Raw genomic sequence first — 72,089 nt, 5'->3', positions numbered from 1 at the left:
ATTTTTGGGTTCAGTTGCACAGATGGATGGCAGCATTTCAAAAAGGCGGCTCACCACGACTCATTCAAGGATCATTAGGAATAGGCAACAAGCATTGCTCTTGCCAGCAATGAATTCTCAGCCTTTCTCCAGCAAGTCTCTATGAAAACATCAGATTGGGTGAAGCTTAATATAGTCAACAGCATTAACTCTTTTTGAACATTATCTTGACGACATTATGATTTGATTATGCTGGAATCAATTTGTTTCCTTTATAGTGTTATCTGTAACGGTATTGACATTTTTAGCAGCTCTACAAAATCACTGAAGCGTAAATATTTTGTAAGGCAGAATGACAACATTACCTGCCAATTTCTCTGCCAGATTAGTAAAATTGCAAGCCTAAACAAACTTACAAATGACTTACACAATTACTGAATGTTGAATACTTGCAGCTTGGCAGAACTCTGCATGTGTTATCCATTGTTATAGAATCTGACACATTGCATAAAATAGGATAAATTTGAGAAAGCCTGCAATATCAATGGTCTATTAATCTGCTGTAATTGCATTCAAGGGTCAGGGAAATGAGATGTAACAAAAATATAACTTTTATTGTATGCATGTAATATTGTACATTTTTCCACTTAACAAGCAAGGGCAGTGATTGTAAAGCTGCATTGTAAAGCTTGTACTACAACAGAAATATGTCTCTCCTCAGTGGTCATTGACATGGCTGATAACATCAGAGCTTTCAAAGCATCCAAATCCAATCTGTGAGTCCACTTCTTTCACATTATTCTAACACATTATGTTTGAGGTTCTCTGACGGCCCTTTCATCAAGAAGGTGACAGTTGTTATAATTTCTGTGAACAAAGAACACTATCTGCACAAATTTTGTTTAACTTTTCAAAAAATTGGAAAATCTTAGAAGTAAGTAACAGTACAATTTTTTTTGTAAATAATACTCCTGAAACACAGGCTAGGACAAATTTTAACCTTCTGTGCTAATTCTGATTGTTTTTCACAAATTGGAATTTCGCAGTTCCAAATTGATGTGCCAACTCATCATAATAATAAATGAATATTATTTTTTAAACATTTTTACTTTCTTAGATTGTATATCACTGCTTCTAAGAATTTTTGAATGAATTAATCAATATAGCGAATGTATTATTTTTCAAGTTTTTGACATATTTTCAGAAGAATAAGTTATTTAGTGCCATGAACAGCACAATTTTAATTAAGCTTGATATCATAAATCAATCTTTACATGCAAAAATCTAACACTTTCCACATTAAATGACTTCCAATTCTATCGTCACGTTAAAATTAATACAGAAAATTATGATAATGCATTTCTGAACTTTGCAATTATTGTAATTTCAATCTTCCAGTGAAATTAGATTGAGGACATTACTTCAAGTGACAACTTTTCCATTTTCTTCTCTTCTTGCTCTTTAAATTCCCTTCAGCAGCAACAAAAACAGATTGAAAGAAATAGAAGGAAATTGCTACTTCACCTGGAAGGAATGTTTGGGGATTTGGGCAAAGAAAGGAGGAGATAAAAGGGTAAGTTTCACACCACCCACAATTGCATGTGAAGGTCTCATAGAATGCAACAGCGGTGATATAAGAATGGACCAAAGTGTCACAGAAAGAATTGTTACTTTGAGTACTAATGAGGAGAGATGGGGAAGATGTGTTTGGTAATGGCATCATACTGGAGGTGCTGGAAATTAAGTTGGATAACCCTTTCACTGTTAAGGCTGAGAGGATGGGAAGGAAGGACCAGAGAACCCTAGGAGGTTTCTAGGAGGGGGAAGAAGAGGGAAGGCAGAAGGAAGGGAAATGGATAGGACATTATCGAGGCCACTGTCTATCACAGTGTACATTTTTGGCTATAGGAAAAGGAAGGCATGTCAGAAGTACTGTTCTAGAAAGTAGTGCCATCAGAACAGATGTGACAGAAATGGAAATATTGGGAGAAAGCATGGTATCTTTACATTGTGTGAAGAAGTATAGTCAAGAAAGCTCTTGAAGTTTGTAATGAATATTAGTAGAGAGCCTATCCCTGGAGATGGAGATGGAGAACTCAGGGAAGGGCAGGGGCAGAGATGAATTAGGTGAAGGTGAGGGAAGATTGGAAATTAGAGGCATTGGAATGTGTGACAGCAATTTAGGTTTATCAGCCTTGATGCCATGTTGTTGAGAGATACAAACAATCTTTGACAGATTTCTACATGACAACCGATAAGTGATGAGATGAGGGTACTGTTGGTCAATCTGACTGACAACATATTTTGATTAAACCTATTGCATTTTTCTCAACTCTTATCAAATTTCCACACTTGGAAAAAAAACATAGGAAAGGTTAAATCATTGGAAAATTGAATGTGCAACGTTAGAATGCCCTGTCTTTCATCTCAAGGACTTGTGTAAAATCCAGTCAAAATTAATGCAATCGTATCTCGCCCCTTCAAGTGTACTGAGTGAAGTGTATTCGGTCAATTTTACCACTATTTACAGTAGGCTTGTGAGCCCAGCACAAAACTGCATCAAACTCACATTAAATTATTGAGGAGAAAGTGAGGTCTGCAGATGCTGGAGATCAGAGCTGAAAATGTGTTGCTGGAACAGCGCAGCAGGTCAGGCAGCATCCAGGGAACTGGAGAATCGACGTTTCGGGCATAAGCCCTTCTTCAGGAATCCCGAAACGTCGATTCTCCTGTTCCCTGGATGCTGCCTGACCTGCTGCACTGTTCCAGCAACACATTTTCAGCTCACACTAAATTACACCAGTTTGGCTGAACTTCAGACAAACAGTAATGATTTAAATGGTCAGCTTAGTCTCATGTTCTGTCAGGAAAGGGAAATGTTGTTAAAATGCACTAAGAGCTGATAGTTTGAACCAAAGTGTGTTGTTGACTGAAATTATGCATTTGTGTCCTGTTTCACATTCTGGTTTGTTTGCCAGTTCTAACTGACCTAAAGCATCTACTTATCCTTCAGGATGTTAAATATGAAATTCCCACCCACAACCATCCAGGCTTTGTCCTATCCTTTATCTGCAGATGCCTTAAGCATTAAATAATTTCCTGATTGCTCCAGTATTTGCATTTTGAGCTTTTTTTTATCAGTGGAAGTGAAAGAATGTTCAACTAATTCAGTTCTGTCTTATATCTCACATCAGTATGTCAGTAAAACTTTAAAAGATATGCTCATTACATCATCACTGCATCGTGCCATGTGACCTGAAAGTAGAAAGGTCCCATACTCCATCTTACCCTAGAGATCACTTAAGGGATGGTACACTACTGGATGCATGTTGTTCAAGTGTATTTTAATGTTTGTGTATAATAAAGCTAGTTGCAATAAACGTCGATATCACAGCCAGTTTCTTATGTCACAAGAGAGAACGTGAAGAAGCCTCCATGGAATCCCTTCTCATTATACTGATTTAGTCTAATATTTCACAATCCTTCTCTTCAACTAGATGTCTACAACATCCCTCATTTTTGTGAAGACATTTGGAACCCTGCCCACATCTTCTGCGTCCATGCTGAAGTTATCATGTACACCTCGAATGGGCCTACCATTTCATTCATTATCATCTTCATCTTAACGTATGAATCTTTAGATTCTGTTTAATGTTACCAGCCAATTTGTTAATCCTTCCTTTTATTTCCTAATTTCCTTTTTCAATACACCCCTTACTTAATCTATCATTTTACGTTTCTGAAAATATTTCTTTTTTGAGGTTGATTTAAACTCCATATTTCTTCTTTGTTTTACCATGTATGCTTTAGATGACCAGAAGAGTCTAGATTTGGGAGTACTATCCTTTATCTTTGAATGCATCTTTTTTGATTAGCCACTGACTTTCGTGCATGTACCTGTCATGAATCCTCTTTTTCCAGACTATGTCTCAGCTTTGCAAAGTTTACCTACACCCAATTTAAAACGTTTACTGCTGAACTATCTTTGTCCCTTTCCATAATGACACAAAATCTTAGTCTGCGAGAAGATTTGTAGCTCGGGTGCTCGTTGTTGTGGTTCTGTTCGCCGAGCTGGAAATTTGTGTTGCAGACGTTTCGTCCCTTGTCTAGGTGACATCCTCAGTGCTTGGGAGCCTCCTGTGAAGCGCTTCTGTGATCTTTCCTCTGGCATTTATAGTGATTTGTACCTGCCGCTTCTGGTTGTCAGTTCCAGCTGTCCACTGCAGTGGTCGGTATATTGGATCCAGGTCAATGTGCTTCTTGATTGAATCTGTGAATGAGTGCCATGCCTCTAGGAATTCCTTGGCTGTTCTCTGTTTGGCTTGTCCTATAATAGTAGTGTTGTCCCAGTCGAATTCATGTTGCTTGTCATCTGCGAGCGTGGCTACTAAGGATAGATGGTCGTGTCGTTTCGTGGTGAGTTGGTGTTCATGGATGCGGATTGTTAGCTGTCTTCCTGTTTGTCCTATGTAGTGTTTTGTGCAGTCCTTGCATGTGATTTTGTACACTACATTGGTTTTGCTCATGCTGGGTATTGGGTCCTTCGTTCTGGTGAATTGTTGTCTGAGAGTGGCTGTTGGTTTGTGTGCTATTATGAGTCCTTGTGGTCGCAGTAGTCTGGCTGTCAGTTTGGAAATGCTCTTGATGTATGGTAGTGTGGCTGGAGCGCTTCAGTCCTTGCCTTTCCAAATACATGTACATCCTGTCCCTCAGGATTCCCTCTAACAACTTGCCCACCACCAAGGTCAGGTTCACCAGTCTATAGTTCCCTGGCTTGTCTTTACCGCCCTTCTTAAACAGTGGCACCACGTTAGCCAACCCCCAGTCTTCCAGCACCTCACCTGTGACTATCGATGATACAAATATCTCAGCAAGAGGCCCAGCAATCACTTCTCTAGCTTCCCACAGAGTTCTCGGTTACACTTGATCAGGTCCTGGGATTTATCCACCTTTAACCATTTCAAGACATCCAGCACTTCCTCCTCTGTAATCTGGACATTTTGCAAGATGTCACCATCTATTTCCCTACAGTCTATATCTTCCATATCCTTTTCCACAGTAAATACTGATGCAAAATATTCATTTTGTATCTCCCCCATCTCCTGCGGCTCCACACAAAGTCCGCCTTGCTAATCTTTAAAGGGCCCTATTCTCTCCCTAGTTACCCTTTTGTCCTTAATATATTTGTAAAGACCCTTTGGATTCTCCTTAATTCTATTTGCCAATGCTATCTCATGTCCCCGTTTTGCCCTCCTGATTTCCCTCTTAAATATACTCCTATTTTCTTCATACTCTTCTAAGGATTCACTCAATCTATCCTGTCTATACCTGACATATGCTTCCTTCTTTTTCTTAACCAAACCCTCAATTTCTTTAGTCATCCAGCATTCCCTATACCTACCAGCCTTCCCTTTCACCCTGACAGCAATATACTTTCTCTGGATTCTTGTTATCTCATTTCTGAAGACTTCCCAATTTCCAGCCGTCCCTTGACTTGCGAAAATCTGCCTCCAATCAGCTTTCGAAAGTTCTTGCCTAATACCGTCAAAATTGGCCTTTCTCCAATTTAGAACTTCAACTTTTAGATCTGGTCTATCCTCTTCCATCACTATTTTAAAACAAATAGAATTATGGTCACTGGCCCCAAAGTGCTCCCCCACTGATACCTGAGTCACCTGCCCTGCCTTATTTCCCAAGAGTAGGTCAAGTTTTGCACCTTCTCTTGTAGGTACATCCACATACTGAATCAGAAAATTGTCTTGTACACACTTAAGAAATTCCTCTCCATCTAAACCTTTAACATTATGGCAGCCCCAGTCAATATTTGGAAAGTTAATATCCCCTACCATAACTACCCTATTATTTTTACAGATAGCTGAGATCTCCTTACAAGTTTGTTTCTCAATTTCCCTCTGACTATTGGGGGGTCTATAATACAATCCCAATAAGGTGATCATCCCTTTCTTATTTCTCACTTCCACCCAAATAACTTCCCTGGATGTATTTCTGGGAATATCCTCCCTCAGCACAGCTGTAATGCTATCCCTTATCAAAAATGCCACCCTCCCTTCTCTCTTGCCTCCCTTTCTGTCCTTCCAGTAGCATTTGTACCCTGGAACACTAAGCTGCCAGTCCTGCCCATCCCTGAGCCATGTTTCCATAAATGCTATGATATCCCAGTCCCATGTTCCTAACTGTGCCTTGAGTTCATCTGCCTTCCCCGTTAGGCCCCTTACATTGAAATAAATGCAGTTTAATTTATTAGTCCTACCTTGTCCTACCTTGTCCCTGCCTGCCCAGACTGTTTGACTCACTTCTGTTGTCAGCTGTACCCGTCTCAGATCGATCTCTTTCCTCACTATCTCCCTGGGTCCCACCCACCCCACCTTACTAGTTTAAATCCTCCCAAGCAGTTCTAGCAAATTTCCCTGCCAGTATATTAGCCCCCTTCCAATTTAGGTGCAATCCGTCCTTCTTGTACAGGTCACTTCTACCCCAAAAGAGATTCCAATGATCCAAAAATGTGAATCCTTCTCCCATACACCAGCTCCTCAGCCATGCATTCATCTGCTCTATCCTCCTATTCCTGCCCACACCAGCTTGTAGCACTGGGAGTAATCCAGATATTACTACCCTTGAGGACCTCCTTTTTAAATTTCTGCCTAACTCTCTGTAATCTCCCTTCAGAGTCTCAACCTTTTCCCTTCCAATGTTGTTGGTTCCAATGTGGACAATGACCTCCTGCTGGCCCCTCTCCCCCGTGAGAACATTCTGCACCCTCTCTGAGACATCCTTGATCCTGGCACCAGGGAAACAACACACCATTCTGCTTTTTCTCTGCTGGTCACAGAAACGTCTGTCTGTACCTCTGACTACAGAATCCCCTAACACAATTGATCTCTTGGAAGCCAACGTACCCCTTGTTGCATTAGAGCCAGTCCCAATACCAGAAACTTGGCTGTTCGTGCTACGTTCCCCTGAGAATCCATCACCCCCTACATTTCCCAAAACAGCATACCTGTTTGAAATGGGTCTATCCACAAAAGACTCCTGCCCTAGGTGCCGACCTCTCTCACCCTTCCTGGAGTTAACCCATCTATGTGACTTGTATCTGAGACTTTCCCCCCTTCCTATAACTGCCATCCATCACATACTGTTGCTGTTGCAAATTCCTCATCGCTTCTACCTGTCTCTCCAACCAATCCACTCGATCTGATAAGAATCGCATCCAACAGCATTTATGGCAGATATAATCCGCAGTAACCCTTAAATTCTCCTTAAACTCACACATCTGACAAGAAGTACATATCACTGCAAAGGCTATCTTTGCTGCTTCACAATCTACAGACCCAGAAAATAACACCGTCTTATTCCTCTACAAACACTGCCCCAGGTTAAATTAGTAGCTATGGCTTATATTTTAAGTTTAATCAAGAGACTTAGCTCCAAAAACTTATAATCAAGAAAGAATCCACTACACTCACTACTGCAGCCTTTCTCTTGGACAGACTTAAAACAACAATTAATTTATCTGATTCTGTGCTGTGAACTTTGCCCAACATGTTCCTCCAAGATTAGTTGTGAATTTCACTGTTTGTTAATTTTCTCAGATGCACTCTGATGTCCAGCGATACATGAATTCAAACAGCAAAGGCAGTAACTGTGCAGGTTCTCTCTCTCTCTCTCTCTCCTGCACTCAAAGGCAAAGCAGGCTCGAGTGCCTGTATGGTTGCCTCCTGCTTCTATTTCTTCTGTAATTATAATTTTACCCCAGCAGATAAAGAAGGCAGCTCACCTCCAACTTCTTGGGAGCATGTGGAATGCAGAATATGTAATGTTAACTTCCACATGAACTTAGGGCCCAGATATTCCCCACAATGGAGACCTTTATCATCATCATAAAAGTAGTGACCAAGCCCAGAAATTCATGGCCCTGTCACTGAAAATGGCATTTCCCATTCTCATGGTAGATGAAATGGAGTCAGATTGGGATTTGCGCAATAATTTATCATAAAGGCAGCTCATTTTTTAAAAATCATTGACTATCCCAATTGAAATGGATTTTGGAATATTTGGAATGGAAGACTTGAAATGTAGTGTAGAGCTGGTAAAAGCATGTGCATTTATTTGAGGGTAATGTACCTTCCAGTTCCAGATCACCTTTGTGGAAGGTAAGTTGCTCATTGAAAGAGGTCAGGTACCGTCTGGAGGAGATCAGATGCCATTTGGCATTAATAAATGTCAGCATTAATGTGCTAACACATGCAGAAACTAATTGCTATCAAACTCATTGGAACTGTCAACAAATATATCAAAATCCATTATTAAACTGTCAGAGGTCCCTATCAAAGGGATATGTCAAAAATGTCAAGACACTTATTAAAGTGAGCTATCAGGCTGAAAGTGCTTTTAAGTCCTGCCATTTATATCTTTGAGAAAAAAAATTCTAGAGTGTTACAAAAAAATGCTTCTAATTTCACTTTGTCTGTTGATATAAACATGGGTTTTCCATGATTGGATTGTTGCTGCATGACTGATATCTCAACTATGAATTTGCACAGTTGGCATCCTGCAATTTCACAATTTGAAAGAGCAACAAGTTACAGAGTCTTTGATGTGGGTCTATGGATTTCAACGTTGTTATCAATGATTGTATGCACTTGAATTAAATGTGTGTTATAATATTGCTAGACCTTTTAAAAATTCATTCATACAATGTGAACATTGCCGACTCGGCCAGCATTTATTGACCATCCCTAATTGCCCAGAGGGGAATTATGAATCAACCACATTGCTGTGCATCTGGAGTCACACATAGGCCAGACCAGGTAAGGATCGAATTTTCCTTGCTTAAAGGACATTAGTGAACCAGATGGGTTTTTCTTGACAATCAACAATGGATCCATGGTCATCATTGGACTCTTAATTCCAAATTCTCTATTGAATTCAAATTCCATGATCTGCCAAGGCATGATTCAAACCCACATTCCCAGAACTGAGTTCCTGGGTCAATAGTCTAGCCACAATACCATTAGGCCATCACCTCCCCATATAAGGATTTATTTCAAGGAATGTAAAAATAGTAAATAAGTTTTTATCAATATGTGTTTTAAGGTATGAAGTCTAATGTATACGTTATGTTATGTGTGGTAGATACTGAGTGGATCAGCATGCTAGCTGTAAGGGAAATGGGTAGTGTGTAGAAGAACTTAAGCTGACATAGGTATTTGTACAACCTCAGCTGTTTAATAATAAAGTATTCAATAGCTTTAAGCAAATAATGTAACATAGCAAGGTACCATTACGAAATAATAGGAAAATACATTTATGAAGTACAACAATTCATAAGAGCAACATGGAAAACTGTTTACAGAACTTAATTCCAACATTACATATAGGCAAATTATATTTCTTGAAACAAAAGTGACTCTTTCTTCTCAAAATACTTTAATAAAGAAAGCTAAGCTAATTTAGGGCATTGAACTGAGTTTCAAACTAAAGCTACTTTATATCACAAAATAGGCTTTTGAGTTAATGTAGCTTGATAAGTATCAAATCCTTTCGCAAAACATAGTTTATTTTACAGGATTTGCTTTAATAATTAAACACAAAACTACTTTTGTCATGTAATCAAGCTTCCACTACGATCTGTCCTCAGAATAAAATTATAAACTCATGACTTTTCTTTTGACCTGAGACCATTGTTGTGCAGGTTGGGTGGATTGGACATGCTAAATTGCCCATACTGACCAGGAATGTGCAGGTTAGGTGGATTAGCCTTGGGAAATGCAGGGTTACAGGGACAGGACAGAGGATGGATCTGAGTGGGTCGCTCTTTCAAGGGTCAGTATGGACTCAATGGGCCAATTGGCCTGCTTCCACACTATGGGGATTCTATGATATGGTAAATCTCACTTGCAGAAGCACAGCTCTAAACAACTGTTCACATGGTGTGATGCTAGTGTTTGAAATTGGCCACGATTAAAAAGATCATAATATTAACATCTCAATTCCTTGATCATAATGCATAACTAAACAACAACTAATTGCTGAAAAACAAATTCAGTCTTATAATGGTATGCTTATGATGCATACTGAGTTAGATATTTTGCATGTAAGGACAAAGTGTGCTAGATGGGGGGAGAGGGATATGGGTTGGCATGAGTTAGCATTAAGTTGATGCAGGAACTATACATGCATCGTGGAGCGTCGGGGTGGCATGCCTTAGCATATAGAGTGTAAGAGGTCATAAGGGGTAAATCAGCGGTCAGAGTTTGGTTTGGAGGTGAGAGGGCAGACTGAGTTGTCATGGGTTTGTATGAATGGGGGCCAAATGAGTGTGTGGATCTGTGAAAGGATGAGGGGTGGGTGCTGAAGTTTTATGCTTTAGTTTTTATTGTTAGAATTCAGGCCTTCCTCTCAGTCTGCCTCTGTAACTGACAGCCTCCACAGATTCTGGTTCTAATCCTAAATTTAACCCCAATGCTAATCCTAGTCCTAACCTTAATCCAAACTCTAACCTCCTCAGGTTGCTCATCTCAAATTCTAAAGTAGCCCTGCCCCAATCTCCAATCCCCTGGAACAACAATCCAACATAGAAGAGGACAATTTTAAAGGCTAAGACCTACCATAGGCAGTTTGTCTTATGAGAAATGCTTGGATGGTTTGGAATCATAGAATCACTGCAGCGTGGAAACAGGCCATTTGGCCAATCAAGTCCAGACTGACCATCCAACCCTTTATTTCCCATGGCCTGCACATCCCTGGATACCAAGGAAAATTTAGCATGGCCAATCTACCAAACCTGCACATGTTTGGACTGTGGGAGGGAAACCAGAGCATCTGGAGGAAACCCACACAGACATAGGTAGAATGTGCAGACTCTATCACAGATAATTGCTTGAGGCTGGAATTGAATCCATGTCCCTGGCATTGGAAGGCAGCAGTGCTAACCACTGATCCACCATGCCATTCATTAGTTTGCATCCATTGGGAGTTTAGAAGAATAAGACCCTAAGATATTCTGACTGGGTGAATATGAGAACTATGTTCACACTTGTGGGAGAATCTAGAATTAAAACAGCGTCTTGGTTTACTGTTCAAAAATAATTTGTTATGCGTTAAAGACAGAGAGAATTCTTTCCTCATAGTCAATTGGGGAGGTCTTTCTCAAAAGGTGGGGGAAGCAGCATCTTTTATTTTTTAAGATAGATAGCTAATTGACAAAGAATGGGGTGATGGACGATCAGAGGGAGTTGGGAATGTGGAGTGATCAGATAAACCATGACCTTGCTGAATAGCAGAGGATGTGAGTGGTCTACATCTATACCTAAGTCATTTGTTCAAATGTAAGGTTATAAAGATTGGGTTTGCAAAATCGGGAATGTTCTCATCTCTTCACACTTGATCAAGGAGTGAAATTCCAAGTATTATTGTAGTTTTCACAAGGTAGAAATGGCACTCCTTTTAAATCAGCAAATATAAATAATATTATATTTTATTTATCATCATAATATATAATATCAACTATTAATTTTTGACTTGCATGTGATTTAATACCTGAGAATTTCAAAATACAGGTTTTAAGATATGGAGCAAAAGACACTGGTTTAAAATGGCTAAAAGCTAATCTGTTTCATGAAACCAATGAGATTCATACAAGAAACAGCTTGAGCTGAAGTCATCATTTTTCCCTAAGGCAATAAATGAAATCAGTTAGCCTGCATTATCCCCTCTGGTGTGTCCCAGACGATTTAGGTTCAGGTGCCATCTGCCCCAAACATGCACCATTATATACTGAACAAGTTAATTAGAAATATCTACAATAGACTACCCTGGACCTATTCTATATTGCATCAAAAAATGTGTCACTAAACGGTTGACGACAAGATTGGTCAATTTGCTAGTAATCCCAGAATGCAATGAGATCCAAACAACTAACTGACCGTCGCTTAAATTGACGTGGTAAGAATTAGAGTTAATTTCTCATGTCACTGGAAATCCAAGAGTCACAATGAATCATTAGTCACCTTGTCTCTAAAATTCAAACTGCATGGCAATAAGTTGTTATTCTCTTTCCCTGCAAATATATACTTGATTCACAGTCTAAAAATGCTCAAAGGAATTTAGTTTGTTGTTCACTGATAAGACTATTGAGTACATGATTCATCAATAAATGAAAGCATTTTGTTTCATAGCCACACACACATCAGTCAGAAACTATGATCAGAAAGGAAGCAGGAAGAACAATGTGGATCAATATAAGACGTCAATATCAAATCCAGAAAAGAAAAGGTGTCAGTAGAGTTCATATCCGCATTTTTAACAAAACCAAATATGCCAGGGTCACATTGAACCAGAACTATATTTAGATACCTTGTAATTCCCAGAACTAATTAACATACATTTCCACTGAAGATCTTAAAAGCCCTCACATGACTTTGCAATTAACTCACCCTTGCTCTGTTTAGCTTTCCTATAAATGCTGAAACAGAAGATTTTCCTAGCCTAATCGTCTTCTGTAAAGCTTCCTTTGCATCTAAATGAAAATGCAGAGTATTGGAAAACACAGAAAAAAATCTATTACAAAACCATGGGATGATCTATTATACAGTACCATTAGATTTGCCACAAAGAATTGAATGGACTGCATAATAATACTACAGTGTGACCTAGACAATACAATCACTGATAGGTTAATGTGCCAGCTAAAATTGTGGAAGAATATCAAATGAAAAAGAAAAGCATTTTCTTCCAACCAGTAATTGTGAGCTGAATCTTATTGGAAATTGGCTTTGGGCCACTTTTGTGGGCTTCATGGAGGATTTCTGTCTGTGAAGCCCAGTGAGTCTTCTCACACGATCATCCCAAAGTTGCATCATTAACTGTGCATCATCTCATTACAATGCCTTATTCTCCCACTCACAGTTGAGGGAATCACTCACCACTAGTGGAATATTCTGGGATCCCTGACAAGATGTCACCTTTGAACCCCAGCCGTGCGCTGTTTATGAGTTGGCAATCCAGAGTTGTCCTTTACTGCACATGTCGTGCCACAGCAACCACAAACCAATGCTTCTCAGAGCACAGAGGTGGCACAACTGACACCTCATTGTACATAATGTAAGCAAGTGTGAGATCTTGCACTTTCATAGCAAGAATCAAACGGCAGATTACATTTTAATAGACAGAAACTCCAACAAAGTACAATACGGAACATGTGGGGGTTCTTGAGAATGAAACATAAAAAGTTAGCATACAGTTGCAACAAATAATTAAGATAACGAAGAGAATTTTAAACTTTTGACTGGAAGCCTGTGACCAACGGTGTTCCACAGGGATTAGTGCTGGGTCCATTTTTGTTTGCCGTTTATATAAATTATTTAGATGAAAATATAGGAGGCAAGGTTAGTAAGTTTGTGGATGATGCCAAGATTGGTGGTATATTGAAAAAGGTTATCTAAGATTACAAAGGGGTCTTGATCAGTTGGGTCAATGGGCTGAAGAGTGGCAGATGGAGTTTAATTTGGATAAATGTGAGATATAAAATAATGAAGGTTACTCAAACCCAAACTAAACTAGCCCCACCTGCCTGGTTTAGCCCATATCCCTCCAAACATTTCTTATTCACGTACTTCTGCAAATGTTTTTAAAATGCTATGACTGTACTCACTTCCACCACTTCCTCTGGAAGTTCATTCTATACATGAACCATTTTCTGTGTAAAAAAGCTGCCACTCGTCCTTTTTAAATCTTTCTCCTTTCACCGTAAAAAATGCCCTCTAGTCTTGAAATTCCCCACCTTAAGAAAAGATACTTGCCACTCACCTTATCTATACCCCTCACGATTTTATAAACCTCTGTAAGGTTACCCCCCCAAGCCTCCTGTGCTCCAGTGAAAAATGTCCCAGCTGATTCAGCCTCTCCTCATAATTCAAGCCCTCCATTCATGACAACATCCTGGTAAATCTTTCTAAGCCACCTTCAGCTTAAAATTATCCTTCCTATAATAGGGAGACCAGAACTGCAATCAATACTCCAGAAGAGGTCTTACCAATGTCCTGTACAACCTCAAAATGACATCTCAACTCCTATACTGAAAGGTCTGAGCAATGAAGGCAAACGTGCTCAACACCCTCTTAATCATCCTGTCTACATGCGATGCAAACTTCAAAGAATTATGTATCTGAATCCTTAGCCCCCTCTGTTTGACTTTTAAGTGTATAAGTCCTGCCCTTGTTTGTTTTACCAGAATGGAATAGTTCACCTTTATCCAAATTAAATTCTATCTGCTATTCCTCGGTTCATTATCCGAATTGATCAAGATGTATTTGTAATCTTTTGTATAATATATTTTTATAGAGAAAAAATAGATTTTTAAAAATTACAACAAATACAAAACAGTGCAATTCAAAACAATACAAATAAAACCCAAATAATTAAAAAAATCCCCAACCCACCCTCATGTGCAAATGTATAAACATATATAGAAATACTGTCCACTATACTGCCAATGTTGGTGTCATCTACAAACTTACTAACCATGCCTTCTACGTTCTTATCTAAATCATTTTTATAAATGACAAACAAAAGTGGACCCAGAACCGATCCTTGCGGAACACCACTGGTAACAGGCATCCAGTCCGATAAACAAGCTTTCGTCACCACTCTCTGACTCCTGCTGTTCAACTAATTTTGTATCCAATTGTCAAGCTCACCCTGAATTCCATGTATTTAACTTTACTAATTAGTCTACCATGCAGAACCTTGTCAGAAACTTTACTAAAGTCCAAGTTAACAGCAACAACTGCTCTGCCCTCACCAATCTTATTAGTTACCTCCTCAAATAACTCAATCAAGTGTGTGAGTCATGATATCCCTCGCACAAAACCATGCTGAGTATACTTCATCATTCTTTGCCTCTCTGAAAGCATATAAATCTTATCTTTCAAAATCAAACAACCTATCCACTACCAATGTCAGACTTACAGGTCGATAGTTCCAAGGCTTCTCCTTACCTCCCTTCTTAAAAAAAGGCACAACATTAACCTTCTCATTGAAAGAGAATTTAAATAGGGGCTACAATTCAAAAGGGGGTGCAGAAGCACAGGGACCTGGATGCATATGTGCACAGGTCATTGAAGGTGTCTGGGAGAAAGTGAGGACTGCAGATGCTCGAGATCAGAGCTTAAAAATGTGTTGCTGGAAAAGCGCAGCAGGTCAGGCAGCATCCAAGGAGAAGGGGAATCGACGTTTCGGGCATGGACAAGTAGACAGAGTAGTTAATTATGAATGCAATCTCTTTAGCTTTATTAATAGCAGTATAGAGTACAAGAGCAAAAAGATGATGTTGAACTTGTGTAAGATATTTGTTAGAACTCAGCTGGAGTACCGCATACAGTTCTGGTAGTAACATTAAAGCATTGGAGAAACTGCAGAAGCAGTTTACAAGAATTGCAGAAATTGGAACTGTGCCCTATGTATTGAAGATGGCTAAGAAGAGATCTGATATGGGGCTTCAAGATCACAAGTGGACTGGATAAAGTGGTTATGGAGAAATTGTTTTCACTTGTAAATGAACAAGAATGAGACTACATAGATTTAAATTGATTTCCAAAAAGAGCAAACATGTTAGGTGAAGAAAGTGAGTAGTTTGGAAATACAGTGCAGTGAGGTGCAGGCTGGTTCAATTGAAATATTCAACAAGGCATTGGATGATAATCTAGATAGAAATAACATGTAAGCACACGGGGAAACAGTAAGAAATGGGCACCATATCATGATGATCACTTGAAGAGCCAGCACAGACACAATGCACTGAATAGCCTCCTACTGTACTGTACCACTTCTGTAATTCTGCCAAGTTCTCAATAGTAGTGAGCACTTCTCCCTCTTTGGCTGTGTGATACCCTGGGAATTGTGAACAACACAATATTGTATAACTCATGAAGTGAAAAGCAAAAGATTGCATGAGAAAATTTGTCCCGGGCCATTGTGGACAAGGTACCATTAAATTTGCTTGTTACCAGGGTTTAACTGCAAATGGGAAAATACAGCCCTCTGTTTTAGCATTGTTGACCATGGAGCAATCATCAATTATCATAAAAACCCATGAGTTTCATTTATGTCCTTGAGGGAAGAAATTCTGAAGTCCTTAATTGGTCTTCAGTATGTTTGAATCCAGACCCACAGCAATATTGTTGATGCTTAACTCCCTTCTAAAATTGCCTAACGAGCCACTCAAGTGAGAGAAATTAGGAATGCTCAGTGAATGCTTGCCAGCACTGCCCAAATCCCATGAAAAATTAAAAGAAAAGAATTTCTTGGGATTTGTTCTACTACGAATTAACACCATCTTGTGCTACACCCATATGTTATTCTGCATAACTGAGTTCAGAGAGCATTGGAAAGTTATTTTTTTTTTGCACATAGTGAGTTGAGCCTTTTCCATCAGGAGAAATTTAACAGTTGTCCTAAGTAAGAATCATGTGTTGCTTCCTCCACTTAGCCTAACGGTGCCAAGCCAATTGCAGTCTCCTAACTGACATTTGTTTAGTCAGCTCAACATTGACTGACCTGCTGGTCCAAATATCTCTGGGGATTTGCACCATTGGAATGATATATATACAGCACTGATGTTATTGAGTGATGGAAAAGAGAGTGGAAATGATAGAAAAAGTGATTTGTTCTATTAATTATGAGAATTCACAGTCTACTGGGATTTCGCTGGTACTCTGCCATTATCCTTGATGATAAGTAATTATCATAGCTCCTCTCATTACAATAGCATTCACAATTTCCTGCATTCAGGCTGGTTTCATACCATTGATATTTGGTCTTAAAAATAATGTGGTCAGTGATCTGGCAAAGCAAAATGTGTACTTTAGTGCTCCAAGGTTGGGCTTAAACTCTTGGTTGTTAAAAATGTAATATAAGGATGCTACCATAGAATCACAATGCAGATTCCACCCAACAAGAGGAACAATGGACATGATTTTTACTGTAACTCAAATCCAAGAAAAGTGCAGAGGGTAGCAGCAAGCTTTATACGTGGCCTTCATCAATCTCAAAAAGGCCTTCAGCCCTGACAACTAAGAGAGATTATGGAGCATTCCCCTTACATTTGGATGCCTACAGAAAGCCATCATCATTCTATTCCTGTTGCACAACAACATGCAACCCATGATCCACTACAGATGCAATATGTGTGTCAACCGAGGTCAAATTAGGCTGTGGCATCACACTGATGCTTCTTTTCCACATTTTCCACTTCACTCCACATCCATGAAGCTTCCCTACAGGATAACCAGGAAACTGTTCAACCTGTTTTACCTCCAGTCCAAAACCAAGATCACTCCAACCTCTGTCATTGAGCTGCAACACACAGATAATGCTTGCATGCACATAGACTGAGACTGAGCACCAACCTATCATAGGTGCATTCACAGAGGCATAAGCAGAGAATGCACCTTGGGCTAAACATCCAAAAGATAAACATCATATACCAGTCAGCTCCCCTTGCTCTCCCATTAGCAAAATCCATGGTGAGTCTTTAAACAACATGGATCAATTCTCAGACCTAGTGAGCTCATCATCATCGGCGGTCCCACGGAGGTGAGGATAACTGCCTTCTACTCTCAGGGTGAGTCCATAAGTGGCTGTACAGACCAATGCAGATACTGCAGCTCTGTTACACTTGGGGCAGGTGATACTGATGGGAAGGGGTGGATGGGCATTGATGTGGCAGTCCTTTCACATTTTTCACCTGGCTTCCATTTTATCCTGACGGTAAGTCTCAAGGTGCTCGAAACCTTCCCAGATACTCCTCCTCCACTTTAGACTGCCTTGGGCCAGTTATTCCCAGAATGTCTGTGGAAATGCCACACTTCACCAGTCAGGCTTTGAGGGTATCATTGAAGTGCTTCCTCTGTCCACCTGGGAGCCCCCCTGCTGTTCCGAAGCTGAATGTAGAGCACTTGCTTAGAGAGTCTCGTGTCGGTCATATGGGAGCTATATTTCAATCATAGCAGACATTAACAATAAAATTCAACATTGTCTCCGGTGTACCAGTACAATCTTTGGGATTCTAAGAAACAGGACACTTGATAACAAAGATTTCAAGCTCATGGTCTTCAGGGCAGTAATGTTACTGTGTGTGTCAGAGAAATGCACAATACATAGCAAGTATCTGAAAACCCAAAAGAAATATCACTAATGATGCATCTGCAACATCTTCCGAATCCAATGGAAGAATAGCACTCCAGTATCAGTATACTCTCTCAGGCCAAAATCCTGTGCATTGACACACTGGAGATTACTGTCAATGTGCTGTGTTGCCTGACACAAGACTTCCAGAACAGACTGTCCACTCCATGATCTGTCAACAACATGTAGTTACCTGGTAGACCAAGATAATGTTTCAAGGACGCCCTCAAAATGAAAGAATGCAATATCTCCCCTAAGTTATGGGAATCTCCTGCCCAACACTGCCCAAATTGGAGAAAAAGTCACAGACAGGTACCAAATTCATGTGTACTGTCACTTCAACCAGGTGAAAGCCAAACACAAACAACAAAAATAGCATATCAAAACCCAAGCATCCTACCACATACCCCTTCAAACATTACATGTCTCACCTATGGCAAGATGTACAGATCTAGCTCTGAACTTTCTTGTCATTCCATGACCCACACCACTGGTATAGAAGAAACTTAATCTCAATCTTGAAGGGCTACCTAATAAAAAGATATCAGGATCTTTATGTATCCCACTTTTCCACATAGAACTTTCATTTTTAATCAATTTGTGCCATTAAGCTATTAATAACAACAAATGCATCTTTCCTAAGAAGTGTAATTTGATTATTCACTGTTATCTTAGTTATGAGTAAATATATGCACACGTCTCTAAAACATTATAAGCCTATCTACTTCAGTCAAAAATCAATGTTCCATGGTACAACGTTTTGCTGTCCAAGAAAACCTGTGATTTTCAGCCTTATTCAAACTGAATTAATTATTTGAACTTCTCAAAGCACTAAAAATAGCTTTCTTAAATCATTTGCACCCTGGTATTCATGATGACAGTAAAAATGTTGCACACTTCAATTGCAAAAAATCTATAAATTAGTACTGTGTAGTAGCTTGATTTCAAAAATGTAAAATGGTAACAAGAAAATATCAAAATCTGGAAATGGACAATTTAAAATATTAGCTATGGTTTGTTCAATAAGTTTGCACTTCTTTCAATAATGCTGGCAATGGTTCTGAAAAGTCTAGCTCTTCTTCGTGCTCACTGCCTGACCACTGCTGTGCTCACTCATCAAATTAGGAATCCAGCAAGACTGAGAAACAAACACAGAGAATGGCAGAGAAACACAGCAGCCTCAAAGGAGAGAGAAACACATTTAATGTTTTGAGGCTGATTTAACTCGTCTCAGACTCTTCTGAAGCAGGTGGAGAAAAGGTGGTGAAGTAAACCAAGAGAGTGAGCAGGAAGCACAGCAAGCAGAAAGGGTTAATAGTTTGGGAGAGAGATGGTTGGTGGGAATAGGGTGGGTGAGAGCCATTGAGAGAAGATGCAGCCTGCAACAATGAATTAAAATCATTTAAAAAACGGATATATTTTCAGGAAAATTTAGCTTTGGTGGGAGTTGCATGTAGTCACAAATTTAGAGTGGTATCAGGTAGCACAGAGAAGATAGTGGCACTTACATTTGTATAGCAAGAAGGTCATTAGTCTCCAAGCAGCATTGCTGGGTGCTCTACCATGACCCAGGATGGCTTCTCAACGTCAGACCTAGCTGACAGAGTATGGTGCTGTGATCTCCTCAGGCTGCCCCAAGAAAAGAGATGGCCCTCTTTTCCATTACCCTATCCTTTAGCACCTTCAGGACGCTATTGGAATGCCAACTTGCCTCTGTCTGCCAACTCCAGTGCAAGTTTTCACACATGAGAACTGTGAAAGGCAATTTCTGTCTTGTAATGTTTGAACTAGTGCACAGTGAGAAATCTGAAAGATCCCAATAGTGGTGAGCACTTCTATTGCTGGTGAGCACAAGATGATCTGAGAGTGGCATTGTGGGCACATGGCAACTATAAGGAGCACAGCACAAAATTGTGAAGAGGTTCACAGAGAGAAATCCTCAATGAAACTCCCCAAACTTGACACTGAGCCAATGCTTGGGAAAATTCAGCATAAAGACTCATGGATAAATCCAAAAAGAACTTTTTTACCTGGAGAGTAGTTAGAATATAGAATTCTTTACCACAAGGAATGGGTGAGATGAAGCATGGATATATTTTCAGGAAAATTTAGGTAAACACACGAGGGAGAAAAAAAACTTGAAAGATGGGGTTGGATGAACCTTACATGAAACATAAAGAAAGGCATGGATCAGTTGTGCTAAGTAGACTACTTCCATGTAATGTTAGAAAATAAGTAAACTCATTCAAGGCACTTGATAGTTAAATCTTTTAATGAGAATATCATCAATAGTAGGCACTCCATTTTGCATTTTTAATGATTAGATATATTTGGAATGTTTTGTTTATAATACCAATAAATCTGCTTACCCATTTAAAATAGCATAAAGAGAGGAAGTTGAATAACGAAGAAAAGGATATGTAAATGGAATGAGATGAGAAGTTGAAGGATGTTTATATGGTGTACAAACAGCAGCATAAGGCTACTGGATCTAATAGCCTGCACATTCAAAATTTTACTTTATATCTATTAAGGGCCAATAGTCTTTCGCTTAGCCAAACACAATAATATCTAAAAGAACAAAATTTATATATGTAACAGTTTTAAGTTGTTGAAATTCTGTATATAAATCAGCTGTGGTATAATATCAGGAGCTCAAATGCATAATTTAAAGTTTGTAAATATTTCATTCTTTTCATTTATATGTGAAAGTTTCAGACTGGTAAATAAAACATACCTCTGGGCAAGATGTGATCTCATTGATCAAACAGTCATTTGATAGTTATTTAATGTAAAACTCTAGAGACATTTTGATATATTTGTTCTAAAGGGCTGATAAATATGCTATTAATAATTTAATATAAATTAATTAAAATGATCTATTCTAAGACTTTCACATATTGGTGATTTTTTTGGGGCTTTGCCATAATAATTTCGAAAAATGTACAGGTTCTTCCAGATTTATGGCAATCCCTACAAAATCCTTCTGGCTTTCCCAGCTCACATAATGATGCTGGATTGCCTGGGAAAAGAAAACAGACCGTAATTGTACTTTTGAAAATGACAGAGCATAATTAACTAATTTTGTTTAATTTCCTTTTCATCACACGAACCACTCAAGAATGAGTAAGACTCGGCAAATACTTAGAAGCAATAAAAAACACATTTTAGTGTGCAGGCTTAATTGAACTGGGAATGCAGAGGGCATGTTTTAATAAATGGGCAAAAAGATTTAATGTAACAGGAAAGGAAATTCTACTTTGGTATTTTTTGTCTATCTAGGTGAAACGCTATTTATTTTAAAATGTTAGGTTATTAACTTCTACAAATATTTATTTACACACAGATGGAGTCATGATTTGCATATATCCATTCAGCACATTGAAAATATAAATTTCTCCTCTCCTTTATTGTCCATCAGTAAGGTGAAATAGTATTGGCAATCTTTATAGCTTGTGAGCTGCTGATCTCTGAAATGACAGTGAGTTGGGTTTTCTTGGAATGCCACATCTCATTTGTACTATGGATCTCGGATTTTCCCTCCACAGCATCTCCTGTTGTGGAAATTAGAAACTAAAGTCTATTTGATCATATTTCAAAATGGCCTAAGGGAGCTTGTTGTGCTTTTTGGTTGTTGAACTAAGCTTCAGAAGTGATTTGTTGCTTGGGTTAAGCCTTGGGAGAACCTGATGTAATTAAATGTACAATGGCCTTGAGTTTGGCCAAGCCATATATTCTATCAAGCCACCAACTCAGGAAAAAGGATAGAGAAGAGTAAATCATCAAGGAAATTTTAAAAAGGTGAAAAATCTATGGAATAGTGTTGTTGAGAGACTTTAATTATCTTGATAAACACTGGCAAAATAATAGTGTTATGGCAGATAGAGGGAAGAATATCTAAGGTATATTGCTCAGGTATACTTTCTTGATCAGTATGCTTCCAACTAAATGAGGAAGAAAGCATGATTGGATCAGATTCTGGGGAAGGAGATGCATCAAGTGGATCAAGAGCCAGTTAGGGAAATTTGAAAGCATGATGATCATAGTCTCATGATAATTAGGTTAGCCATGAAAAAGGACAGGACTAATCTAAAGTAAAAATACACTTGATTGGAGTGGGACAAATTTCAGTGGGGTGAGAACAGCAAAGAGAAATCTGTGGTGAACAATGGGTTGTCTTTTAAAGGGAGATGGTTTACATGAAATTGAGGTCCATTCCCAAGAAAACTATCAGGGTAAGTAAAGTCAGTCCCCTAGATAATGAAAGGGAAAGACAAGAACTCCAAAGACCAATGGGCTCCACTGTAGGGCAGGTAACCACCCCCACCCCCTCACACCCCAGCTGTGAAAGCTGAAACTGAACTGAAACATAATGGGAGGGAAAGGAAAGAAGATGACCTTTTGAGTGCAGAAAGGTGGCACAGGTGACACATCACTGTAAATCCATTCCCACATTTATAGGTATATGTTCACTTTTCTTCATCAGCAGTGTGTGAAAATGTCGTTCTATCCACAACTACAGCAGATTCAGAGCTTCACCATCGTTAGCACTGCATGACTTTTGATGGTCTAGACTGTGATGTGAGTAGCTCTGTACCTGTGCAGGCTGTGGAGGAATAGCAGGTGATTACTACCTTGGTAACTATAGTGCATCTTTCCTAGTGATAAAATATTGCTGCTGCATCATAACCAGAGGGGATTGAATCACAATGTTGCCTTATATGGTTAAGAGTGTTTGGAGCAATGATTTGGACTGCACGCTGTAGGTTAAAGCATAAAGTTCACAGAGCATGTAGAAGCACAAGTACCTTTCAGATTCAATGAGTGGGTGTTTATGTAATACTGTTACCCTTTGAAGGGTTTCACATTACTCAAAATTGAAGCCCACTCCCTTACTAACTGCACCGTGCCTGGGTGTGGTCACAGCAATTTTAATCTCCATTGTGCACTTGTTTTTACAGAATGAAAGAAGGAAGGATCAGTCATCCTCAACAATGAGTTTCAGGTTTAGCTTCTTATTACTGGTGAACCCTCAAATGTAAACATTTCCTTTTTGCTAGCCCTCCCCATCTAACCCATAGGTCTTGAACTACCCAAAGTCTCCATCCAACACATCTATCTACACCTTCGTCAGCCACTTTACCCCCACAACTACTCACAGCTAGCACAGCAAGTAAACATGCCAGATCTGGTAGTGCACTGTCTCCCCCACCCCCCCTCCCAGGAAGCCGGGGTGCTGCTGACTGTCGATGGCTTCTCTTCTGTAATACCTCCTTTCCTTCAATACCATGTTGTCATTCCCTCCCCTTATATATTGCCTTGTCTTCCTTCACAACTGCAATTCGCTAACCATCCTAGTGTTCTGCCTCCAATCCCCACAATTAAGTTCAGAAACAGAAATTGCTGGGAAAACTCAGCTGGTCTGGCAGCATTGTGGAGAAAAAAGCAGAGTGAATGTTTCGGATTCAGAATGATTCTGAAGAATGCTCACTGAACCAGAAACATTAACTCTGATTTTTCCACAGATGATGCGAAACCTGTTGAGTTTTACCAATTATTTCTGTTTCTGTTTCTGATTTCCAGCATCCACACTTCTTTAATTTTCTCCCATAATTAAGTTTCCCAGATTCCCTTCTGCAGTACTGATAACCCCCTCCACTTCACTTGCTGTAAAGGATCTGACCCTTGAGAGACTTAGCTGGACAGCCCCAAATGTTGAATGACTGACCTCAATATCTGCACTGCTCCTAACAGTCTTCCTTCAACTCACTGGGCTGGTTGCACTGGACTCATAGAGCCAACCAAGACCTGTTCCCTGGACTGTAGAGGTACAGACCCCCTGATCCTGATCAGCCAGTGTGATCGATTATCACTGCTCAAGTTCCTGCAATAACTTCAAAAGCTGGCCTTGACTTACTGTGTGAAGACCCCCGACTGAAGTATGTCTCCTTGCACTCGAATGAGGATTACTTCCCTTATACATGGCCATTGGCTCGAAGGACATGCAGTGTGTTTGGCGCACACACAGCTGGCACACGGTGTAGGTGTATCACTGATGTGACACAGTGCCATATAGTAATACTTCCAGCCCCTTGACTATCAGTGCTGATAACAATCTGATGCTGACAACAATCATTTATGCTGAAAGGCAAGATAACACAGAAATACAGTGAGCCTTTAAGGTACTGCTGAGGAGGCAAAGCACAGAAAGGCAAGGTAAGGAAGGCATGAGATGCTGTGAGCATCAATGTAGGTGTAAAGTAAGTGAGCACTAAGAGACTGGGTGATCAGTCTTGAGATGCAGCCTCATCCAATTCATGAGTTGGGTGTATGTCCATACACACAAAATGTCCTTACAGCAGCATTGCAATGAAAGGTGCTGGTGCGCTTGACAACGCAGCATTGAAATCTGAACCATATTGTCAGTGGATTGGGGATGTGTCATGATGATGTAGTGAGGCAGGTACGTATCAGATGTGGATGGTCATTACCCATGGAGTATGCCCTGAGATGTTGATGCTATGGTGTCGAAGATGCAGGGCCTGAGAAACAAATGGTAAGTTGGGGTTGCCAGGTAAACTCGTTGACTTTAATGTCAGAAACCCTCAGCATCCAGTTTCTATCTGGCAGGTGGTGGAATGGGAAACTGCATATTAATAAAATGAGATTAAGTAACAATGAGGATGTTAGTGAGTATAATCCTATAGACCTCTCGCTGCTCAATCGCAAGAATCAACACTTGGTTGGAAAATGGAATATTTTGCTCTCAACATCCTTGCTGGAAACTTCAATCAATTTTCTCAAATTTTTCCCCATTGCTATTTAATGGCTGGGAAGACTCCAGCCTTAATCTTTGTGTGCATTGCTGAAAACCACCAACATTTTCAAAAAATAAAACATTTCTTCACTTCTGCCATTCATCAGTGAAAGTTTTTTCTGCTTTAAAATTTTTGTGCTATGAATTATCAATTCAGTTTATTTAACTAACTAATATGATGTGCAACGTAAATTTGATTACACTTGAACTTTCTGGAAATTGCAAACATTAAGATCATCATGAATACACGGCCGAATAGATTGGTTTCTGTTTAATACAATAAAGGATCCCATTTTTAATAAAGTTGAGTGCTAGCTTGACTTGGGGTTGGTATGTTCATCTCTGAGACAGAGGAACGTGTTCTCAAACCCTGCTGACTGAAATCTCTGAGGTCTGAAGCCACAGTCATGGCCATTGTCTCAAGGATCACCCTGCCAAAAATCAGCTACTCCTTTGATGTTCCAATCATTGTGCAATATTAAAATGAGCGTTGGTAGGTTGCAATGACAGGTAACTGGGAAAAAAGAAAGCTTCAAGCTGGTAAGAGAATTGGCTTCAAAAGTCTTTGGACAACAATCTCCCTGATCATGTCCAACAGGGCCTTCCACACTGATTCTGCCAGAGTTAGCGGAGTCAGTGGGAAGGCATATTCAGGATATTATTATTTGGGTACAAGGGTCATTTTGGGAATGTGTCTGTCCTTGACTCCCAGCAACTCATGCACCCATTCACCTCCCCACCTCATTTCTTCCCACTACCACCATACCCATAGGCTGTCTCCCAATTAAAGATGAAAGATGAATAGCAGGATAATTTTAACCAAAGCTGCCAAATGTAACTGGCTCATTGCGTGAACTGTGAATTCCCAAAGGAGAAATGAATTACTGCCATGATTTCACACTCCCTTCATGGTGACAGCTTGATCATTGTCATAACTAGCTCTGATCCACATTCCTATTGAGAGAGAGACTCCACTGGAAGCACATGCTGAACTCTCCCCATCAAGTAAGATAGGCATCAGTCAGAGGACAGTGATAGGATAAATAAAGGGACATGAAAGACAGGTAACAGTGACTGCTGCTATAATAAAACATTCTTATTAGTGTTGAAGCATAAGAACAAAATTGCACTCTGCTGAATTGTCACATAGAATCCTACATTTTGCACTAACAGAGGGCTGTAAACTGTGCCCATTTTGTTGCAATGCTTTGTGCTTTCATTGAAGTCTATAATAGGAGAGGTTGGACTTGCCGTTATTAAACATTACATACATATTAGCAATGCAAATCTTTTCATTTTTATTTAAAGATGCTGTATTATAGAGGCCAATATATGAACCATAGAGCACGCCCCATATTTATAGTATGGATTGCCAATGACGACCCTTTAATCTGAAGTTATAGCCTGTGGGCCCCAGCCTCCTCACATCATGAAATTCCACTACAGTGACATGATGAATGAAGCTGTGAGCAGTACTCATCATTTGTGAGTTCAGTCTCAGGCATTCCACACAAATTGTACCCAGCGGTACAGAGCAAATGTATGCTGAAATAGAGAGGCCAGAAGACCTAAGTAATTCACTTTTGGGTCTCATCAAAAATGATAAGGAGCACATGTGCCTTAATCCCAATAATAAGTCTCACCAGAACATGGAAGGCCCCAGACATCAGTTTGTTGGCAGGCAATCAGGAGGAGGGCAGACTGGGCTAGTAGCAGACTTACTTTAAAATCAGGAAGAACACTTCTGTTTGTTTTGACTACAGCAAGGGAGGTTTCTACCCTGGACAAAGTCAGGGTAGTGCAAACGACACTCAAAATTGGGGTGACTTTGAGAAGTTTTTCTCCCCCCTCACTTATCTGCTCAAACTCATTTGCAATATGCAAAATCTGCCATGAGCTGATGCAACAAAGCAGGATTTAAAGTTTAATTTTTCAAAAATGTTGGTTCAATAAATATTCCATGACATATGTAAAAGTGGTAAATAGGTGCAATTTGACTAATATGGACAGGAATGGGTTTATCATGATAAAAAATGTATCAGTGCTCAAGGTTTGCATAAAGATTTGTAGCTCAATTGCCGGTTGCCGTGGTTGTGAGTATGTTTGCCAAGCTGGGAAGTTGATTTGCAAATGTTTCATCCTCTGTATAGATGATTCCTTCAGTGCTTTGGGAGCCTCCTGTGAAGCACTGCTGTACCGTCTCTTCTGGAATTTACTTGGTTCCGTTCCTGCTGATTCTTGTTGCTGGTTCTGGTAATGATCTGAATTACAAGAGAGCAACCACCCAGACACACACAAGAGAAGCTGCTTTAGGACCCTGTTCAAAAGGGCTACAACACTCTGTAACACCCTCAACTTGTGAAGAGAAGAAGAAGAACAACTCTACAGAGTCTTCACCAGAAATGGATATTCCCACAATTTCATCCTCAGATGCCTAGTAGACAAACAACACAACGAGGACATGCTATGATCCAACACACTAACCACTCTACCTCATACAAAAAATGTCTCACAACTAGCAGCCAGAATTCTCCGACCACTCGGATTCATAACAGCCCATAAACTGACAGCCATGCTCAGACAACGACTCACCAAAACAAAAAACCCTATCCCCATTATGTGCAAGACTAATGTAATTTACAAGATTCCATGCAAAAACTGCATGACATACGATATAGAAGAAACAGGCAGGCAACTAGCAATCCACATCCATCAACACCAACTAGCCACTGAACGCCATGACCAGCTGTCCCTAGTAGCCACACACACAAATGATAAGGACCACAAATTCAAATGGGACAACACAACGGTCTTAGGACAAGCTAAACAGAGGACAGCCAGAGAATTATTAGAAGAATGGTACTCATCCACGGACTCCATCAACAAACACATAGACATGGACCCAATATATCACCACTACAATGAACTACTAGAACCAGCAACTAGAGGCAGCAGGAATAGCACCAAATAATTTCCAGAAGACACAGTACAGCAGTGCTTCACAGGAGCCTCCAAAACACAGAAGATGTCACCTAGACAGGGGAGGAAACGTCTGCAAATCAACTTCCCAGTTCAGAGAACATGTCCACAACCATGGCATTAATCAGTGTTAGGCCACAAACTCTGTGTAAAAGCCAATTAAGCAATTTGGTTTTGTCACTTGTATAGATTAGACATAGACTTTTGCACTGCTGTGTTGGTTATCAATTGCTTGCATTACGCCCATAAAATGATGAAGAAATCCTAAATTTAGACAATATTATCCTTTTAGTACTTCCTAAATACTAAAATATTGAATATTTTAAATATTCCAATATTAAAAATCTTGTGTCACTGTGAATGTCCTGTTCTGCCAACCAGACAATAGAACTAGAGGCTACCTTTAGTCAAACACTTTTCAATACTTAAAAAGTCAGCTAGGATTTCTCTTCTATTAAGATGACAGTAAGAGAAAAAGGTGTTAATTTTGACTTTGAGTGAAGGTATAAAACAGGCAATATTAATTCAACAGCCTGTTATAAATCTCTCCAGATTTTCAAAGATGTGTCACAGTTAGTGGAATTGTGTGAATCCATAAAAGAGAAATTCGCTCAAAGAGAAAAATAATGAAAAAGGGGGATAAAAAAGAAAATGAAAGACAATAATTGTGATATAGAGAAGAATAGTTTGGTTATTTTTTAAAACAAACTATTATTTGTGAACAATGCCTTGTGAGTTAACTAGTATAGAGATTTATACAACTCAATCTCCCAAGGCATTGTACATAGTGGAAATCAATGATATCCTTACAGAGATGCAGATTTAGAACTCTCTTATTCTTTCTCAGAATTAGAAATAGAATCTGATTCTTGATCTAATGAATCAATATTTCACGAAATTTCTTATCAGTTTCAGAATTGCTTCATTGATGTATTATTCACACTATTAATAAATCTAAATAAGCTTCGATGGTTATTACTCTTAATTAAACATATTGTATTCAGCTAAATGCACAATATTCAGTCAAAGTCAATATTAATGAAATTGAAAATTAAATTGCATTCCCACAGCTTTCTTTAGCAGGAGTTAATATAAACATATTGATTCATGTACCCAGTATGAATTTTGAAATAATTTATTAGAACTGTTCCTGAGAGTCCCAGTAAAATTGTTTAAATTCTGTATAAAGGGAATATAGAAGGGGTTAAAAATGAATTTGCGCCATGATATTTTTATTGATGATTTTAGTTTTGGGATATTTTGATTTCTTAAAATTAAAGTAATAAATACTGGGCTGAATTACTCCAATTAATTTTGAATTTTTAATGCTTAATTTTCTACCCACTACCTGCATTATAAGGTCAACTGCAGTTTAACCCAGAGCAAATGATAGAACCAAATTTTTAAAATACATAATTTTGGAAATACGCTCCACATAAAATCATTACAAATTACAATGTCAATAGTCAACTAGAATTCAGAAAAAGTATTAACTATATTTTCAGACAGAGTAATGTCTCAAATAACAATTTTTATAGCCTTAACTCTTACATTGTTTTGACATTTTCTACTTTCAGTTCCCATTTCTGTACTTTTTCTTAATTTCCTTCCATTTAGCACCTCTTCTTTTGAAAATGCTGAAGAAAATTAAATTGAACTCTGTTGGTACCAGTTTCTTGCTCATACTTTCACCAATTAAACATCACCAAGTATGATCCTCTATCCTGGTGGGTGTCCATATATACATATTCTTCAGTCTCAATCCTTGAGTCATGACGATGAATAGAAACCTTTGCTTATCTTTCATGGATATTGATGCCAGTATTCTCAACCTTCCTATTATTGCTGAGATCCTACCAAAAATGGCATTTATTGAACCTTTCTACAGTAATACTTTTCAAACATTCAATAATCTAGTCATAGAGTCATAGAGTCATACAACATGGAGACAGACCCTTTGGTCCAACCAGACCACACCGACTATGTCTCCAAACTAAACTAGTCCCAACTACCTGTGCTTGGCCCATATCCCTCCAAATCTTTCCAACCTTGAAAATAGATAATGGTAAACTATATTTTCTATTCAAAATTAACAGAATAATAGATAATCAAAATGAATAATTAATGTAATCATCTAATACACTAAGGACCTTTAGGGAAGGGAACCTGCTTACTTTCCTTGGCTGGGCTATGTGTGGTTCCAGGTGTGCTGTGATGTGGTTTACTCTTAATTGTTCTCTGAAATGCCAACCAGTTTAATGGTACTTAGAAATGGGGAATAAATGCCAGCCTTGCCAGCAACGTCAATGTCCAATGCAATAAAAAAAACTAAAGGTGTTCATTGTTGTAACTTCACACAAATAAAATACGAGAAAGGACTGTGTTAAAATGTAAAGCAGAAGCTGCACTGGGAACTGGATAGTAATTTGACTGATACATTCCTGTGGCCTCCTACCAAGCACAAATTGATAGAATAGATCCCATTTATCTGCATCGATGAAACAGCATTGTGTTTAGGTCTCAGGTGATGACTTGAGTACCCATGGATCTCATACCTTGGAAAATCCAGCAGGGTGCTGAAAAGTGGATAACCAGGTTACTCTGCTATTTCTGTTTCATGGGCCCAGTTTAATGAAATGTCAGTCACTTGTTTCATGCAGGTGTGGATAAATTGGCTGATAGATATAGTGCCTGTCTTGGAGATACAGACATAAAAATTGACAGAGCCATAATCACTGGGTGTCACTGGCAGTGCTATCATATGGTGATGCTTGACCTTGAATTAAATGCTTTTACTCTCTAACTATCTCCATGCTGAACTACAGAAATAACTTCCACAGACATTGTTGAGTCTGGATCCTGAGGAATGAGTCCTGCCATCATGGTCTGTGCAGTCAGTCAGTTTCTGATGCCATCCCTGATGTCCTTTATCTGTTCTTCTGAATCCTTGCACATTATCCCCAGTAAGAGCGGAACATTAAAACTAATCACACAATTTGCAATTTTCATATTATTCATTCATAGGATGTGGGTGTCACTGGTTGGCCAGCATTTTTAATGCCTATCCTTAGTTGCCTTTGAGAAGGTAGTAGTGAGCTGCCTTCTTAAATCACTGCAATCCACCTGTTGTGGATTGACCCACAATGCCTTGTGGGAGAGAATCCCAGAAATCTTTCCAAGCGACAGTAAAGGAACGGTGAAATATTTCAAAGTCAGGATAGTGGGTGTCTTGGTGGTTACTTGCAGGTGGTGGTGTTCCCATACATCAGCTGCCATTGTCCTTAGAGATAAATGTAGTTGTGGTTTTAGAAGGTCCTGTTTTGGGATCTTTGGTAAATTTCTGCAATGCATCTTGTAACTAGTGAGCATCAGTAGTGGAGGTGGTGGATGAGCTGCCAATCAAATGGGTTGCTTTACTCTGGATGATGTGAAACTTCTTGAGTGTTGTTGGAGCTGCACCCATCCAGTCTAGTGAGGGGTATTCATTCCCTCACACTCCTGAGCTGTACCTTTTAGATGAAATACAGGTGTTGGGGAATCAGGAGGTGAGTTACTCATTGTAGTATTCCCAGCCTCTGACCTTCTGTTGTAGTCACTGTGTTTTTGTGACGAGTCCAGTTGAGTTTCTGGTCAATGATATTGGAGTATTCAGTGATGGTAACACCACTGAATGTCAAGGGACAGTTGTTAGATTGTTTCGTATTGGAGATAATCATTGTCTGGCATTTGTGTGGTGCCACTTGTCACTTGTCAGCCCAAGCCTGGATATTATCCCAGTTTCGTTCCATTCGGATATGGACTGCTTCAGTATCTGAGGAGTCACAAATGGTGCTGAACATTGTGCAATCTTCAGTGAACATCCCCACTTATGACCCCAAATGTGAACTTGATATCAAAGGATGTCACTCATCTCACCCTTAGAATTCAGCTCTTTTGTCCATATTTGAACCAACGCAGTAAGGAGGTCAGGAGCTGAGTGGCCCTGGGCATCAGTGAGCAGGTTATTGTTGAGCAGGTACTGCTTGATAGCACTGTTGATGACACCTTCCATCACTTTACTGATGATTTACTGCAGAGCTTAGATCTGATCTGTTGGTTGTGGGGTCTGTTTAGCTCTTTCTATTACTTGCTCCTTATGGTGTTTGGCATGCAAGTAGTTCTGTTTGGTAACGTCACTAGATTGACACCTCATTTTTAGATACACTTAGTGCTTCTCAAGGCATGCCCTCCTGCATTCTCCATTAAACTAGGATTGATCCCTTTTCTTGATTGTAATGGCTGACTGGGGGATATGCTGGGCCATGAGGTTGCAAATTGTGTTGGAGAACAATTCTTGCTGCTGTTGATGGCTCATCGTGTCTCATTGATGTCCAGTCTTGAGCTGCCAGATCTGTTCAAGTTCTGTCTCATTAAGTAAGATGATAATGCCACACAACATGATGTAGGTATTCTCAATGTGAAGTCGGGACTTTGTCTCCATAAGGACTGTGCAGTGATCATGGTTAACAATACTGATTTGTGCATTAGGTTCAAAAAATGAATGCTGCAACTGAAGTGAATAATTTCTATGGATAAGAAGCTTGGTGGTCCTTAATATCGATGAAATTTGGAAAGTTACAATTTGATTTGAGGTTCTAGGACAATGACAGGTTTCACTGTTATTTTGCTTTGCATTCAGTGTGGGAATATTCTCCAGCATTGTCAACCAGGACAGGAGTTCAAACATTTCCTGGCTGGTCTTTTATCCTGCTATCCCTCAAAACCCAATTGTATTTCTGAAATATTCCCTCAAAAACTTCCAACTGAGAAAGATCAGCCTGTGAATGACTAAGTTATCATACTTCAAAGTCTACAGTGTTTATTTATCTTTAGTGCTGTCACTCCATCCAAAAAATATACCAACATATAGGTTGCACTCTGACAGCAGCCTACACAATGATGTATAAATCAGAGCAACTGAATGTGATAAGGCTGAATATTTGACAGTCAAGACAGAGAAGCTATTGCAATGAGGAGCATTTCTAGTACCATGGTAACAACTTGGTTGCTGGGATACCAATGCAGAGCTCCAAACACAGGGGAAATGGCAGCATTAAATTAAGGTTGGCAAGATAAATTTTCTCTATTACAGTGAGTTTTATACAAAACAAAACAAGCATGTGTCCTTCACTGTAGAGATACTCAAGGATTCTCCAGTGTATGGTCCAGACAACTCCTCAGTGGGTGCCAGACGACCCAAAGTGGCAAAGGTGGCCCTGCTAGGTTGTGACTTCCCATTACCCCCTCAAACATATGGTGGGTCATTACCAGTAGTCCTGATGCCAGTTTATCTGTCAGGATCACTAGTTACAGGTATGTTACCTCACAAATCTCCTATTGAGCACTGTAATAAATATATTCAGGACTGATTTCTTCAGATGGCTAGATTTAGGATTATACCAACAGCACAGGTTTGATTCCTGTTCCAGCTGAGGTGAACTTGGTACCATTTTCCTGCCCTGCCCCTCAGAATATACACCATCAGTGACAAAAACAGCCCAGGTTGAAACATTGACAGACAATGAGCAGAGGAACTACTTTTGAACAAAACATTAATGGAATGGAGTAATGTACATGGCTAGAAAGTGTATATCTGTCCTTTAACATGATATAGTTGAATTATTCCAGTCAAAATGTGGTGGTAGATAGTCAAGATTACAGTTCAACCTCCTTCTTATTTGATAGCGAATTAAAAATCAATGCATTTTTTTATTTTATTTACTGCGACCACATTCTTTGACTCTAGCTTGTAAGTAACATTTACTAATATTTGAGACTGGATTTTAAGGAAGTGGGAGAGACTCAATTTTGGCTGTAGAGCCAGTGTATTAAGTGTCACTTGGGTAATTAAAGGATCAGCAGAGGAGTTCTGAAGAAGAGTCATACCAAACTCAAAACGTTAATTCTGTTTCTCTCTCCACAGGTGCTGCCAGACCTGTTTGTTTCAGATTTCCAGTATCTGCAGTAGTTTGCTTTTATCAGAGAATCTTTCCTGTGATCGCAGACCCTGGGAGCAAAGCACCCTCTTTCCAAAATCTGCTGGACAATCAGAAGCTGACAGCTCTTGGGAGGCAAATACCCGCTGCCTGAAGAGCAAGTACTTGAGGACCAGAGGAGAGATCCAGGCTACAGGTAATTAAAGGTCTGAAGGGGGCTCCGCAGAGTGTACACCCTGGACAACAGATCGTAGAGGAGTTTGTATCAAAAGCAAGAAGTGGCTCTCAGCAGACCCCCCCTCATTATGCATGGAGTGCTTTTGAAAGAGCCACCACTTTGCTTGGAGTCTACAAGCAAACAACAGACTTTCCTTTTATGCTGCTGCATGTTTATAGGTTAAAATCAGTGGCAGTGGGATGACCCCCTTGGGCATCACAGTGGCTCAGTGGTTAGCACTGCTGCCTCACAGCTCCAGAGAACCAGGTTCAATTCCACCCTCGGGTGACTGTCTTTGTGGAGTTTGTACATTCCCCCCATATCCACGTGGGTTTCCTCCAAGTGTTCCTTATTCCTCAAAGATGTGCAGGTTAGGTGGATTGGCCATATAGTGTCCAGGGATGTGCAGATTAGATGGGTTAGGAGAAAGTGAGGACTGCAGATGTTGGAAAGTCAGAGTCAGAAAGCGTGGCGCTGAAAAAGCAGAGCAGGTCAGGTAGCATCTGAGCAACATGAGATTCAATGTTTCAGGCATAAGCCCTTCATCAGGAATGTGGAGGAAGAAGTGGGCTGAGAGATAAATAGACGGGTGGGGGCATTTGGTTGAAGAGTCCCAAGGCTGAAGATGAGCCGTTCTTCCTCCAGTCCTCGGGTGGCTTGGATTTGGTGGTGGAGGAGGCCCAGGACTTGCATGTCCTTTGGAGAGTCAAGGGAAGTTGAGGTGGTTGACCAAAGGGCGGTGGGGTTGTTTGGTTTGTGTGTCGCAGAGATGTTCCCTGAAACGCTCCACGAGTTAGTGTCCCATTTCCCCAATGTAGAGGAGACCACATCTAGAACAATAGGCACAATAGATGAGGTGAGTGGATGTGCAGGAAAATTTCTGCCGGTTGTGAAAAGATCCTTTGGGGCCTTGGATGGAGGTGAGGGGGTAGTCTGGGAACACGTGTTACATGTCCTGCGGTAGCAAGGGAAGGTGCCGGGAGTGGAAGGTGGGGAGTGCGGACTTAACAGGGGAGTCACAGAGGGAATGCTCTCTGCGGAAGACAGATAAGTGTGGAGAGGGAACCAATTTCACCAATTGAATGAGTGTGTCAGTGGAGGGATATTGGTTGGATCGGTGGGAGAGGAAGAAACAGAACGTTTGGAGGCCTTCACCATGGTGAATGAATGTGTAAAGGGACTGGACGTTCATGGTGATGATGAGGCACTGGGGGCTGGGGAAAACAAAAGTCATGGAGGGTGTAGAGTATGTGGGTAAGTGTCCTGACTGTATGTGTGGAGTTTCTGCACCAAGAGAGACAGGGTGGATTCAAGATATGAGGAGATAAGGTCAGTGGTGTAGGAGCAGGTGGAGACAATAGGTCGGCTGGGACAGTCAGGTTTGTGGATTTTGTGTATGATGCCAGGTGGGTTAGTCATGGGAAATGCAAGTTCCAGGGATGGGGTGAGTTTGGTGTGAACTTGATAGAGTGAATGGCCTGCTCCCACACTGTAGGGATTCAATGATTCTTATGTCATTAATTGGCAATTTAAGGACCTCAAATACTGGAAAGGAAATCTGTCCTGGGAGGTTTCCTGTCTGTGACCTAATTTCTGGGAGAAGCAGGGTGGTGGTGGGATTCAGGTACACCACCATGTCACCTAATTACATGCCTTTCCCATCTCCAAATATGCCATGACAGAGGACAAAAAATTCTCTTGATTTTCTTGGTACCTCAGTAAAGCAGAGCAAATATTTGCTTCAGCTGATGCAATGTAACTCCAGTGTGTCAGCTGAATTCCTACATCTATAATATCATAAAACATCTGTTTCTACATTCATATGCAACTGTGAAACACAATCCTAGCTGTTTCATATGGCAACTTCAAAGATTTATGAAAGACATATAAAAGTCAGGTAAACTCATTCACAAATAATAAATAAATGAACTGTCAAAATAATTCAAAATATTTTGTCAGAATTGTTCTTGCCTACTTTTCTTAGCAATTTAAATTTCCAAGTGAGAATTAAAACTTTATAAGTTAGATTATTTATCAAAATCATGATTACATGCACTCACTAAATTGTCTTTTATTATCCTTAATTACAGGATAAAGAAGTCCACTTGATAAGCATCTCATTCATCACATTCACTGCTGGCCTTCATTGCCAGCAGTGTGTACAATCTATAAAGTGCACAGTAGCAACATAAGAAAGCTTCTTTGACATGAACTTTCAAAGGCATTTTTGCCACCACAAAGAAGAACAAGAGCAGCAGATACATTGGCTCACCATCACACTTCTTTCAACTTGGATTTATATCACCACTCCTTCACTATCACTGGATCAAATTTGAGAATTCCCTTCCTAACAGCACTATGGGTGTACCTCCATCTCATGGACTGCAGTGGTTTATAATCCTCACAAGGGCAATTCATGAAAGCTGGTGTGAGTTTGCCTCTAACACAATGGTTTACCTGATGAACCAGGAATCTCCTGTAACATAAGAAACCGGATGTGGATATTGTGGTATTGAAGAATCCAACAGACATGCATTACAACCAACTACTCTGTGCAAGCATAGTATATTCTTCAAACACAGAAGAGTCTGGGCTAACTTTAAGTGTTATAATTCTAGCTGATGCTACTGGACAAGTCAAAGCCGAGACAGAAACCTCACTTGATAGATAATTTTTTTTTTTGGTTTTAACAAAGTAGCCTTTAACTGAAACACAAGCATGCAATGCTGCCTATTTGATGAAACAGAATTTTATTATGCAAAAGAAATGGAAATAAACAAAATAAACCAACTATTTACAATATAAGGTAAGAGCAAAATACTGCAGATGCTGGAATCTATACTGAAAACGAAAAATGCTGGAGATCACAACAGGTCAGGCAGCATCCAAGGAAAGAAAGCAAGCTAATATTTCATGCCCAAGAGAATTCCCTTCTCTAACATAACTGTAGGATTTAATGTACCTGATCCTTCAATTTCCATACAACTAGGTTTAGACTTTCTCAGTTTCAAATAACCACTTGTAGTGGAACATGTAACTAAGCTTCTTATATTGAGGATATATATTTCTGAACAGATCTTCAGGAGAAACAGTTTTACACACTCAACTGCAACCACAACTTCTGCAAACAAAAAACTTTCTTTAAGCTATGGATATTTCCCCTAAGTCAAAAGAAAACAAATGTTGATATTTAACTTAAGTTACTTTGCATACACTGGCAGGGATGCAGGCCATTAAGTGGGTCAATTCTACACAAATGCAACAATAACCTTGGATATAAAAATGTGTATACAGAATTCAAAAGCAATTGGCCTTATTGATCTCATCTGAAAATGTGTTTCTGGAAAGGCGCAGCAGGTCAGGCAGCATCCAGGGAACAGGAGAATCGACGTTTCGGGCATAAGCCCTTCTTCAGGGCTTATGTCCGAAACGTCAATTCTCCTGTTCCCTGGATGCTGCCTGACCTGCTGCGCTTTTCCAGCAACACTTTTCAGCTCTGATCTCCAGCATCTGCAGACCTCACTTTCTCCTTATTGATCTCATTCAAAACAACAATTATCTATAGCTGGAGTAGCACATAAAATTTTAGGCCCAATTATGAAAATAATAGAAAACTATAAGGTAGACTCACTGGAATGTAACCAAGTTAGAAAGTCAATCTTTCCTTACACTAAAGCTGAGAAGTTGGGTGCGATTTGACTGAGGATTTAAAGGTTTATGATTAAAGTAGTTATAGAAATTAGAATAGAAATTTATTGTCACAAGTACTTTTGCATGAAACATTCAGTGAAATGTTTTATAAGTGAACCCAGCACAGTACCAACATCAATGACAGAAGTCAGACATAATAATTCAAAGTAGTAAAACTAAGTTAAAGTCCATCACAGTTCAGTTAATAGCTCCTGGGATCAGGGGAAACTGATTAAGGAATGATGGAACACCCTGAAGGATCAGCAGGGATGAGCTGCAACCTACCACTCCAGGAAGAGACCACTATTCCAGGCCAAGACTACCATGCTGGGCCGCTGGAACATTGGCTGGTTGTGTCCGTCAAAGAAGACCATCATGCCATGTCAAAACCACCACTCCTGGACAAATGTGCCTGCAAGGCGATTAGAATACCTGGAATCCAAAGATAAAGAAATCCTTTACTCCAGGACAAGACCACCATGCCAGGACAAGCCCAACACATTGGGAGACCACCATCATTTTCCAAGACTGCCACGTTTCCTCGTTCAGGCACCAGGGGGCACACCAGCCACTGGCTGGAGTCTCGGCCTAGCCTTCGAGCCCGGGACCTGTTCAGAGAGAACCCCAGCTGTGGTGGAGCCATGTTTGGCTCGTCCTGGTGTTGCTGCCGCTACTGGGTCCACCTCCTTCACCCGCCAGTCTCCAGACTTAAAAAAGAAAGCAAATAAAGAAGAAAAAGAAAAGAAGAGCTAAATAGAAAAAGGCCAATGGGAGATGATGAGCCTCGAGCTCAGCCCACTTACTCCAACACCACCTTGGACAAAAAACTACATTTGTCCGGGCAAATATTTATCTCTAAATTAAAACATAAACCAGCTTATCCCATCACTATATTGTTGCTGTTTATGGTAGCTTTCTGTGCACAGATTGGTCACTGGGATTCCTACATTATAGCAGAGATTACACCTCAAAATATCTGATTAGCAGTAAAGCACTTTGAGACATGATGTTGGAACCGGTGCTACATGAATGCAAGTTTTTCACTCAAATGTCTTTTATTCTGTGCATAGCTGAACATGTTTGCCTGACCTTCATCTCACAGGAGGTCTCCTCCAGGAAGTGAACACTAATGATTATCCAGGCACTTGTAGATCAATACTTGCACAAACAGCAGTGAAGGGACATACACTCACAAGGAACTAAAAATAGACTCAATAAATACTTTAAGAATGAGGGCCAGAAAAATGGAAGAGGGAAATGCATATCCTATACAGGGGAAAGTGAAATGGCCACTGTTGGAGAAAGAGCTTCAGGAATCAGATTCAGGGAACCAATCTTCAGAAGAGTAATGATTCATTTTTTAAGCAGAGGCCTGGAATACAAAAGCACTGGGCAGTTCTACAGTGTGATTAGCTCCCCGACTGAGCATAGTGTCCAATTCTGAACACTTTGACACAGGAAGGATGTGAAGACCTTGGGTAGGGCACAAGAGAGATTTACAAAGTTGAAGTGAAACTAAGCAAGCTTAAAAAATATCCTGGCAATCCATTCAGCACTGTGGCACACAGATCTCTATAAGTACCCTCAGCAGAGATCCCTTTTAAAAAATATTTTGAATTATTAGTGCAAGGTTTTTACAAAGTGGCTTGGTCTCTGGACAAGCTTTAACTTTCTCAGTTCAAAGGGCATTGGGATCTAATTACATGAAATTACCTTGATTTGTATTCATTAAGATGAGAACCACATGATTCTTACAGAAATTCAAATCAATTAAGTTTAACTGGCCCTCACCATACTATTTTTTTGTCAGGCACAGTGTGTTAACCCTGTTTATCACAAAGTTATTTATATCTAAGTAATCCACTGTTTCATGGTTTAGAGTGATGCATTCTACCCAGCTGAGTACACATGGTTACAGGAGAAAGTGAGGACTGCAGATGTTAGCGATCAGAGCTAAAAATGTGTTGCTGGAAAAGTGCAGCAGGTCAGGCAGTATCCAAGGAGCAGGAGAATCGACGTTTCGGGCATGAGCCCTTCTTCAGGAATCAGGAAGAAGGGCTGAAGAAGGGCTCATGCCCGAAACGTCGATTCTCCTGCTCCTTGGATGCTGCCTGACCTGCTGTGCTTTTCCAGCTACACGTGGTTTCTTATCATTCCAAATGCTAATTATATGCTGATTTCTCAACTATAATGAGTTTTGTTCTCAAAATTGTATGAGCAATGATCAGCTATTTTAAAAATTGGTTTTAAGTTTATTTTTCCATAAAAGAACACAACAAAACCATGTTAATAATGATGAAGTTTGTTCTTAAGGCAAACAAACATTCACAACTCAAACTTGAACACCCCTGTGAGATTGGCTGAGCTTAAGTTCATTGAAGATGAACCTAAGGGAATCTGACATAATCACTACTGACTTGAAGGAAAATACACAAGAACTATCTGAAAAGCAATCTCCATTACATTCTCTGATCAGCAAGGAGGGCCGTCAGCTCATGAAAAAAAGCAAGAAAGAAAGTCTAGGCAGTCCCAAGTCTGCCTGCACTGTGGAAAGTCAAGAAGGTCTTCAATCAAACTCATTTGAAATGCACAACAGATGACTCAAGACACACAAGAAATGACCACATATGATAACAAAGAGAGATGGGCAATGATGAGTTATTATGGTAGCAAGAGTAATAAGAGGGTAACATAATTAAAAACTAGCAACAAAATGAGATATGAAAAGTACTTGAATTGCATGGACAAAGTCACTGCTTCAAAGCTAACTAACCATGTAAAGAAATGAGGCTAAAGCTAGCACCAGACTTCAGCTTGATCAAGGTCCAGACTGGTCTGTCTACATGGCTGATGAAAGTCACTCCTTCCTCCTCGCTGTAAACTTCCTGGATAATGCAAAGTACATTGTTGGGGAGGAGGCTCTTGTGATGCAGTACCAGTGTCCTGACCTCTGAGCTGAAAGTTCCGGGTTCAAGTCCCATCTGTTCAAACAACGTATCACACCCTGCTTGAAGAAGTTGATCATAAAAAGCAATGGTGAGGATATAGAGGAAGGAAAGAGATTGCCAGACTATTATAAGGAAGCTGCAATTTCCAAATATTGGAAAAAAAACTTGCTTCAAATAAGTTTCTGCTTTTTTATTTGAAACGGTTTTATTCAGATGAATATGGTGTTTGAATTGGGTTTAAAATGTCTGCTCTGTCATCTTTTTGCAGTTATTTAATTTGATTTCCTGGTGGTTTAAATTTGCTTTTCTAAGAAGCAGTTTTATTCTATTTGTTTTAGCCTGTATATGGTCAATACCTGAACTGTGCATGCAATAGTCTTTTTTAAAGTCCCCAGAGGCACTCTGTTAATTGCAGCTCTGATACTCTGATCTGTAATCTTTTGGTCAAAGCCCAATTTTATTTGATATTGAAAATTATATTAAAATTCAAAGACATAATTCATCAAAGACAGAGCTGCCGGATGATTCCCACAGAATGAGGAATGTGAAAGACCTTTTCCTACCTTTTCTAGCAGTGTTCCAGTATGTAGACAATGAGCAATTAGTCTTCCTGATCAATCTTTGAGTAGAAACACAATGTCAATGAAAACCTACATCTTGTCTAAGTGCTGCATCACCCAAAGTATGTGCAAGTTAACAGAATACATTGTTATTTCCTAAATTCAGGAAACTCACTGTGAAGCCCACATTTAATAACTTGATGGATTGAAAGAATCAGCAATAACTCTTTCTGGAATGAATTATTTCCTAAGATGAAATGGATAAGGATAAACTGTTATAAAGGAATCAAAAGCAACATGCTCATTAACCAACTCAGGAAAGAGGAGTCAAAGCAACATAAACAAGCTGTTTCCAGAGAAAGAGGCGGTAATACTGTTTGACAACCTGCTGCCTTATGACAAATTGGCAATTAAGATTGCCTGCAGAAGAGGTAAGAGGATTAAAAGCAGGAAAGGCTGTTTAAACAGATAGAGTTACCTCCACATGTAATAAGGAACAGAGGAGTTACTTCTGGGAAGTAGACAAGTTACAGACTTGAGGTCTCCAGAAGAGACGAAAGAATCTATTGAATTTATTGAAGGAGTGAAATGGTGGCTCAGTGGTTAGCATTGCTGCCTCACAGTGCAACAGACCCAGGTTCGATTCAAGCTTCAGGCAACTGTGAGGAGTTTGCATATCCTCCCCATGTCTACATGGGTTTCTTCTGGGTGCTCCAGTTTCTTCCCACAGTCCAAAGATGGGTAGGTTAGGTGAATTGGCCATGCTAAATTTCCCACGGTGTCCAGGGATGTGCAGGCTTACAGGGATACAGTGTGCCTAAGTGGGATGCTCTTCAGAGGGTCAGTGTAGACAAAATGGGCCGAATGGCCTGCTTCAACACTGTGGGGATTTGATGATTCTATGAATCATTAATAATGTCACAACACAAACCTGAAAGAGCCAAAGAATCTGACACCAGAACCACCCAGCAGCAGAACTTTGAAGAACAACACTGCACAAAAATCGAACTCTAAACACTTCCAGAGACTGTTGGCTGGAACCTAAATTCCACCATTAATTGGATAACAATCAAGTTGAGTTGTGAGACTTAACTTGCTTGCTTGGTGAGTGTTATTTTGGTTGCTACATGCAATAAAATTTAAATCATTGTTTTAGAATTGCTTGTGAGATTTATGAGCAAATAGCTGAATCAGAGGTAACTTGTGATGATTTACTCACTACACCACTAAGTGGTAGCCAGATATTATTCCAAGCAAAGGAAGAGAACATAGCCACAAGAACACCCTGTCAAATGTTCCTCACCATTCAATATTACCATGGTTAATCAAACACGTGCTATCCCCATAACCCTGTGCACTCCATTTGGCCCTTCTGATATGCCATCCAGTAACTCTGAAAACTATCTGTGGCTTTTAAAATATGTATGGAGTTACTATAAATCTTAACAAGTTATATCTCAGGTGATGAAAATAAAAACTCTAGAAATTTAAATGCAAACTACTCCCAAAACTTTAAATATTGGAAATACCTGGCCACTCCAACTCACCAATCAACAAAAGTCACAAAAGGATCCTTCTCATGCACCATTTACATTTTTACTATTTCAGCTAAAAGCTTATACTATATGGAACGACTTTTCTTAATTCAGGCTGTCAAATATAAAGAGGGAAGGAGTTGCATTCATATCATGGCTTTCATGATCTCTGAATTCCCCAAAATACTTTCCAGACGATGAGATACTCTGGGAATACATATATGTGGAACTTTCCCTTAGATATACTTGTCAGCATTATGGTATCCACAAGCTTCCCATCTAGAAGGGCAAAGACAGGGTGAGAACATCATCATCTGTGAGTTTCCCTTCAATCGTGCATCATCCTGATTTGTAACTATATTGTCTTTTCTTCAATGTCTTTCATTCAAAATCCTGGAATTCTCTTACTAACAGCATGGTGGGTGTACCTATACAGGTACTGCAACAGTTCAAAAAGGCAGTTCACTATCACCTTCTCAAGAGCAATTAGGCATTAGCAATGAATGTTGGCCTGTCCAGCATGCCCACATCCTATGAACATATGCGTTTAAAAGTACCAATCTGAATTGGTGTTGCACAAGAAGGGAAGTAAAGTGGTTCTGTTGCTGTGATTATCTTGTGATCTCATGCTATTCGCTGAATTTAGGCAATCTTTCGGCTGAGCTTTATTTTGAGTTTGATACGTTGGCCCAAATCCTCTGATCACACTTAGAAACCCCATTTCTGACCTTGATTAGGAAAACAAATATGGACCTTTGGAGAATTCCTTTGTGCAAAACTCTGGTCAAGAGCCATCCCACTGTAGTCTAGGCAAGGAACCTATACAGCCAGCAGTGAAGTGGATTGGCATTAAAACCATATCTTTCTGTCTTGACACAAACTGTCATATTTCAAGATTTAAGGATCCTGATGGCACTGTGGCAGATACTGAGAGAAGGTAAATGTATAAACTAAATGGATAAGGAGTAGGGTATCAAGTGGGTTGGGGATACAGTTATCATATGGATAGGTGCAGGGGATAGGATGCCAGTTTGACAAGTGAGGGAGTCGGGTAGGTTCAGGGGGTTTAGTTAAGTTTCAAGGTAGGGGCATTCAGATCTGGTCTGGGACCTTCACTAGGGAGGCAGTGTCAGGTTTTGTCTTTAATGGAGAGATTAAAGACCAATTCAAGCAATTCTGAAATATGTGGGTGACATCAGTTCCAGGTCCATTTGAGGGTTTGATGTCAATTTGGAGCTGGATATGGGGAGTGTTAGGCATTTGTGGGAGTTGGGAGCCAGTGTGATTTGGAGGTGCCGTGTTGGACTAGGGTGGACAAAATTAAAAATCACACAACACCAGATTATAGACCAACAGGTTTATTTGGAAGTACTGGCTTTCAAAGTGCTGCTCCTTCACCAGGGCCTGGATCATAAGCCACAGAATTCATAGCAAAAGATCACAGTGGATCTTTTAGAGGCAGATCATAGATCTTTAAAAGGCAGTAGACTATAACTGGGAGCCAGTGTGAGTGATTGAGATGTCAGTTTTATAGTTGGCCAGTCATTATAGGGCATGTTTTATTTCTTCTAATATTTCCTGGCTAAGTATACAGGTAAAGGATTTGAGACTATCCCCAAAGCTTCTAATTCAGCTGTTAAACTGAGGTGACCATTACTGATTACATTATTTAGCCATCTTTGTTCCAGTACTCATTTTGATCATGTCAGAAGTAAATATGTAAATCAAGGGACAGAATTGAACCTTTTAGATCATCAAGTTCCTTCTGGTGTTAATCTGTCAATTGATGCTATCTACTCATAATCCTATTTCCCACTCTTAATGAAAAAGTGAAAATCTTTTTTCATGAGCCAGTAGGATGCATGATGCCACAATTATACGCTTGTCCTGGGGCTACCTGCAGACACCTTTTGCACATATTTCTCTTTAATTTCCTCAAAATCAAACAGATATTCAGGTATATTCTGGGGAAACCTTCAGCGGTACAAAAAGCTTATTGTGCAAATTTGAAATGTGATGATAGAAATTTGTATTTGTCATTGCAGGTTTGCCGATGGTGTGTTCTGGGGCCTGTTGTAGGTGGATGTCACAAGAAATAAATTCAGTTTTGATTGCGTTGTGCTTCTGCTCTTCTCAAATGGAATTTAAACAGCTTCTGTGAGTGAATAAGCTCATGTTTTACAATTATATGTTTAGAACAAAGAACAAAGGAAATTGCAGCACAGGAACAGGCCCTTCAGCCCTCCAAGCCTGCACTGATCCAGATCCTCTATCTAAACATGTCACCTATTTTCCCAGGATATGTATCCCTTTGGTCCCTGCTCATTCATGTCTCTGTCTAGATACATCTTAAATAACGCTATTGTTCCCATCCTACCACCTTCGCTGGCAATGCATTCCAGACACCCACCACCCTCTGTGTGAAGAACTTTCCATGCATATCTCCGCTAAACTTTTCCCCTCTCACTTTGAACTCATGACCCCTAATAATTTAGTCCTCCACTCTGAGAAAAAGTTTCTTGCTATCCACGCTGTCTATACCTCTCAGATTTTGTAGGCCTCAATCAAGTCCCCTCTCAACCTCCTTCTTGCCAATGAAAATAATCCTAATCTACTCAACCCTTCCTCATAGCTAGCGCCCTCCATACCAGGCAACATCTTGGGGAACCTCCTCTGCACCCTCTCCAAAGCATCCATATTCTGTTGGTAATGTGGCGGCCAGAACTATTCCAGTATTTCAAATGTGGTCAAAACAAAGTCTTATACAAGTGTAGCATGACCTGCCAACTCTTGTACTCAATACCCTGTCTGATGAAGGAAAGCATGCCATATGCCTTCTTGACTACTCGACTGATCTGTATTGCCACCTTAAGGAATCAATAGACCTGAACACCCAGATCACTCTATACATCAATTCTCCCCAGGACTTTTGCATTACTGTATAGTTCGCTCTTGAATTGGATCTTCGAAAATGCATCACCTCGCATTTGTCGGGATTGAACTCCATTTTGCCAGAATACAGCATGACAGTCCCCTTCACTATCTGTTACTCCACCAATCTTAGTGTTATCTGCAAACTTGCTAACGAGGTGACCTACACCTTCCTCCAAATCATTTATATATATCACAAGCAACAGTGGTTCTAGCATGGATCCCTGTGGAACACTACTGGTCACAGGTCTTCATTTTGAGAAGCTCCCTTCCACTATTACTTTCTGTCTCCTGTTGCCCAACGAGTTCTCTATCCATCTAGCTAGAACACCCTGGACTCCATGCGACTTCACCTTCTTCATCAGCCTAACATGGGGAACCTTATCAAACGCCTTACTAAAATCCGTACATATGACATCTACATCCCTTCCCTCATCAATCAACTTTGTTACCTCTTCAAAGAATTCTATTAGGTTTGTAAGACATGACCTTCTCTGCACAAAACCATGTTGCCAATCACTAATAAGCCCATTTTCTCCCAAATGGCAAAATAAACTATCCCTTGGTATCTTCTCCAATAGCTTCCCTACTACTGATGTCAGGCTCACAGGCCTGTAATTACCTGGATTATCCTTGCTACCCTTCTTAAACAAGGAGACAACATTAGTAATTCTCCAGTCCTCTGGGACCTCACCCATGTTCAAGGATGCTGCAAAGATATCTGTTAAAGCCCCAGCTATTTCCTCTCTTGCTTCCCTCAATAATGTGGGATAGATCCCATCTGGACCTGGGGATCTGTCCACCTTAATGCCTTTTAGAATACACAATACTTCCTCCCTCCTTATGCCAAGAGTAATCAAAGATATACCCCTAACTTCAATATCCATCATGTCCCTCTCCTCAGTGAATACCGATGCAAAATACTGACTAAGAATCTCACCCATTTTCTCTGACTCCACGCATATCTTTCCTCCTTTGTCCTTGAGTGGGCCAACTCTTTCCCTAGTTACCCTCTTGCTCCCTATTTATGAATAAAAGGCTTTGGGAATTTTCTTAACCCTGCTCGCTAAGGATATCTTATGACCTCTTTCAGCTCTCTTAATTCCTCATTTCAGATCATTAGACCATAAGACCATAAGACATAGGCCATTCGACCCATCATGTCCACTCTGCCATTTAATCATGGCTGATGGACATTTCATTGCCACTTACCCACACTCTCCCCATAGCCCTTAATTCCTTGCAAGATCAAGAATATCTGCCTTGAAGACATTTAATGTCCCGGTCTCCACTGCGCTCCGTGGCAATGAAATCCACAGGCCCACCACTCTCTGGCTGAAGAAATGTCTCCTCATTTCCATTCTAAATTGACCTCCTCTAGTTCTAAGGCTGTGCCCATGGGTCCTAGTCTCCCCTTCTAACAGAAACAAATTCCCAGTGTCCACCCTTTCTAAGCCATGCATTATCTTGTAAGTTTCTATTAGATCAACCCTCAACCTTCTAAACTCTAATGAATACAATCACGGGATCCTTAGCCATTCATCTTATGTTAGGCCTACCATTCCAGGGATCAGCTGTATGAATCTCCGCTGGACATGCTCCAGTGCCAGTATGTCCTTCCTGAGGTGTGGGGCCCAGAATTGGACACAGTATTCTAAATGGGGCCTAACTAGAGCTTTATAAAGTCTCAGTAGCACATCACTGCTTTTACATTCCAACCCTCTTGAGATAAATGACAACATTATATTTGCTTTCTTAAGCACAGACTCAACCTGCAAGTAAACTTTTAGAGAATCCTGGACTAGCACTCCCAGATCCCTTTGTACTTTGGCTTTATGAATTTTCTCACTGTCTAGAAAAATAGTCCATGCCTGTATTCTTTTTTCCAAAGTGCAAGACCTCACATTTGCTTACATTGAATTTCATCAGCCATTTCTTGGACCACTCTCCTAGACTGTCTAAATCTTTCTGCAGCCTCCCCACCTCCTCAGAATTGCCTGCCTGTCCACCTAACGTCATATCTTTGGCGAACTTTGCCAGGATGCCCCCAGTCCCCTTATCCTGTTCATTATTATATAAAGTGAACAGCTGCGGCCCCAACATTGAACCCTGTGGGATACCACTTGTCACCAGCTGCCATTCCAAAAAAAAAACCTTTTATCCTAACACTCTGCCTTCTGTCAGACAGCCAGTCCTCAATCCATGCCAGTAGCTCACCTCGAACACCATGGGCCCTCATCTTACTCAACAGGCTCCCGTGAAGCACCTTATCAAAGGCCTTTTGGAAATCTAGGTAGATAACATCCACTGGGTTTCCCTGGTCTAACCTACTTGTTACCTCTTCAAAGAATTCTAATAGGCTTGTCAGGCACGACCTCCCCTTACTAAATTCATGCTGACTTGTTCTAATCTGATCTGCACTTCCAAGAATTTAGAAATCTCGTCCTTAACAATGGATTCTAGAATTTTATCTACAATTGAGGTTAGGCGATATGGCCTATAATTTTCAATTTTTTGTCTTGATCCTTTCTTGAATAAGGGGGTTACAAAAGCAATTTTCCAATTGCTGGGACTTTCCCTGACTCCAGTGATTTTGGAAAGATTATAATCCCGCCTCCGCTATTTTTTCAGCCACCTTCCTCAGAACTTTAGGATGTAGCTCATCCGGGTCAGGAGGTTTATCGATTTTTAGACCTTTTAGCCTTTCTAGCACTTTCTCTTTTGTAATGGCTACCATACTCAACTCTGCTTCTTGACTCTCCTTAATTGTTGGGATATTACTCATGTCTTCCACTGTGAAGACTAACACAAAGTAATTATTAAGTTCTTCAGCTATTTCCTTATCTCCCATCACAAGCCTTCCTGCTTCAATTTGGAGCAACCCAATTTCTACTTTTGCCTTTTGTTTGTTTCTTATGTATTGAAAGAAACTTTTATTATGATTTCTAATATTACTGGCTTGCTTATCTTCATATTTGATGCTCTCCTTCCTTATTTTTCTCTGTTATCCTGTTTGTTTTAGTAGTCTTCCCAACCTTCTGATTTCCCAGTGCTCTTGGACACTTTATGGTTCTCTCTTTTCTATGATACGCTTCCTGATTTCCTTTGTCAGCCATGACTGTCTAATCCCGCCCAGATAATCTTTCTTTTCTTTGGGATAAACTTCTGTATGTGTTCTCAAATACACCCAGAAACTCCTGCCATTGTTGCTCTACTGTCTTCCCCACTAGGCTTTGCTTTTAGTCGATTTTCGTCAGTTCCTGTCTCATGCCCCTGTAATTATTTAACTGTCACACGATAACATCTGATTTTACCTTCTCTGAACTCTACCATATTATGATTGCTGCCTCCAAAGTGTTCCCTTTCTTTAAGATCTTTTATAAAGTCTGGCTCATTACATAGCACTAAGTCCAGAATAGCCTGCTCCCACGTGGGCTCTATCACAAGCTGTTCTAAAAGGCCATCCTGTAAGCATTCCATGAATTCCCTTCCTTTGGATCCGCTGGCCACATTCTTCACCCAGTCCATTTGCATACTGAAGTCCCCCATGATCACCGTGACCTTGCCTCTTTAATATGCCCTTCTATTTCCTGGTACATCTTGTGCCCCTGGTCCTGGCCACTCCTGGGAGGTCTATACATAACTCCCATTATGGTTTTTTGCCTTCGTGGTTCCTCAACTCCACCCACACAGACTCCACATCATCTGACCTGATGTCGTTGAGTGCCATAGATTTAATTTCATTCTTAACTAACAAGGCAACCCCGCCCCCTCTGCCCATCTCCCTATTCTTTTGATAAGTTGTAAATCCCTGTATGTTTAACTGCCAGTCCTGAAAGTTCTGCAACCAATGTCTCTGTGACATCTACCACATCATAATCATTCATGATGATTTGTGCTGTTAATTCATCTACTTTAGTACGAATACTATGAGCATTCAGGTAAAGCACTTTATTGCTAATTTTCTTATCCTTATGATTTCCATAATCTCTAGTAATATATTCTAAGTTATCCTTCCTTTTTGCTTCATTTCTAGTCTGCCGTGAACTTAAACCCTGCACATATGCTAAACTGCTGCTTATCTTTCTACTTGACTCCATACTCCCTGTTGCTTTCCCTTTCCCTTCCCCCCAACTCACAAGCTTAAAATCCTAGTGACCACCCTATTTATCCTTTTTGCCAGAACACTGGTTCCAGATCGATTCAGGTGGAGACTGTCCCATCGGGACAGATCATCTCGGTTGCAAAACTGATGCTAACGTCCCATGAAATGGAATCCCTCTTTCCCATATCAATCTCTTAGCCACATGTTTACTTCCCTAATTTTCTTAACCCTATGCTAATTAGCATGTGGCTCGGGCAGTAATCCAGAGATTATGACCCTCAAGGACCTGTTCTTCAATTTCCTTCCTAGTGCTTGATAACCCCAAACAGGTCCTCCTTCCCAGCCTAGTCTATGTTGTTTGCGCCAACGTGGACCACAACAACTGGATCTTCTCCCTCCTGCTCCAATATCCTTTCAAGCCAGTCAGAGATTTCCTGCACCCTGGCACCAGGCAGGCAACACACCATGCAGGGTTCCCAATCCGGCCCATAAAGGATACTATCTGTCCCCCTAATTATAGAATCCCCTATAACAACTACTTGTCTCTTTGCTCCCCCCACCCCTTGAATAGCCTTCTGCACCATGGTGCCGTGGTCAGCTGGCTCATCTTGTCCACAGTCCTTTCTCTCATCCGTACATGAAGCAAGGGTTTCATACCTGTTGGATAAGGTCAAGGGCTGAGACTCCTGTACTCCTGAACTCAGAATCCCCCTACCTGCTTTACTTACAGTCACACCCTGATCACTAACTGAATTTGAATTACTTCATCTACCGGGTGTGACTGCCTCCTGAAACAAAGTGTCCAGGTAACTCTCCCCCTCCCGGATATGCCACAGTGTTTGAAGCTCAGATTCCAGATCATCTGGAGTTTTTCCAGCAACCAACACTTGTTGCAGATGTGGTCACTGCCATTCACAATGGGATCAGCCAGCTCCCACATCATACAGCTATAGCACATCAACTGTCCAGCCATCTCTACTTATTTAATTAATTTACACAAATTTATGAGTTAAATAATTCCTAGTACTTCTCTGTCATCATTTTCAATTAACCAATGAATAGTAAACTTTTAATCAATCACATGATACACAAGAATTATCAATTGAAACACCATACCTTAGCAACACATGAGAGTCCCTTTTTTGGTTAGAAGAGGAGAATGGGTGGGAAACACTACATGTGTAGTTTCTCATGATTCAGCTGCTGCCAAAATATATACCTGAAACTCCCAAGGCAAGTTTGTATATTTTAAAATAAAACATACCTTCCCGTTGGGTCACTGGTCCTTGCTGTTGCACCTCCCACTCCAACTGCCACCAGAAAAATGATGATTGGTCCTACATTCCCAATATCCTTCCAAAGTTTCATCTGTCTTTCCTGATATTCTTCCAAAGCTTCGTCTGTCTGTTTAGTAAAAGACAAATCCCTGTTCAAAGCTATTCTTAGTCCTATAAACTAGTACATTGTGGTAAGTTATGCATTTGTAAGTTATTACAAGTTAGAGGTAATTTACCCTTTAAATGACATGTATAAAAATGTCATCTATTGTTGCTGAAAGTTGTAAAAAACACTTCAAAACAGTTATGGGATCGTAATGTCACAGCTATGAACTGAGCAGCAAAATTGCCATTATTCTGTAATTTGTTTCAATCTTGTTAGAATTGTCCATTTTTTAAAAGTTCAGGGATGCAAACTGACCCTTGAGATAATTATTGCTTCAAGAGAAATTGCAGTTGACTCCAGAGGCTAAGACTAAAGTGGTTACAGTGTTTTATTTCTGCCTTCATATCCATTTGGATTTTGTCACTTCCCACTCTCCCTACCTGCCCCCTTCACTTTTGATGGTTCAAATGCCCATAGTGAGGTATCTAATTGGCTACATGTGTGTTTTGTTGGTGGTGGTTCATGTTTAGAAAAGAAGTCAAAACAAGATTCATGATGATTTTGGTGGTGGGAAAATCATTCGGTTTTGTGTGATAGCACTTCTGGGTATGAAAAAGAAAATAAAAGAGAATACAAAAGTTGTAAGGGCTCTTGTCACACAGTGGTCATGTCCCTACCTCTGAGCCAGGAGGCCCAAGTTCAAGTCCCACTTGCGCCAGAGATGCGAAATAACATCTCTGAGCTGGTTGATTAGAAAATATCTCAGACTGAAGTGATCTCCATTACCTTTGTTGGGTTACACTGCCTTTAGGCTTTGCATGTATATTAATCAGTTGGAAAACACAGGGGATTTGGCGATAGGAAAAAAAAGTCATTCAATTATGTTGAAGAGCACTTCTGGATTTTAAAAAAAAGAAAAAAAAAGCAAGGAAAAATACAAATAGTCCTGAGATATAACTCCTGACCCCAAATTGGCCTGACTCCTGATCCTGAGTTACTTTCCAATGCATGGACAAGGCTGGGAGCTCACAGAGATCTCCTTGACATCACTTCACTTCATTGTGATGCAAACAATGGCCATACATTGTTGCAACACAAATACTACTTGGCTGTATTGTGAGTCATCAGCTAACAGCAAGTTTGATAGCTACTCATTAGAATGCTTTCAGCATAAAAAACAAATATTTTCAACTTCAACCTGGTTACAATTTTCATGTTTTTATTATTTTATAACATACTGAAGAAATTTGTCACTCAAAAAAACAAAGTCAAAGCAAGTCTGTAACCAATCTAAACAGCAACATGGAATACTAGCTGAAGCATAAAACATTTAGGGTAATTTGTGTTTATTCTTGCACTTACAGAATACAATACCAGCTTCAAGAAAATGAGTTAAAATGATAGCAGCCTTTACCCTGCTGTTGACTTAGCATAATGATAAAATAGTTGCTGTACCTAACAGCAGTGATCCATGATGGTTTGAGGAAGCATTGGATGACAATCTTCCTAATTTTGCAAAACAGGTTAATCCTGGCGTCATCGTACAGCAGATATCAATCTTAGATCTTCGCTTGCAGACCTCAGCTCATTAGACTTGCTACCTAACCACTTCTGCCAGTGTCAACCTGTGCAAACATACAGACAGTTCTGAAAAGGGGTCATAAGAACATAAAAACTCAGAGCAGGAGCAGGCATCAGGCCCTTCGTTCTGCTCCGCCATTCAATAAGATCATGGATGATCATTTTGTGGCCTCACTATAACCCTTAATTCATGTGCTGTTCAAAAAAAATCTATCAGCTTTAAAAACATTTACTGAGGAAGCCTCAACTATTTCACTGGTCAGGGAATTCCACAGATTCACAATCCTCTGGGTGAAGAAGCCCTCTAGTCTGAGTTTCACCTGCCAGTGGAAACATCCTCTCTACTTCTATCTTATTTATTCCCTTCATTATTTTGTATGTTTCTATAAGATCCTCCCTCATTATTCTGAATTCCAATGAATATAATCCCAGTCTACTCAGTCTCTCCTCATAAACCAACCGCCTCAAGTCCAGAATCGAAGTAGTGAATTTCCACTGCTCCCCCTCCAGTAAGCCCTTCAACTCCAGAATTAAACTAGTGAATCTCCTCTGCTCCCCCTGTAGTACCGGTACATCCTTTCTCAAGAAAGGAGACCAAAATTGCATGCAGTACTCCAGGTGTGGCCTCACCAGCATCCTACATAACTGCAACATAACCTCCCTGCTTTTAAACTCAATGCCTTTAGCAATGAAGGACAAAATTCCATTTGCCTTCATAATTACCTGTTACACCTGCAGGCCAACCATCTGTGATTCATGCACAAGGACACCCAAGTCCCTCAGCACTTCACCATTCAAGTAATAGTCCTTTTTACTGATATTCCTACCAAAATGGATAACTTCACATTTATTAATACTCTATCTATCTGCCAGACCTTTGCCCACTCACTTAAACTATCCACGTCCTCTTGAAATGTTTCACAACCATCTGCAAACTTTGCTCTACCACTCATCTTAGGGTCATTCACAAACTTTATGCACTACACATGGTCCCCAACTCCAAATTGTGAATTGTGAATTGTCACCAGACTTGAAATATTAGTGCTGTGTCCTCTTCCCAGCTGTTGTCAGACTGGCTGAGTTTCTCCATCAATTTCTGTTTTAGTTTGTTACATGTACAGCATTTGCTCTGGTTAATGCATTATTGCCAAAGTTAACACTGGTTATGTTAAACTTCCATTTCACAACAATTCCAGAGAGTCACTGAATAGGAACATTTTAAGCTGCACCTCTCCCCAGCTGGAGTTAAACTTATGCATTTGGTCTAATATCTCTTACAACAATGCATTTTAATTCCAATTGTGGTTGCAATCTGTACATTATATATTTGTGTTGAGTCACAGCCATGACTAAATTGCTTCAACACTAAATCGGTTGGTTGTATAGCAATATGATTAAAGGTATCATCTATATAATTATTTGGTGTTCATCAATAGCAGTGCAGTACATCACATTCTTATTTGGAACACAATAATATGTTTAGAGCTCATAAAGCTAGTAGTAGGTGGACGTTCATCTGGATTTTACATTAAATACCATTTAGTAGTGGCATCTTCAAAATGAAATATTTTGAATCCGTTCAAACAGTTGTTGTTGTAAAGCTGCAGTAAACTCAATCTGGAGGCTGATCTTTGCAATGATTAAAGATACTGTCACATAATCAAAGAGGACACGATACACTGTTGCTGTTAAAGTCATCCACTTCTTTATGTTGTAAGAAAGCTAATCACATTGAAATGGGTACATTGTAATAAATGGAGCAATAGTGGTTTATAGCCTCTTGAACCTGCTCCTCCATTCAATACTATCTTGGCTGATCTTCAGTTTAATGCCACTTTACCACTCATTGATATATCCCTGGACTCTGAAACATCAAAGATCTCAGCCTGAAATACACTCGACACTAAAGCAGCCCAATTCCTAAATGTATGACGTTTTTGGTGAAGAAATGTCTCCTGAGCTCAGTTTTAACCAATCAACACATTGTCATGAATTCCCCCATGTTTTGATTTCACAGTCAGGGCAAACAACCTCTCAGTGACTACTCTGTCAATCCCCTTCTGAGATCTATATGAGATCAAGCCTCATTCTGCTAAATCCAGGGAGCTCCTCATCATTCCAGAAAACAATCTAAAGATTTTTTTCTATACTACTTCCACTGCAGGGATAACCTTCCTTGAATATGGAGTGCAAAAATGCGATGTAGCATTCCCCCAGCATCCTGATCAGTTCTAATGAAATCGAAGAAAATTCATGGCCAGTTAGTGCACATTGTAATTGTTCATTATAGGAGGTTATTGAATAAGCCTTTATAACTGCATTGCTTATTTTACCCGCAATGGCTCCTCAATCTTCCTGTGGCGCCTAATTTATAAAGTAACAACATGAGGACTTAATGTAATATTGTGGTACAAATGTTATACACACCAAACATACTTAACTACACGCCAAGCATCTATAATACTGGAAATGAATCAAAACACAAATGTTTTGTGAATCTGAACGCTTATGTTTTCTATGCGAAATAACTGGCCATTTTAAAACAACAGTCACTGAATTTTTGTTACTACACTTCTCTCTACATGCAAGTTTATAATTGTGTTAGTTTTATAATTGTGTCCAAAGTTTGGGCCGATCATTAAGTCAGGAGGCAGTGATCTCTCACTCTCTTAGATCTCTTGATTGTGTCTTGAGTTGCTGCTCTCCCAGCCACCTCCCTACCTCAATCTGCACAGTAACATAAACCTAAAAACTCATTTAAATTCACAATTCTATAGCAAAGTGACAGATGTGTGGGTCCTAATTTATTTTCAGGACATTTAGCTGGAAAGTAATAGGTTGTCTTAATTATGGTTGTCATGGTAAGTAAGAATTGTGGAAAGTCATTTTTGACCATTTTCCTCAGGCCCTGTCTTACCGTAATTCGTTTGTTGCACAATCAATTCTTCCAGTTCTCCAGATTTATTATCAAGGCACTATTATGGAAATCAAAATTCCTTGCTAACAATGGAACAGAATTTCTTTGTTGTCATTTGTGTTGGTGGTGTTTGAGTCAGAGACTCACAGTTTGGTACTATTATCTTCTTTTGCACTGCTAATTTGGTTTCAGAATTCAGATTAAAACCATCAGCAATTGTTATGATTTAATGTTTGTATTGCATATTCAAAACAGAACTTGTGGGTGAAATAACGAGTTTCATGGCGTGACCTGAGGTTGTGTAAGTATTACTGTGTGCTGAATACCACAGGACTTCCATTATTAACAATCAGTGTTCTATGCATGCAGCATGCAATAATGCAACTGGGAGGTACCTAAGATACATGGCACATTAACATCAGTCATGCACCAGATTCCTTAAAATAAATGAAAGTCCACTGTGCATTCAGAGTATTTGATCAGTGTTCATAACAATAGACATAAGATTGTAAGACCATCAAACATAAGAGCAGAATTAGGCCATTCAGTCCATTGAGATTTCTCCATCATTCCATCATGGCTGATATGTTTATCAACTCTATTCTCCGGCCTTCCACTTCTAACCCTTGATCCTCTTACTAATCAAGAACCTATCTCACTCTGAATTAAATACATTCAATGTGTTCGCCTCCACAGCCTTCTGAAGCAATGAGTTCCAAGATTCACTACCCTCAGGCTGAAGAAATTCCTCCTCATTTCAGTTCCAAAGGGTTCTCCCTTCACTTTCAGGCTGTGCCTTCAGATCATAGTTTCTCCCATTCGTGGAAATATCTTCTGTACATATGCTTTCTTCAGACCTCAGAGTATTTTGTACATTTCAATGAGAATACCCTCTAGTACATCATTTCTTCGATATAGAGCCTAAAACTGCTCACAATATTCCATAAGTGATCTGACCAGAACTTTAGGAGAAAGTGAGGACTGCAGATGCTGGAGACCAGAGTTGAAAAATGTGGTGCTGGAAAAACACAGGCCAGGCAGCATCCGAGGAGCAGGAGAATCGACGTTTCCGGCATAAGCCCTTCTTCAGCCCTTCCTGAAGAAGGGCTTATGCCCGAAATGCTGACCAGAACTTAATTCAGCCTCGGCAGTACATCTCTATTCTAGCCTCTTGAAATGAATGCTAACATTGCCTTTACCTTCTAATATGCCAACTGAACCTGAACATTAGCCTTAAGAGATTCCTGAACTAGGACTCCTAAGTCCATATGCTTCAGATTTTCAATGCCTTTCCCATTTAGAAATTAGTCTATGCCTCTTCTTCCAACCAAAGTGCATTGCTTTACACTTTCCCACTTCATATTCCTTCTATCATTTCTTTGCCCATTCTTTCAGCCTGTTCTACAAACTCCCCACTTCCTCAATACCAACTATCTCTCCATCTGTCTTTGTGGATACTTAGCAACAGTGCCCTCAGTCTTTGATCCAAATTGTTAATGAATAACATAAATAGTTATGGCCTCAACACTGACCTATGGGGAACTCCATTAGTTATCAGCTACAATCATGATAAAGATAATTATTCCACTCTTGGTCTTCTGTCCGTCAGCTAATCCTTTCCCCATGCCAGTACCTTGCCCCTAACACCATGGATACTTATTTTATTAAGCAGCCTCCTGTGCAGCACTTTAACAAAGGCATTCTGGAAATCCAACTAGATTCCATCCACTGGCTCTCTTTTGCTTAACTTGCTTGTTACCTCCTCAAAGATTTGTCAAGCATGACGTCCCCTTGATGAAGCCATGATGACTTAGACCTAATTTAACATGCATTTTCATGTACTCAGCAATCTCATCCTTGATAATGGAGTCTGAAATCTTCCCAATGAGTCTATAATTTCCTGCCTTCTGCCTCCCTCCCTTCTTAAAAAGGGGTGTTACATTAGCCATTTTCTAGTTCTCTAAGACACTTCTTAATGCTAACCCCTTCAGAAATCTGGGGTTTAGTCCATCTGCTCTGGGTATTTCTGGATTAGAGTGGTGCTGGAAAAGCACAGCAGTTCAGGCAACATCCGAGGAGCAGGAAACTTGATGTTTTGGGCAAAAGCCCTCATCTTGTCCACCATCAGACATTTCAGCTTCTCCAGTATCTTCTCCTTAGTGATTGCCACTACACATACTTTGTCCCTTGACTCTCTTGAAGTTATGATATGCTGTTGGTGTCTTCAAAGGTGGAGACTGATGCAAAGTACCTCAACATTTACTTTACTACTTGGATGTAGTGTGGATGTAGTGTGTAAGTTAAATAAGGAGTTGAAATTGGCCTGTCGCAAAGATATTACTACAGTTGTTATGGGAGATTTCAACATGCAGGTAGACTGGGAAAAATAGGATGGTACTGGACCCCAGGAAAGGGATTTTGTGGAGTGCCTCCGAGATGGATTCTTAGAACAGCTTGTACTGGAGCTTACCAGGGAAAAGCAATTCTAGATCTGGTGTTGTGCAACAAACCAGATTTGATCAGGGACCTCGAAGGAAAGGAGTCATTAGGAGCTAGTGACCACAATACAATAAGCTTTAATCTGCAGTTTGAAAGGGAGAGGGTAGAATCGGAAGTGACAATATTTCAGTTGAATAAGGGGAACTACGGACTATGAGGGAGAAGCTGGCCAAAGTTCAATGGTGCAATACCCTAGCCGGGATGGCAGTGGAACAACAATGGCAGGTATTTCTGGGTATAATGCAGAAGATGCAGGATCAGTTCATTCCAAAAAGGAAGAAAGATCCTAAGAGGAGGCAGGGGTGGCCGTGGCTGACGAGGGAAGTTAAGGACCACATAAAGACAAAAGGGGAAAAGTATAGCATAGCAAAGATGAGTGGGAAATCAGAGGACTGAGAAGCTTTTAAAGAACAACAGAGGACAACTAAAAAGGTAATACACAAAGAAAAATAAGGTACCAAGGTAACCTGGCCAAAAATATAAAGGAGGATAGTAAAGGCTTTTTTAGGTATGTGAAAAGAAAAAAATTGGTTAAAACTAAAATTGGGCCCTTGAAGACAGAAACAGGTGAATTTATTATGGGGAACAAAGAAATGGCAGAAGAGTTGAATTGGTACTTTAGATCTGTCTTCACTGGAGAAGACACGAGCAATCTCCCAGATGTAATAGTGGCTGAAGGACCTGAACTGAAGGGAATTTATATTATGAAGGAAATTGTGTTGGAGAGACTGTTAGGTCTGAAGGCTGATAAGTCCCAGGGACCTGATGGTCTACATCCCAGGGTACTGAAGGAGGTGGCTCTAGAAATCGTGGATGCATTGGTGATCATTTTCCAATGTTCTATAGATTCAGGATCAGTTCCTGCGGATTGGAGGGTGGCTAATGTTGTCCCACATTTTAAGAAAGGAGGGAGAGAGAAAACAGAGAATTATAGACCAGTTAGTCTGATCTCAGTGGGAAAAATGCTGGAGTCAATTATAAAGGATGAAATTATGACACATCTGGATAGCAGTAACAGGATAGGTTACTGTCCAGCATGGATTTATGAAGGGGATTTATGAAGGGGAAATCATGCTTGACTAATCTTCTGGAATTTTCTGAGGATGTAACTCTGAAGATGGACAAGGGAGACCCAGTGGATGTAGTATACCTGGACTTTCAGAAAGCCTTTGATAAAGTCCCACATAGGAGGTTAGTGAGCAAAATTAGGGCACATGATATTAGGGGAAAAATACTGACATGGATTGAAAATTGGTTGGCTGACAGGAAACAAAGAGTAGTGATAAACGGCTCCCTTTCGGAATGGCAGGTGGTGACCAGTGGTGTGCCGCAGGGATCAGTGCTGGGACTGCAGCTTTTAACAATGTACATTAATGAAATAGATGAAGGTATTCAAAGTAATATTAGCAAATTTGCTGATGACACAAAGCTGGGAGGCAGGGTGAAATGTGAGGAGGATGTTAGGAGAATACAGGGTGACCTGGACAGGCTAGGTGAGCTGGACAGATGCATGGCAGATGCAGCTTAATGTGGATAAATGTGTGGTTATCCATTTTGGTGGCAAGAACAGGAAGGCAAATTACTATCTAAATGTAGTCAAGTTAGGTAAAGGGGAAGTAGAACGAGATCTAGGTGTTCTTGTACATCAGTCAATGAAAGCAAGCATGCAGGTACAGCAGGCAGTGAAGAAAGCTAATAGCATGCTGGACTTCAAAGCAAGGGGAATTGAGTATAGAAGCAAAGAGGTCCTTCTGCAGCTGTGTAGGGCCCTGGTGAGACCGCACCTGGAATATTGTGTGCAGTTTTGGACTTCAAATTTGAGGAAAGACATTCTGGCTATTGAGGGAGTGCAGCGTAGGTTCATGAGGTCAATTCCTGGAATGGCGGGACTATCTTATGCTGAAAGATTGGAGCGACTGGGCTTGTATACACTTGAGTTTAGAAGGCTGAGAGGGGATCTGATTGTGGCGTATAAGATTATTAAAGGATTGGACACTCTGGAGGCAGGAAGCGCGTTTCCGCTAATGGGTGAGTCCAGAACCAGAGGACACAGTTTAAAAATAAGGGGTAGGCCACTTAGAACAGAGTTGAGGAGAAACTTCTTCACCCAGAGAGTGGTGGGTGTATGGAATGCTCTGCCTCAGAAGGCTGTGGAGACCAAGTCTCTGGATCCTGTCAAGAAAAAGTTGGATAGAGCTCTTAAGGATAGTGGAATCAAGGGTTTGGGGATAAGGCAGGAACAGGATACTGATTGAGGATGATCAGCCATGATCATAATGAATGGCGGTGCTGGCTCGAAGGGCAGAATGGCCTACTCCTGCACCTATTGTCTATTGTCTACTTCTCCAGCTTCATTTTCCAGCAGTGCGATTTTGTCTCTTGCCTCTCCTATCTTTTATTTATTTTAAAAAACTAGCTAGCTCCACATACTTCACCTTCTCCATCCTTATTGATATGTTTGTTGTCCTCTGCTGGCTTTTACAGGTTTCCCAATCCTCTAGTTTCACACTAACCTTCACCACATTGTAAACTTTTTAATTTGCTTTTATACTGTCCCTGACTTCCCTAGTCAGGCATGATTTCCTCATCCTCTATTGAGTACGATTCTTCTTCCTTGGATGAATTTCTGCTGTGCCTCCTGAATTATCCCCAGAAATTCCTGCCATTGCTTTTCCATCATCGTCCCAGCTAGGTTCTCGTTTCAATCAACTAAGAGAAAGTGAGGACTACAAATGCTTGAGATCAAAGTCGAGAATGTGGTGCTGAAAAAGCACAGCAGGTCAGGCAGCTTCCTGCTCCTCGGATGACCTGCTGTGATTTTCCAGCACCACACTCTCGACTCCCATTCCAAACAACTCTGACTAGCTCCTCCCTCATGTAGTTACTGTTACTTGATTGTAATACAGTTACATCTGATTCAAGCTTCTCACTCACAGGACTGTACTCTATCATATTATGGTCATCACCCTCTAGGGGCTCCTTAAGCTCCCTAATTAAGTCTGTTTCAGTAAACATCACCAAATCCCAAATTGTCAGTGCCCCAGAGGCTTCTACTACAAGCTGTTCCAAAAAAACTGTCTCATAGACAATCCACAAATTCCTTGTCTTGGGATATGTTGCCAACCTGATTTTCTTAGTCCACCTGCATATCAAAGTCCCTCATGATTATTATAGTAGTGTTTTTTTTTAAAACATATCTTTTTTTAAATCTCCTTATTTATTTTATTTACTGCTAGAAGGCCTGTACATACGTGTCATCAGGGTCTTTTATCCTTTGCAGTTCCTCAACCGTACCCACACAGATTCCTGGCCTTCTGACTCTATTATCACTTCTTGTTATCGATTTAATTTCATTTTTCACTGACAGGGCAACCCCTCCTCCTCTACCCATCTGTCTTTCCTTTCAATCGGATCTTTACTTCCCTGCCCTGATGCCCATGCAGCCATGTTTCTGTGAAACCCACAATATTTTACCTACCAATTCCAATCTGTGCTACGAGCTCATTTACCTTATTTTAAATGTTGTGTGCAATTAACTACAACACCCTCTGTCCTACAGTGGCTGTCACCCCTGCTCATAGTTGTCCCCTTATCTGCTGTGCCTGAAGTTAGATTCATGAGCCTTTCCATACTCTCTGTCCTATGACTTTTTCCGAAACTTTAATATCCTCTGCTGAGCTCCACTCACTGTTTACATAATTTCCCACGCAACTGAAGCCGTTAGACAAGCAGAAGGGCTGAGGCTCCTTCAGCATAACCGCCTGGATCCCTGTACCTGCCTCACTCATTGTCATCCATCCTATCCCTGACCACTGATAGAATTTGAGGTAGTCAATTTAAGGAGCATCACTCCCTCCTAAAACATAATGTCCAGGTAACTCTCCCATACGTGATGTGTCGAAGTGATATATTTGAAGCTCAGACTCCAGCTCAACAATTCTAAACCAGAGTTCCTCAAGCAACCAACACTTGTTACAGATGTGAACCACAATGGGGTTCACCAGATTCCATATCATGCAGGTACAACACATCAACTGGCTGTATAATCTCTATTTTATTTACTTATTTCTTAATTTGATCTTTAAACATTTCTTCCCGTCTTTTAGCTTGTAACCTGTATATGCTTCCCTGTTTACCTTCAATCTGAAAATAACCTATAATAAATAATCAAATTAGTAGTTTTTACCAATTAATGAACTTACGGTTTTCTTCTGATGCCATTCTCTCTGGCCCTAGGCTATAAGAAACCTTCCAAACTGTGAACTGAAAGAGTCTGTAAAAAGCACCTCTTCCCTCCTGCGTCGAATTCCCATGTTACCTTCAAATTCCCTACAATATATACTCACTCAGGCTATTTCTCACACCAGATGTGATCTCTCTTCCAGACCATGCACAGCTTTCTGGACACAGCACAAGAATCCCCTTTGGTCTGCTATTTTTGGAGTTAGAAATCATCTTACTGCTATTTGACAATATTGCTGATCAGTCAGAAGGGAAATCAATGCAAGTTTCTTGAAGCTGTACCCTATTGATTATCCATATGTGGTTCACTAGAGAACTGTCATGTGTGTTGCTTGTAAAGCGAGATAACATATCCTTTGTGTATAACTACAATTCTAGATGAGAAAGAAGATGAGAGACAAGCTTGTATCAGCAAAGAATAAGACTTATCCTTAGATTTGCAGCCAAGCAATAATACTTCAGCATTACAGAAGAAATCTGCACCCACTGAATACACTTCTCTAAGAAAATTGCAAATGAACTGTGCACATTTTTCGTCCAGACCTGCCATCCATTTCAGTGATAAGGACAAGCCTGTCAGGTGTGTTAAGATGCTCCTTTTGCGCAATAGCAGGAGATTTGCACCAAACCTCCCAACCTGCATAGTTGCGTCATTGCAAGTGACAAGCTTGGATTGTCTGGGCCATTCAATTAATCTATTTCCCAGTGGAAAAGCACTTTTACTATCTAATCTGACTGTGCAAATTGAAAAGCATGATTGATGTCATGTGTATAATTACAAGGGTGGCAGCCTGAAAGAGATCTCTTCATGATCGGCAAGAAGTTCTGCTCATAAAAGCGCAGATGTCCTATGACTGTATATGAAGAATAATCCATGTAACAATTACTACTGAAACAATTGATATAATTTATTCCCTTCATGGCAATCTACTTGAATGCTCAACACTGCTCAGCAATTTTATCATTGATCTACCCTCCCTTAAAGCTGTGCTTCAGGAACGTCGGTGCTAACAATGGCACTGCTGAACTGTGGCTGACAATTGTTGGGTGCTGTCTACCATTCTCACCTCAATCCTGGCCGTAACAGCAGTCTGCTAATTGGCCATCACCAGCAATTTGCTACCCTGGCTCCCACTAGTGAGTAAAGTAGTGTGGTTCTGTGTTTTATCACCAGGCACCACAACTGAATGGGCAGCAAGTATACCGCCTGTAATTGTGGCAGCAATCAACACAGCCAATCCATAAAGTCCAGCCTAATGGACCAAATGACCTTTGCTATACTGCCTGATTCCGGGGAAATTTCCCAGGTAAAAAGAGGAACATTTGGATATATCTGGGTAATTAAATAGTCTAAAATTTACATTATGTTGGCATCCTGACATCATCTTGTCTTTCAATAGGATAGGTTCTAGGGCAAATGAGGATTCCCTAATGGATCTGTTGTGAAATTAATTTTCATACTGACTTGATTGATCAGGACTAGACTAATCTCCCAGACGAGTTTTGATTTCCTGCTATTGTGTTGGGGTACCCATCAGATAAGAACTTCCTCACTTTATTCTATGACATTCAGCAGAGCTTTGGTTTCTTTCCTGAGGAAATCATACATTTTTGGGTGAGACGAAGAGTGTACAAGAGAAATCACATTCATGTCAGACAGAGGGAATAGATTTGAGGGTCCTTTTTATAGAAAAATAGAAAATTTTCATTGTTGTTTATATTGTATGTAGAACAAAATTCATTTTCATATTTCTTCACATTAATTAAGAAAGGTAACTCTTTAATCAAGATAACTGGAAAGATGTTGTCATTATATTTCTCATATAGGAAAAGCAACAATAGTTTTAAAATGTTGCCGAGTATATAGGGACAAAAAAGCATCAGTGTTGAGCAGGTTAAATCTGTTATAAAAAGCTGACAATGGGAATTATGAATTATGATATTGTGTGCCGTAAAGGGCAAAAAAAAATTTCAATACAACTCAAAAATTAAGAACTAAGAATCACACCTCAAATCTTCTATCTCTTTGAATCTGATTTGTCAAATTGTGACATTGAAATGTCGATGTGGCCGCAGACAAGTTATATTTATTGCTGGAAAGAAAATGCAAGGTTTGATGAAAGAGCAAGATAATCTCTGCCTCCAGGCCACTGTCTTATATTCTTAACTCCTGATCGAAAGATGTGGGTAGAATATATAATATATTTTGATGCAGCTGAAAATGTGGATAATCTTACTGGCTAATCAGTATTTAGATAAAATATTTCTCATCTAATACATAAACAGCAGAATATCACTGAAAAAGTATGAATACAGAGCATGACTTTACACATGCTAGTGACCGTTTTCTTTAATAAAGTTAAATAGAAAGGTAGAGATTCAGAAACTAAAAATAGGTCATCCACACTGTCGAGTCTATCCCACCACTTCACATTATCATGGCTGATTGAACAAATCAATGCCTTTTACCCACACTATTCCCATAACCCTTTAAGCCGCTGATAATCAGAAATCTATCCATCACTACTTTAAACATGTTCAAAGACGTAGTTTCCACAGTCTTTGAGGTAGACAATATTGAAGATTCACAACCCTGAGTAAAAAATCTTACCTTGTCCTCAATAGCATCTGACTTATTTTTTACAGTGTCCCCTGTTGCTAGATCTCCTAACCAGGAGAACATTTTATTTGTATCTACCTTGTCTATTCCTTTAAGTATTTTGTACGATTCTCTAAGATCACCTCTCACTCTTGGAAACTCTAGAGAACACAGGCCGATATTCTCTTCATCCGAAAGTACCGCCATCCAGAAAACAAGTTGAGTGAACCTTCATTACACACCCTCTATGACAATATTATCCTTCCTGAGATAGTAAGGCCAAAACTACACACAAGTTGGAACCTTGCCAGCCTCTGAGTGACATAGGGTGCAGCAGGATGAGTGATAGATTCATGTGCGATATTTGGCAAGGCCTTTGATATCAAAATCATCTCAGTGGAACAGGAAAGTGCAACTGTTCAAGGTGCTGATGACACTACATTTGCAGTACTGTGAGCAGTTTTGGTCCCATTGTTTAATGAAGGATATTATTTTATTGGAGGCAGTTCAGAAAAGGCTCACAAGGATGATCGCTGGTATGGAACCTTCTGAGCAAAGGTTAAACAGGTTGGGAATCTACTCACTGGACTTTAGAAGTGCTCTCATTGAGACATATAGGGTTCATAAGTGGCTTGACAGAGTAACTGCTGAGAGGATGTTTCTCCTCATCGAAGTGTCTCGGACCAGAGCCATGGTTTCAGAATAAAGTGGCACCAACTTAAGACTAAGTGGATGAAGAATTTCTTCTCTCAGAGGGTTGTGAGTTCTTAGAATTCCTGCCACAGAGAGTTGTGAAGCCAAAGTCCTTGTGTATATTTAAGGCTGAGATAGATAGATAGATTCTTGATCAGTCAGGCAATCTATGGTTATGGGGAAAATGCAGGAAATGTCAAATCAGTCATGATCTTATTATATAAAGGCTAGCTTCCCGATGGCCCTTTCTAGTAGCTTGCCACACCTGCATGTTAGTCTTCAGTGAATTATTGACAAGGACACTCAATTACTAGGGGTCATGGGTTCAAGGTTAGAGGGGTAAAGTTCAAGGAGATATGCAAGGAAAGATCTTTACACACAGGTGGTGGGTGCCTGGAATGTATTGCTAGCAAAGCTGGTAGAGGTAGGCACGATAGCGTCATTTAAGATGTACAGTATCTAGACAGAGATACGAACAGGTAGTGAGCAGAGGGATACAAGTCCTTAGAAAATAGGTGACAAGTTCAGATGGAGGATCTGGATCGGCTCAGGTTGGAGGGCTGAAGGGCCTATTTCTGTGTTGTACACTTTCCAAAATCTTACCATTTCAGAAATATAGAACAAAGAACAAAGAATTGCTTCTTGCAATCCACCCTGTCTATACCTCTCATGATTTTGTAGGCCTCAATCAGGCCCCCCGCAACCTTCACCTTTCTAATAAAAATAATCCTAATCTACTCAACTTTTCTTCATAGATAGCACCCTCCATACCAGGCAAGATCCTAGTGAACCTCCTCTGTACCCTATCCAAAGCATCCACATCCTTTTGGTAACATGGCAGCCAGAACTGTACGCAGTACTGTCCATCTGTTCCTCCAACAGCACTTAGTCTCCATTACATTGATTTTCAGGATGGAAAATAGAGGCAGAAATAACCAAATTCATAGGTTGTAAGATTGTTGTTAATAAATTCAACTCCATATTGGTCATGGCCAATTTATATGCAGCAAACTAAAATGCATATTATAACCCTTTCTAATGTTAGCAAGGGAATAATCCCTGTTTTTGATTCATCTAAGAAACGGCACAGTTCTGAGCAAGAAGAGAAACCAGGCCGGGTTTGCTGAGGTTTATTATGGATGCCACCTAATAACGGTCTGTCACTAAAAAAGTGAATTAATTTAAAATTTGAACTTTTAAATTATCTTGGCAAAAAAAAACGTTCCCCCTTTGGGAAGGAAAACTGGATTGAGAGAAAAAAAAACTCAGGAAAGATAAGAATTTTTTTTTACCATTTTATACTTGAAAAACTTCTCAAAATAATTTACAAGCAGCTGGAATGAATCCCCACTGTTTCAAGTATCCTCTATCTGAGCAGAAGAGAGCAAATTTCAGCAGCATAAACTTTGGCATTAAATGAGTGCTGTGTTGTAAGTACAATCCCAAAATTTCTGAGGTGTGTTTCCATCTTTTTAGGCAAAGCAAGCACCTAAAGCTCACAGGGAGATTAATGGTGAGCACTTTTTCAAGGATAATGTTGGGGGATGCAATATGTCAAAAAAATTCCAGCAATTCACAATTCAAACCTCAACACAAATGTTCTGTTATTTACACAATTTATAACCTGCATAATTTGCATTTTTCAGACATTCTGGACCAACATTACTCACATTACTTTTTTTAGATAGTTGTTTCAGGTTAAAGTTAAATATTAAATAATTTTCAACTGTTCACAAGACCTCAAATAAATAAATATCCAATCAGCCATTTTTCCTCAGTCTTCAGATCCCTAGCAATATCCATATTATCTTGAATGATTTTAATACTTTCTTCTTTCCGTTACTCTTTCGAGAAATCCACTCCAAGTGTTGAGTATTCATCACATGATGGACTTCATTTTTTTAATTCTCCCATTTGTGGGACTTGGGCATCGCTGGCTGGCCAGCATTGAAAGCCCATCCGTATTTGCCCTTGAAAAGGTGTAAGTGAGCTGCCTTCTTGAATCGCTGCAGTCCACTTGCTGTGGGTTGATCCACAATGATGGTAGGGAGGGAATTCTAGGATTTTGACCCAACAACTGTGAAGGAACGGTGGTATATTTCCAAGTCAGGGTGGTGAATGGCTTGGAGGAATTTGAAGGTGCTGGTATTCCCAAGTACCTACTGTTCTTGTCCTTCTAGGTGGAAGTGGTCGTGGGTGTGGAAGGTGCTATCTCAGGATCTTTGGTGAATGTCTGCAATACATCTTGTATATAATACACACTGCTGCTACTGAGTGCCAGTGGTGGAGGGATTGAATGTTTGTAGATGTGTTGCCAATCAAGTGGGTTGCTTTGTCCTGGATGGTGTCAAGCTTCTTGAGTGTTGTTGGAGCTGTATCCATCCAGTGGGGAGAATTCCACCACACTCCTGACTTGTGCCTTGTAGGTGGTAGATAGACTTTGCAGTGTCAGGAGGTGAATTACTTGCCACAGTATCCCTAGTCTCTGACCTGCTCCTGTAGCCACTGTTTTTATGTGGTGAGTCCAGTAGATTTTCTGGTCAATGGTAACCCCAAGGATGTTGACAGTGGTGAATTCAGTGATGGTAATACTGTTGAATGTCAAGGGGCAGTGTCTCTTATTGGTGATGGTCATTGTCTGGCATTTGTGTGGCACAAATGTTACTTGCCACTTGTTGGCCCAAGACTGGATATTGTCCAGATCTTGTTGCATTTGGAAATTAACTGCTTCAGTATCTGAGGAATCGTGAATGGTGCTGAACACCTTGCAATCATTGACGAACATCCCCACTTCTGACTTCATGACAGAGGAAAGGTCATTGATGAAGCAGCTGAAGATTGTTGGGCCTAGGACACTACCCTGACGGCCTCCTGCAGAGATGTCCTAGAGCTGAGGTGACTGACCCTCCATAACCTCAACCATCTTCCTTTGTGTCAGGTATAACTCTAACCAGCGGAGTGTTTGCCCCCTGATACCCATTGATTTCAGTTTTGCCAGGGCTTCTTGATGCCATACTCGGTCAAATGTGTCCTTGATGTCAAGGACTGTCACCCTCACCTCATCTCTGGAATTCAGTTTTTTTGTCCATGTTTGAACCAAGGCTGTAATGAGATCAGGAGCTGAGTGCCCCTGGCAAAACTCAAACTGGGCATCATTGAGCATGTTGTTGCTGAGCAAGTGCTGCTTGATAGCACTATTAATGATCCCTACCATCACTTTACTGATGATGGAGAGTAGACTGATGGAGTGGTAATTGGCTGGGTTGGATTTGTCCTGCTTTCTGTGTATTGGACATACCTAGGCAGTTTTCCACATTGTTGGGTAGATGCCAGTGTTGTACCTGTACTGGAAGAGCTTGGCTGGAGGAGCAGCAAGTTCAGAAGCACCTGGTTTCAGTACTATTGTCGGAATGTTATCAAAGTCCAGTGCCTTTGCAGTATCCAATGCCTCCAGCCATTCCTTGATATCACGTGGAGTGAATCGAATTGGCTGGAGACTGGTATCTGTCATGCTGGGGACCACTGGAGGAGCCCGAGATGGATCATTCATTCAGCACTTCTGAGTGAAGATTGTTGTGAATGCATCAGTCTTATCTTTTGCACTGATGTGCTGGGCTCCTCCATCATTGAGGATGTGGATACTTGTGGAGCCTCCTCCTCTAGTGAGTTGTTTAATTGTTCACGACTGGATGTGGAAGGACTGCAGAGGTTAGCTCTGATCCATTGGTTCTGGGATCGCTTAGCTCTGTCTATCACTTGCTGTCTATGACGTTTGGCATGCAAGTAGTCCTGTTTCATAGTTTCACCAGATTGACGCCTCATTTTTAGGTATGCCTGATGCTGCTCCTGGCTTGCCCTCCTGCACTCTCCATTGTACCAGGGTTGATCCCCTCGCTTGATGGTAATGGTTGAGTGGGGAATCCATGAGGTTGCAGATTGTGCTTAAGTACAGTTCTGCTGCGCTTGAAGGGCCACAGCACCTCATGGATATCCAGTCTTGAACTGCTAGATCTGTTCCATTTAGTGCAGTGACAGTACCACAAAACATGATGGACGTTATTCTCAATGTGAAGGCGGGACTTCATCTCCATAAGGACAGTGCAGTGGTCACTTTTACCTATAGTGTCAAGGACAGGTGCTTCTGCAGCCAGCAGATTAGTAAGAATGACGTCAAGTATGTTTTTACCTCTTGTTGGTTCCTTCACCACCTGCCGCATACCCAGGCTAGCAGTTATATCCTTTTAGGACCCGACCAGCAAGATTAGTAATGCTGCTGTTAAGCCACTCTTGGTGGTGGACATTGAAATCCCCCACCCAGAGTACATTTTGCGCTCTTGCCACCCTCAGTGTTTCCTCCAAGTGTTGTTCAACATGGAGGATTACTGATTCATCAGCCTAAGGTGGACAGTGCATGGTAACCAGTAGGCAGTTTCCTTGCACATGTTTAACCTGAAGCCATGAGACTTCATGGGGTCTGGAGTCGATGTCAAGGACTCCTAGGGCAACTCCCTCTCAACTGTATCCCACTGTGCCACCACCTCTACTGGGTCTGTCCTGCTGGTGGGACAGAACATATCCAGGGATAGTAATGGTGGTGTCTGGGACGTTATATGTCAGGTATGATTCCATAAGAATAACTATGTCAGGCTGTTGCTTGACTAGTCTGTGAGACAGCTCTCCCAATTTCGGCACTAGCCCCCAGATGTTGGTAAGGGGGACTTTGCATGGTCGACTGGCTGTTTGTGTTTTTGCCATGGTCTTTTCCTGTTCCAGCGTTGATGTCAGGTGGTCCGTCCGGTTTCATTTCTTTGTTGTGACTTTCTAGCGATTGATACAACTGAATGAATTGCTAGGCCATTTCAGAGGGTAGTTGAGAGTCAAACACATTGCTGTGGCCTGGAGTCACATGTAGGCCAGACAAGGTAAGGATGGCAGATTTCCTTCCCTAAAGGACAGTAGTAAACCAGATGGGTTATTCTGATAATTGACAATGGTTTCATGGTCATCAGTCAACCTTCAATTCTAGATTTTATTTATTTAATTCAAATTCCACCATCTGTCGTGGCAGGATTCGAACCCAGGTCCCCTGAAAATTATTCTGGGTTTCTGGATTAATACAATCAGTGCTAAACTTGCTTCAACCAGTTGGAAGCATGGCCTCACTGACACCATTACAGGACAAATTATGCTTTCTATATTGACCCACTGGGTGGAAAAAATGTTTATTTTTAAAGATAAAGATGCGGAGAAAACAAATCCACTTATATCACCAAGTATTCAAACATCAGGGGAAGGAGCTAGAACAACTAATTAGGAAGCTTTTTATGCGTTAAAAAAATCAATATATTCATCTATAATTTTATAATTTAAGAGACCAAGTTTAATCCTATTTTCCTGAAAAATATCTGGTTATTATTCTTACTGATGATCTTTTAACTGTGTAATCAGTTCTTGTACATTAATTTTCTAAGCAAACTATTTTTGCTATTTACAAACACATTGCTTTGTCAAGATGGGAAGTTGTTAGCTGTAAACAAAATCCTTTTTAAAAAATATACTATCCTCAAATTGCCCATCTGTCAGCAACCATGTATCAGACAGCAAGATGGCCTTTGCCCAGTTTCTGACAATGTATTGCTGTCCATTGTCAAGTAAAGTGATTCACAGGAATCCTTTCAAATGCATAACAGATACAAGAAGTAAAGAAAGTGGACACATTCAGCCTCTGTATTGAACAACTTTTCATGCACAATTATTAGAATCTCCATTTTCCTTTATTCATTGCCTTCTATCCTGTCTATATAATTTCCTACCTATTTTGTATCTCTCATGACCCTCTGCACTCTGCACATAACCTGGTGTTACGTGATTTTTAACTTTGTACACCAGTCCAAAACCGGCATCTCCAAATCATGACCTCTGCACTGTAATGGTAACAATAAATCTCCAAATACTTGCTTTTTATTTTCTCTCACCATCCACATTTCCTCTCCCCTCCCAACTGAACCAACTTCTGCATCCTTTCTTGGTTTAAAAAAAACTTTCCTTCAGATTATTCACAAATGCAATTTCAAACATTCACTTGTCTTACCTTATATTCACCTTCCATTCATCAGATACTTTATCAACTATCAGATCTGGCTGAAATACACTATGTACAATGGTCCTTGCTCTCCTCTCTCAAAACTATCCTAACACCTTATTATTATGCTGAAGAGCACAGACTTGTTTCTTT

Source organism: Chiloscyllium plagiosum, unplaced genomic scaffold (assembly GCF_037043375.1).
Source record: "Chiloscyllium plagiosum isolate Xiang-an unplaced genomic scaffold, Cpla_swu_hap1 HiC_scaffold_29, whole genome shotgun sequence".
Classification (NCBI taxonomy): domain Eukaryota; kingdom Metazoa; phylum Chordata; class Chondrichthyes; order Orectolobiformes; family Hemiscylliidae; genus Chiloscyllium; species Chiloscyllium plagiosum.
Note: the sequence above shows the minus strand (reverse complement) of the source record.